The following is a 64,324-nucleotide window of genomic DNA, read 5'->3' on the forward strand; positions in this document are numbered from 1 at the left end:
ATTTAGAATTAGCCAGCTGGACTCAGTTTAGGTGATCCCAATTTTGTTGGCAACATCCAAAGCGTCGTAGTCAGGAGCCAGTCAGACATATGCCTTCTTCTCTCCATCAGGCCTGATCAGGGGCTGACCTCCGCCACATCAGTGTCATAGAGCTTGTTCCCAGCCTTGCCGTCCACAAGAAACACAAGTGTATGTTGTCTTCTGTCTTCTTTATGGCTGACTCGGTAGCTGGGGGAATCTTGATGATGGCGTACTGGTCAGGCTTGTCTCCCTTGGGCACTCCCTTCTCAGGATAGTTGGGCTGCATGCAGAGCCGCAATGTCTTGGGCCCTCGGAAGGTGGGTGGCGTGTGGATCTAATTGTGTGTGTGTGTGTGTGTGTGTGTGTGTGTGTGGCTGTGGATGCCTTTCAGCTCTGCTTTCTTTGCTTTTAGAGCCTCTGCTTTGGCATCGGCTTTGGGAGGGGCTGGGGCTTCCTTCTTCGCTTTTGACACCATCTTCATGAAAAGGACAGGTCATTGAGTTTTGGCAGACGCTGAGTTTTGGCAAACGTATACCTCTTTGTGCCACCCTCTGGAGAAGACACAGACCATATCCATCAGCCACAAGGCCTGTCTGCAGTTCCCTCACAGCCAGTGGCCCTTCACCCAGGTGGCTGCCAGTCTGCTCGCCGTCACCATGAGGACGGCGACCATCTTTCCAAGCACCATTGCCAGTCCTATACAGTTTTGTTGACATGTGTATTGGAATCTTTGGCCTGTTATTTATTTATTTTGTTAATTAGGATGGTTGCCTCATTTTTATGGACTTGTAGGAATTTATATATGTATTACGTATTCTGGGTATAAGCCATTGGTCATACAAATATTAACTTTATTTTCTCCAAGCCAGTGGCTTGTCTTTGCATTTTCATGATAGTATCTTTTAAACAACAAAAGTTTGGATTTTTGATGAAGTCCAATTTATCAATTTTTCCTTTTATGATTAACATTTTTTTGTATCCTGTCCAAGAAACCTTTGCTTAGCCCAAGGCCACAAAGATTTTCTCCCATGTCTTATTCAGATGTGTTTTTGTTTCAGCTTTTACTTTTAGGTCTACAACCCATGTCAAGATCATTTCTCTGTATGGTCTAAATAAGATGTGTGTTTCCTGTGGCTGCTATAACAAAGTTCCACACACTGAGTGGCTAAATCAAGACACATTTCTTCTCTCCCCGTTCTGGGGGCCAGAAGTCTGAAATTGGGGAGTGCCCACTTCTGGCACACTGGTCCCCAGCAATATTGGTGACCACTCACTGACCTCAGTGGCCTCATGTAGTTCCAGAGCATCTGAGAGCAGCTGAGATCCACATTCTCATGAATCCAAGGTCCCCAGGAAAGAGCCCTGGGGCTAGACAGTGCCCACTTTGCCCATGCCAGCCTTCAGGAGTGAGGCTGGGTGCCCCTAGTGGTACATCTGCAAGAAGTTTGCCCACCAGTGCCCTTCCAGCTTGGCCACCACACTCTTTTACTTAGGACAAGGGGCTCCCTTGGGTGCCCACCCCATGCCCATGGTGCAGCCTTTCCCACCTCTTTGCTGGCCACAAGGAAGTGGGTCTCCTTCCATGACAGTCCCCCCGCCCCCTTGACCTTGACCGCAAAGGTCTCCCTCTTGCCCCAGCCCGACCTCCCAGAGACTGAGGGCTGCTCCCAGAAACCAGGTCATTCCCTGTCAGGACTCAAGATTGGGCCTCAAAGAGCTTGTTTTGCAGAGCTGTGCGGCCAAAGGAAATCATCTACCACTGGGTGAGCTGGCTGGCTGAGAGGGGCTCCTTTTCCCTGGGAAGCCTGCTCTTCTGGTGGCTTCTCAAAGAAGGCAGGAGGGGGTTGGTGAAGAAGGCCAAAGGATTCCCTCTCCAGGGTTCCCAGAGCCAAACAAAAGGTCCCATTGAGGTCCCCAGACTTGTGCATGACCTAGGGTCAGGCCTGGCTACCCGCTCCCTTCTGTGCCCCAAGGCGCTCTGGCCTACTCTACCCTCCTCCAAATGACCCCACATGGCCACATCCCAGGGCCAGAAAGCCTGAGAGCTACTAGCTACCAGCCAGGCCTCCCCAGACTGTGGCTGAATGGGACACAGGGGCCTGCCCATGGAAGAGCACAAGAGCCTGTGTACCCAGCAAAGCCCACAATTTGCCAGGTAACTAGGGCCAGATCTGGCTGGGAAGCTCCCCACCAGCCGGGGGCTGTCCCGCCCCCTTCGCTTGGCTTCAGGCAAGGGGAAGAAGGGTAGGAGCAAGGAAGGATCAGCTTGCCTTCTGGAGACAGGCCTGCCTGCCTCAGCTTATGCAAGGAGAACTGGGGAGCACCCACCCCCAATCCGCATTCGCCCCTTGGGGTCGTGACAGTGACCAGTGTCAGGGCAGTCTGAGCAGGTCACCCACAGCAGCCTTCCCGTGTCGGGACTGGGAAGGGCCCAGAGCAAGGAGGGCAAGGGTGGGTTTGCATACCTGCGATAGCCATGTAGGGTGGCTGGGAGCCACAGGACAGCCCTGTCCTCTATGGAAAGGGCAGCTAGGAGACACAAGAGTAGCCCAAGGGCCTGGAATGGAACGCCCCTCCCACTCACAGTAAAGAACCACAATGCCACGTAAGTGCCCTGGGGAGAGCAGGCTAGCTGCAGAGACAGCTGGGCCTGCCGGGCCCGTGGGTTGCAAATGCCCCCCTTCTTCCTCCAAAGACTCGCATTCCTGCCCAATCCCCTTCCACCCTCCCACCCCACCAAACACACACTTTCTTGCCAGACACAAAGACCACAAATATTATATGATTCCATTTATGTGAAACTTCCAGAAAAAGCAAATGCATACACACAGAAAGCAGACTAGGGGGTGCCAGGGGCAGGGAGAGACTGCTAATGGGTACAGTCTCCTTTTGGGGTATTGGAAATATTCGGGAACTAAATAGAGGTAACATTTATACAATATCATGAATGTACTAAATACCCTTGAATTGTACACTTTCAAATGGCCACAGTGATAAATTTCATGTTCTGTGAATTTTATCTCAGCAAATATTTTGTAAAACAAAACACAGTACAGGTGCTCTGATTCTGACATGTACATTTCTTTGTTGGAAAAGAAAAGAACAGCAAATGACAGAGTCAGGGGCAGGGGATGATCAGCCATGTCATGGGAGCGGGCAGCGGGGAGCCTGGAGTCCTGGAGACCTGGGGTTGTTGGGAGACTGGAGGAAACCAGGCAGGGCGGGGGGGGGGGGGGGGGGGGGGGGAGCCAAGCTCCGCCTCTGCATTCACCGGATCTGGTGAGAGAACAAGGGACAGAGAAGAGAGACTGAGCTAAGCAGGGGTGGGCTGGCCCATCAGTTACGGTCCGTGGCAGGACAGTGCAGCCCACCCCCAGCCAGGCCCACTCCATCCTCCCAGCTCGAGCTAAACAGCCCAGCACCAGGGCCTCCTCACCGTGTACTTGTCCCACTTCTTCTCGGGGTCATAGGGCTCCCAGCGGCTGGCGGGGAAGATGTGCTTATTCTTCTCATACCAGCTCCTTAGCACCACCTTGCCCGCATGTGACTGAGGGAGGAAGAAGGGGCAGGCCTGGAGGCTCAGGGCCAGCTGGGGGCCTGATGCCTCCACTTCTCTTTCCCTCCACTGCTCCGCCCTCCCCCAGCCCAGTGCCCCTGCAGCCCTGTACCTCATCCTTCTCCACAGTGGCGTCACTGAGCAGCCGCACATCATCATGAACGTCGAAATTAAAGAGTGGTCCTGCAGGGGAAAAGAAGCGAGCCAACCCTCGGGCTGCTGCCCTCACAGGTTGGGGGTGAGTTGCTGGGGGAGGGGAGTGGCAGGGTCGGGCACACTCACCACTTTTCCCTCGCGCCTTGGTAACGATGAAATCATAGAAGCTGTGGTGCTAGGAGCCCAGAGCAGGAAAAGTCACGGCTGATGGCCCAGCTCAGTGTCTGCCACCTGCCTGCCTGCCCATAGGCTGGACGGACGGACAGCTACACATAGTGCGCCCTCCCAGCCCGAGCCAAAGAGGAGAGCAAAGATTGTCCCACGAAGCACCGGGGCACGGCAAAGCCCACTACCACCCTGGCCCCGGCTGCGGGGAGCGAGAAGGGACTCACGTGGGGTATGATTAGGTCCTCCTTGATGTACATGAGCTGCTCCACCCCTGCGGACCTGAGAGAGAAAGGCAGGAGAACAGAGGTGGATGAAGAAGCGGCTGGGCAGGGAGATGGGCGCCAGAGCTGGGAGGCAGCCACCAATGCTTTGAGGCAGGCGGCGAGAGCGCTAGCTGTCCTCCACCTCGGGGCTGAAAAGTGAAGGCTGATGCTCCCACCTAAGCTGTGTATGCTGAGAGGGATGGCAAAAGGACCCTGACCCTCCTTTCAGGAGCACAGCGCCGGCACGCCACCTTCCCACCCAGGAGCAGTCATCTGGTGCGCCGCAAGCAGCAGCAGCCACTCAGGGGTGCGGGTACCAGGGCTGCGGCTGCAGGCTCCACGCGAACATGCACACGGCGTACACGTGCACGTACATGCACGCGCGCATACACCCTACCTGAGCTCACTGAAGTCTTTGCGCAGGATCTCGAGCGCCTTCTGCAGGAACTGCTGCATGGTGTTGCCTTTTTTCATCTGCAGAGCAGGCCCGAGAGCCAGCATCCAGGACACCAAGGCATTGGAAGGGGAAGATGGAGAAGGGCTCTCAAGAAGGCAGCGCCCTGCGGGCCCCTGGAGCCCTCACTACCCCTACAAGGCCCTCTTCCCTGGTGCCCCCAGGATCCCCAGGGGCCACCCACATGAAGGGGCCGGCTTCCAAAGTCAGGATTAAAGCTCCTTCTCACTGAATCCCAGGGGCACTGGGAGCAGGGTGCAAGCCCCACACTGCCCACCTTGACTGTCCGCCGGTGCCCAGAGCCATCCCAGTAACTGAAGGTGATTTCAATCTCCTCACCTACAAAGCAGAATTTCCACTTAGCCTCCAGAACCCAGTGTCTCCAACCCCCACAAGATCCCTGGGGCTCAGCCCCCAGACCCAGCCTCTCACTGCACCAGGCCGGGACACGCGGGGCCCACTGGTGAGCACTCACTCTTGATCTTCTCCTGCTTGGCTTCCCATTCTTGCCGCAGTTCTTCCCGGAGCCGATTCTCCTCCTCCTGGGAGAGGAAATAGGTACAGGAGGGACGCCCAGGGTTGCTCAGAGGGCATGCAGGGCTTTGCTCGCTGAGCAAAAGCCTCTGCCAAGGTCAGAGCCAGGACTGGGGTCAGGCTGCCTTTACCTCGCGGTCTCGATCAGGCAAAAAGCTTGTGTCCACATCTGGGTTTTTCCCCAATTTCCTCTTCTTCATGGTGATCTCTGGAGCCAAAGAACACACAGGAATCAGCTGCATGATGGGTCCTGGTTCCAGGGCACCCTGGACCTTTGATGCTCAGACCTCAGCTTAAACGACACCTCCTTGGAGGCTTCCTGGGACAACCTGGCTGGGACACACTGCTCTCTGCTCCCAGCCACAGCAGCCTGCACTCTCCTCTTCACAATAGGAGGTCTGACAGACAAGGAAGTTCCCGAACTTGTTGCAACAACGTTGCTAACCGTTTTTGGTATTATAGGGATTATTCATTATGACTTTGTATCAACTGGACAAACAGTTAACTAAGTTTACTATTTGGAAGTGCAGAAAAGGCTGCGTGAAAAAGTGAGATAAGCTGAACTTTTTACCAACAATTCATGGCTCTTGCATCACGGCAACGCACCAGCTCACAGGGCGCTGTCTTGTGAGGGAGTTTTTAGCCAGTAAACAAATAACTGTATTGGGACACCCTGCCTACTCACCTGATCTGGGCCCCAATGACTTCTTTCTTTATGCAAAGATAAAGGAAATATTAAAAGGAAGACATTTGGATGACATTCAGGACATCAAGGGTAATATGACGACAGCTCTGATGGTCACTCCAGAAAAAGAGTTCCCAAATTGCTTTGAAGGGTGGACTAGGCGCTGGCATCAGTGCATAGCTTCCCAAGGGGAGTACTTCAAAGGTGACTGTAGTGATATTTAGCAGTGAGATATGTAGCACTTGTTCTAGGATGAGTGCGTGAACTTAATTGTCCAACCTTGTACCTGTGGAGAGCTACTGTGTTTCCCCGAAAATAAGACTTATCCGGACCATCAGCTCTAATGCGTCTTTTGGAGCAAAAATTAATATAAGACCTGGTCTTACTTTAATATAAGACCTGGTATAATATGATATGATATGATATGATACCAGGTCTTATATTAATTTTTGTTCCAAAAGACGCATTAGAGCTGATCGTCTGGCTAGGTCTTATTTTCAGGGAAACAGTAAAAGGCGCCTTTGCCAAGGGACCTTCACTTTGGTCTCCGCTGCCAGCAGCTGGACAGGAGACCCATCAGCTGTGATCTGGAGAACCTCGGAGGATTTGAGGCATCAATGCCAGTGTCTGAGGGAGCAAAGGCGCCTTTGCACTGGAAAGGTAGCGCGTCCACAAATGGGTGGGTACCTGGGGGGCCCCCTCTGCAGCCTGTCACACTGAAGGCTCGGCCCCTTACCATAGGCCACACACCTGGCTCTGACTCACTCTGTCACTAAAGGCGAGCACCTGCCCCAACTCAGCTTGGCACACAGTGCAGACTTGACTCTTACTCTCCTGTCCCAACATGCGACATTCAGGACCACGAACACAGTGGGCGATCAAGGCTGGGAGTTGGATGTGCCTGTTCACTCTAGAGCCAGAAACCTGGGACAGCAGCCCCTTTGCAGCCCCATGCTGCAAATCTGCCCTCACCTTCCCTTTCTAGCTCCTCCTCATACATGGCCATGTCCTCCTCCTCCTCGCCTGCCTCCTCTTCCTCCTCCAGGGTGAAGGACAGGCTGGAGATCTTCCGCTTGGCTTCCTTCTTGCGCTCCTTCTCCCGCAGCTTCTCCAGCTTCCTGCCAAGGCACGGATAACCATCATGCACCACATCCCCACCCTGAGGCCCCTTCCCTGACCCAGAGCCACGTGTGTGCTCAGTGTGGGGCACACATGGTGCAGACCCTGAGGAGTCCTACTGCCCTGGGTCATTTCAAGCTCATGGGCAGGGCTCTGATTATGACACAAGGTTCTCCCCTTCAAGGTGCAGGAAGAGCCTGACCGGACCCCAAGCACTAGCTACATCTCGAGGGGGTGGGGCTGCTCTGAGGAAGAGAGGACCCACAGCTGCAGCTCCTTCGACTGCTCCTTCTTGGCCAGCTGCTTCTCCCGTTCCTTCACCAGTGCCTCTTGCTTGGCCTTCATGTCATTCAGGGTCACAAGTCCTATGAGGCGAGGAGACAAGAGGGTACAGGTCGGTCACCTGGAGCCAGCGAAGCAACAGGCCTCTGGGTGCAGGAGCGGGTGGCATGTGTGCTTGGCTCACCCACGGTGCTGGACTTGAGCTCTGCCTCTACAGCATCGTAATGTGCAGAAAACTTCTTGTCAATGTTGGATTTCATGATGTTCTCCTGTCAGGAGGGAGAGTCGCGGTGAGGGCCACCCACCCGCCCACCATGAAAGTGGAGACCCCGGCCTGGATTCTAGTCCCAGATATGCCCCTGGCCTCACTATGTGACCTTGGGAAAGACACATGCCCTCTCCTCGGTTGATGGAAAGTTCCACAGGACTGCGAGGAGCTCTTTCAGTGCGGAGGGAGTCAAATGGGGTCGTTTCCCTGTGACCTCTGAACTGCTGTGGCCCCTCCACGCCTCAGGCTGTGGCCAGGGCTCCCTCAGCCACGGACTCTACTACCTGCATTTGACGTTTTTCATAACCAGCCTTTAAGCTGCAGGTCTGGAGACTCAAGCCAAGGGGTGACAGCAGAGAGTGAAGAGTGGCCAAGGTACCTAGTCCTCCAATGAACAATGGTGCTCCCTCTCTGTTCTAATGTTGCCAACAATAGCTTTCCTCAACAATAAGGCATCCTCACTCCAGCCCAGCCGCACCCCACATAGGTCCCTCTCTGGCCAGTGGCCTCCAGGGGATGTGGCCAATAGAGATAGGCACCTCTAGCTGGCCAGATGGTCAGCGCTGAGACGGAGGATCTGGTCACAGCATGAACTGAGGCCACTTCCTTGGGCCTGGCTTCCACAGTACGTAGTAAGGTAGGAGTCTGCTCTCCCCTCCTGTCCTGAGTCCATGCTCTTCCAAAGGAGTCTCAAGCAAATGCCTAGGAGGAGGGATCCTTCCTTCCTCACCACCCACCACCCACTCACGTAAGCCCTTTGCGAACCACTAGCACCCCTAATGCTCGTGCCTGCCTTTGCCACAGGGCAAAGGACTCTGGAATGAGCCTCAGTGGCCAGTGGATTGGCAGGAGCCTGCGGGACCTGCCCTTCCCTGTATCCATTGGCTCAGGGCAGAAACCTCGCTCTCGGGGCTGAGGGGACAGAGCCAAGATACTCTGTGCCCGCGAGGGGCGCCCCAATGTGACCAATGGAACCACTGACTGTGGCTCCCTCCAGTTGGAGGCTTGTCACAAGCTAACTCAGCACAGCCTTCTGGGACCATTTTACAGATGAGCAGACTGTCACTGGCTCGCTTCTGCCTCTTGCTGGAAGTCAGCAAGAAAGGGTCGGGCCGGACCCAGCGGTCTACCCCCGCCGCCCGGGGTCGCACGGGGACCCAGTGGGCCGGGGCAGTGGGCGGTGCGCATGCTCGGTGGCACCCCGGCCTGGCCCGGCCCGGCCCGGCCCGCACCTCGGCGATCCGCTGCTTCATCTGCTCCATCTGCTCGCGCTGCTTCTCCCGTTTCTTCATCAGGTGCATGGCGCGGCCCGCCTCACTCGCGGCGCCCTTGTATTGAGCCATGGCGACGGCGACGGCGGCAGCGGCAGCGGCCGCGGCGAAAGAAGTCAGCAGCGGCAACACTACGCCGGTAACAGCGGTGGCTGCCGCGCCGACGCAGTCGCTGCAGTCAGCAGAGGCCCGCGCCGTGACGTCTGCCACCAGGGAACGCGCGGCGCCCCGCCCCGTCACGTGACCGCCTGCCGCCCCGCCCCGCCCCCGCAGACCGCCGGACACTGGGTTCGGGTCCTCTGCGCTTGCTGCCTTCCATCCCCAACCTCCCTCGCTCGCTCCCTCGGTTACCCGTCAATTCCTCAACATTAACCCCAGGCCCAAGACTGGGTTCCCAGTCCTATTACCTCCTGTTGACCCCAAGGCTGGACCCACGGGCCCTCCACTTCCTTGATGTTGACCCAGCCCAAGGCCAGATCCCACACCCTGCTGCCTCCCTGCCTGAGGCCGCCCTAGTTCCCCTGCTTCCACCAGTTTGACCTTCATCCAAGACTGGACCCCAGTACCCCGTTTCCCCTGACCATGAGGCTGGGCCTGGGGCCCCTCTGCCTCCTCCCCCTCCTTAACCTGGAGGCAGGGATCCTGCTCCTTCCACTTCAGCCCCCACCCCAGGCCAGACCCTTCCCTGTTTCCTTCACATTGACCCCCAAGGGTTTTCCTCATGAAGAAAATGACATTTTTATAGCCATCAGGAGGCAAGCTAAGCTAGTGTCCGGAACTCATGACAGCCCAGGAAGCCAAGGCCCTGCCCAGTGCCCAGCTTTTGGGAAATAAAGGTAAAGATCTGGGCTTAGGTTTCAACACAGTTTTATTGGGAGGTTTTGTTTCCTGTGAAATACACTAGAGGTTGGGGAAGGGCACACATTCACTTCGCAAGATAAGGGTTTCCCACCACTAAGGGAAAGGTGTGGGGCGGGGCACACTGGGGTCTGGATCCATTTTCCCACCTCCTGCTTTGCTCACATTTCTTCTCTCTCAGCAAGTACCAGAGGACACAAATGAAAAAACAAGAAACAAACACAACAAGCTCCACCTCCGACGGGGCCACACCCAAGCCCTCTTCCCTTCCAGGCTGCCCAGGTGGCCAGGGGAGCTGCTCCACAGCCCCACGGCCTCACCAGCAGACTGCGAGGGAAGAGCACAGCATTCCCTTCTCGGACAGGGTGGGCAAAAGTTAATAACTTAGAATAAATTAATGGGGTTGGGGGGGAATGCAACTTTGTGCTGGGAGGGCCCCTTCTCTCCAACACGCAAGCGAGTTGGGGGGAGGAGGCGGGGGCACCTCCAAAGGCCACTACAGTAGGGGGCAAGCAGTGGGGGCAGAAGTAAGCTTTCCTTCCCGTTTTTTCCCAAACAGAGCAGAAGAATTAGGGGTGGGGGAAGAGATACACACAAGGAGAGGAACCCTCTTTTCCCAGGATAAGGAAGGGCCAAGAAAGAGGATGCTATGGAAACCCCCGTCTCCCAAACCGTCACTAAGATTAAGGATTTGGTCAGTGTATCAACGAGGTGGGTGACAGGAATGTGGTGGGGGAAGCAGAGAACGCTGGAAACGGGGTGCCCAGCCACGCCTATCTCCCCAGTCCTGGAGAACAGACACGGTGGGGGGAGAGGGCACCCGGGGCGGGGGGAGGGTCAGCAATCACTGGTCAGCTTCTCCAAAGACATCGTTCTGTTTGCGCTTCATATTCTCAAAGTCAAAGGCGGAGCCTGCCATGCGCTTGTAGATGTCTTTGATGTCATTGCAGGTGGTCTCAAAGTGTGTGGTGGCATCATAGGAGCAGGAACAGAACACCTGGAAACAGCCAGAGCCGGGGCCCAGAGTGAGTTGGGCTGGGGCCCTGGGCAGGAAGCCAGGAGCCGGGGCCGGGACAGGCTGCTTACCTGGCTCTCAGAACCATCATCGATGGGCTCATACAAGTCACTGATAGCCACAAACCTAAGGGGCAGATGGACGGGAAGGGTCAGGCCTCCAAACCAGCCTTGCCCTCCCTGGTCCCGGTGCCCCCACTCCCCAAACTCCTGGACTCCCTTCTTCCCCCCAGCCACTCACTTTTGGTCAATGGGCTCCAGCAGCTCCAGGGCCGGTTCAACCTCCTTTTCGGGCTCGGCAGTCTCCACTGTGGTGCTGGCGATGGCGATGTACTTGCCCTGAGCAGCCACGTTGTGTGCGTAGGAAATCATGCACACGTAGATGTCTACCCGCAGAAAGGGCTCATTAACTCGGGCACACGAAGGGCTCCCGGGGGCGGGCTGAATTCGGGCCTACCTGCCCTTCTCCAGCCTCGTACAGCAGGCAGCAGCCAAGATGCCGCTCTCATGAAAGTGACGAGTCCACCCACCCAATCCCTAGGGCCCCAAGACATGGGGACTATGATGCAGGTCCCCATTCCTCCGTGGAGGCATCAGGCAGAGAGCCCCAAGGCTGATGGGAAGCGGCAATCACCCCAAAGATAACACACTGGAGGAAGTCGGTGGGGCTTGGCCTACCTGACTTCCTGTTGACCTGGTTCTGGGGGATAATGATTTGGCAAGAGTTGGCATCATTGGTGTTCTTGATGGGGTGGCTGAGGATACAAATGATGCGGATCACCTGGCCAGCTTTCCGTACACGGTCTGGAACGTAGCTGGGGTCACAGATCAGCTGCTTGCATCGGGCCACCTGTGAAAGCACCAGAAAGTCCTGGCCCCATCCAATCACCACCCCAGGTGACAGGGTTGTGGGGATGGGCCCAGAGCTAGGGCTGACAGCTCCGGCAGGCAGGGCGCTGCTCGGAGCGGCCACCACTGACTGCCCCTCCTGCAGCACACAGCTGCGTCCTGCATCTCAGGGAGGTATACCCCGACATGCAGGGCTGGGCAAGCCCTCTGATGAGACGTTGTGGTCAGGTAACACTCCCTGCACTGGTGACACGGCCCATAGGCTGACAGATACCTCTCACCAACAGGAATGGCTATGTAGTCTTCTTCTGGAGCCCCAGTACCCAGCCCAAAGAGCTGAGGAGCAGCAAACCCAGCAGAGCCAGCGTCATTGGGAAGAGAGCCGCTAAGGAGACGAACAAGCCCCGCTCGGACCATCATGACCGCACTCTGGGGAAGGCTTACCTCTCCCTCAGACTGCACACCCACCACCTTGCCATTCTCCATGATGATGTCGTCCACAGGTTTGTTTAGCATGTATGTCCCCCCATAGATGGCACTCAATCTGTGGTGGGGAGAGTAATGGTGAAACAAGGACCAGTACCACTGCACCCTCCCCCCACCAGCACTGGGGTGCAGAGAGGGCTGCCCCAGGTGGGCAGAGCTCAGGAGAGCCAACGGTTCTTCCCGGCTCCGTCGCCAAGAACATCCTGCAAAGGGCTAACGTAAGGGTGGCATGAGGGCACAGCTCCTCGCGGAAATGGTCTGGGGAACAAAACAGAGGGCTCTGGGGAAGCCCCGACTCAAGGTTCCAAGGCCTCCGGCCCAGTCATATTGCTGCCTGACTCAGGCCAGGAGCCGAGCAAGTCCGATCTGTGGGGGTCTGGCTCTTCAATTATGCACTTCAAAGCACTGCTGCAGACCTGGCTCCCAAGGAAAGTGCAAAGTAAATGAAAACCACACCGAGAAAGTAGAAAATGCTACGGAAATGCTCAAGGGGGTTCTTTCTGTTCTTGGCATTAGTCCCACTCAGTATTGCCAACTGAAAGAAGCCATGCCCTCACCTTGCAAAGCCCTGAGGCAGCTCACCAAGGCCATAGAGTGGGTATAAGTATGGGCTCTTGCCATACCGGGCCAGGGACTCGCTGTACAACTTGATGCGGTTGATGGTCTCAAGACAGGGCTGGTCCAGGTAACTGGGGGGACAGGGTCAGGAGAAGAGGCTCCAACAGCAACACCCCTGGCTCACCCCCCCCCCCGGACACCAGGCCGTATTCCCCCCACCTTCAATGGCCTGGGGAAGACTATGAGTGTAACCCAGGGAAGGAATGGAAAAGGCGACAGGTGAGTGTGTGACTGAGTACAAAAGTCACGGGAGGGAGCAGCAGGCAGCAGTGGGGAGGGCAGGGTGTAGGCTGGGCGAAGAACGCTTTGCCACGCCAGCTTCCCAGCTCACTCATCAGTGCGGTAGAGCGCCAGGGCGTGGCCAGTGAAGTCGATGACGTCCTGGCCCAGGTCAAACTTCCGGTAGACTTCACGCATGCTGGTGCTCTGGGGATCGACACCCTCAAAGGTCTTGGGGTCGTTCTCATCGAAGTTTGCCACAAACACCAGGAACTTGCGGAAGCGCCGTTTCTCAAACATACCCATCAGATCTGCGGGGACGATGAGGAGAGCCTTCGCATCGCGGCACGACCCTCTCCTTCCCACTAGGCAGGCCAAGAAGGCAGGTATCCTAGCTCCCAGTTAAGTTCTCTTGCTAACTACCGTGTGACCTTAGATTAACACCCCTCCGCCCTTCTCGGCCTCAGTTTCCCCATCTGTACAAAGAGGGGGTTGGGCTGGACAGGCTCTGAGGGCCCTGCAGGCTCTGACACTGGGGATGTTTCACTGGTCAGTGGAGGCCCTGTCCAAGGCTGAAGTCTTTCAAGCAATCTCCCCTCCACATCCCCTCTACGCGTGGACTTCCCTCCTGGCAATAGAGGGGAGGTAGAGGGAAGACAGAGCAAGGGGCTTCTGGTACTGCACAGAGAATGTGACGATGGGCAAGGGGCGCCCTGCTGTGGATGGCTGCCCCCGCCGTCAGGATTCTCTGGTTCAGGGGACCCGCACTCACTGGAAGCCAGGGCTTCAGTCTCTGTGGACGGCACTTTGTAGATCTTGCCCCCCTTGTAGACAAAGCTGCCTTCTACCACCTTGAAGTCCAGGTAGCGTGTCACCTCTGTGTACAGTAGCATCTTTACCAGCTGCCCTGCAGGGCGGTGAGGGGAAGGCAACAACATCAGCATGGCTCCTTCCAGAAGCTCTAGCTGCTCCGGCGGCCCCTTCTATGGAGCCCAACCCTCCTCTGGTTGTCCCAATCACCCCCCCACACACACACAATACCGCATTCATCTCCCTCACCGTTGGCCATGAGGAATTTGGGGATCAAGTCAACATTCCAGTCTCGGCCCCTGCCCATTGACTCAGGGGGCCCCTCCAGCAATTGAAAACGCTTATACAGCTGCAAGGAGGAGGGGGAGAAAGAAAGGCACCTCAAAGATCTGTGGAGGTGCCTCCCCCACTCGCCTGCCCAGAGAACCTGGGGAGCTGCTTCAGTGCCCCTACATGAGAGGTTAACAAGGGACGGGCCCAGGTGCAGGTGGCCTCACCTCCTCCAGGGGTGTGATGGAGGAGCTCTCGCCCCCATAGTAGGGGTTCCGGTCCATGTGCAGCACTTTCTTCCCGTTCACGGACATGATGCCCGACAGGATGCATTCCTGGGGAAGGGACGACACTGGCTGCACTCCCACCTGCCCACGTTGCCACCAGCAGCCCTGATTTCTTCCCCACCCCAAATGGAGAGAAAAGCAAAGCAAATGGACAGCTCCTTCCACCCCAGGCTAGTTGCCTCCCCTAAAATTGGAGGCAACAGCACCATCCGACCAGTCTCCTTAATAACCTTGCCGGGTAAAGGAGTGAAGAAAAAGAAACAGTGGAGTCATGGAAGGAGAGTGTCCAGCAGACACACGGATGCTCTTCCAGCAACTACCACACCAAGAAAGTCATCTATCTACATAGAGTAGCAGGAAAAGACAGGTGAGGCACAATGAGCCGCAGAGAAGACCCAGCTGGACAGGGAAGGCCACCCAGAAGGGAAGTGAAGCACGGACCTGGAATCGGTGGCCCCACCCTGGGCTGCTCAGTCCTCCAAGTTGCCCCTGACCCTGAGGAGCCTTCCAGGCCCGGAAAGAGGCTTCTGCGCCCGGACTGAGGGAGATGAGTTTCTCAGGGGAGCGGTCTAACGGGATTTGAGGGAAGGGGGAAGATAAACACCCTCACCAGTCACTGTCATCAGCCCTAGGACAAAGGCTGCCGACACTACTCAGCCTGAGGTCCCCATGGGAAGACCAGGGTGGGGTAACGGGAATCTGGTCAGTGCCCCCACTGCTGCTACTTCTGGAACATTCCCTGGGTCCCCCGGCCACATAAAAAGCCAGGAAGGAAGGATGAGGACCCAATCTGGCGAAGCCCTCTGACCCGAGGTCCTTGTACTTCATCCCCACCAAGATTAATTAGCGCAAGATGGGAGGGGATGCTGGACGAATGAGGGGTGCAGGCGATGGGCGGGGGCCAGAGGACACTGAGGGTTATCGGGCCGAGCGGAGGTGCGTTATCCCGGGCGGAGGTGGGGAGGATGGAAGGGTCCAGCGGTCAGAGTCCCGGGAAATTGAGGAGGCGGAAAGGAAGGGGGTCGCTTCTTGGAAATGGGGCCACAGCGGTGGGTAGAGGTGACGTCGCAAGGGGGGGGTGGGCATGGGGCTGTTTTTTCGGGGACCCGAGCGCCGCGGATGGCACTGATAGGAGGATGGGGCCCGGGGCGGCAACGCCGCGGGGAAGATGGGGTGATACGGAGCCCGGGGCGCCGGAGGCCGCACTTACGGTGAGGCCGGTACCCAGCACGATCACATCGTATTCCTCATCCATGGTCAGAGCTCGGTGCCAGCGCCGTCGGCTCCTCCTCCTCCTTCACCACAGCCGCCGCCGCACTGGACCAAAGATGGCGGCGCGCCGGCCGCCGTCCGACCCCTCCGCCGCGTCAAAGAGTCCCGGCCCCTCCCCGCCCGGCCCGGGCCACCGCCTTCCAGGCTCGCCTCCCGGGAGGGCTGCCAAAGGAAGGGTCCCAGCACCAGCACGGCTCCGCAGGCGGCGCCGCTCGCGGAGAGCCCAGAGGGGAGTGGGGCGGGGCGGGGCGCGCTGGTGGCCGGTGCTGCGACCGAGGGATCCGTGCGCGGGAGCCGCGCGCACCCGCCCCGCCCCTCGGGAGGCTCGGCGCGGCCCTGATGGGTCAGGCGCGCGCCGCTGCGGCAGCCGGGGGTGCTCCCTCGGGACAGGGGGCAACCATTGTCACGGCCGTCTCCCCCGAGCGCTGCCCACCCTCGCCCTTCCTGCTCAGCCCTTCCTCCCTGCAGCCCCCTCCCTACACTAGCCGCTCAGGAGCTCAGCTTGCTAAAGACCCTCCAGCTCTCCCCTGGCTCCCGGGGAGAGGCAGCCCAGCTGGGCCCCGACAGGCCTTCCCACCTCCCCCTTGGCCTGACTACGGGCGCCTCTCCCACAGGCCTCTGCCAAGCGCATCCCTTGTGTACAGTGCAGAAATGAGTGACAAGAGGCAGAAGCATAGCAACCCTTCTTTATTGTATTAGGAAGGCAAGCCACCGAGCAGCCCAGGCTCCTGCCAGGCACTCCGGGCAGGAACATGCAGAAACCCAGTGAGCACACCCCGGCCACCTGCCGTGGAGGTCCCCTCCTTCTCAGGCCACAGAAATAAACCAGAATGTACTGCTTAATGTTAGCACATCACCAAAAAAACAGCTAACACCAGTCAAGCTGGGCAGTTAATAGTACTTGTACCCCACCCTGCAACTCAGGGAACTTTATGGGGCTGCAGGGAGCCCCATAAAGCCTAGGGAAGGAACACCGACGACACAAAAGCACTATAAACAGCAAGAGGTGAAGGTGGAGAGATGAGAATAAATAAGGAGAAAGGGGAAGGAGGAGAGGCCATTCAAGTCCCCTCCCCTCACAACCACCAAGCCTGGGAGATGGGTCTACCATCTATGCAGAATATGTACACCTTGTTGGTAGAGATGGGGGGTGGGCAGCCCCAGGGCAGCCCCTCAATGGGCAGAACAGGGAGCAAGACAAGGCTGAGGGGTCTGGGGTTCATGCTATGGAAGACAGGAAACCCTTCGGTGCAGCATGCCTCGAGGTGAGAAGGCGACAACCTGGACACCTTCACACCCTCAATCCCCATGGGCACCGAGTTACACAATCTGGGTCAAAGTGATGGCAGGGCCCTTGTGGTCGTCAAAGCGGTCCATAGTCTTGAGGCTGAGGATCATGTGCAGGCCATAGGTGAAGATGAAAAGCATGAACAGGGAGGTGAGCAGCCCCATCCAGATGCCCGGGGAGAAGAAGCCAGCACAGTCACTGGCGTAGGAGAACTGCTCGCCCATCACGTTGAAGGCCTGGATCTGGGGGAAAGAAAGGACAGCGTGGCCCCACAGAGGGAGGTCCAGTAAGGGCTGGGGTTCCCGAGTTAGTGGGTGGTCCAAATCTCATGGGACGGGAGCACCGTTGGGGTGGGATTCTGGACCACATTCCTGAGCCCAAAGGATGCTGAGATTTCAGACCTCTGCTCCCTCCCCTCTCCGCCAGGGCCCTGCTACCTCCAGCCTGGGCTCCTCCCGGCTCCCTACCTGGAAGTCCTGTATAGTCATCTGCCAGAGAGAGGGCTGTGTGCGAGGCACAAGGAGATTGCCATTCTTGCTCAGACTGCTGACATACTGGCAGTGGAAGGAGTAGATGCTGGGCCCCATGACCTGGGAGACATTGAAGTAGACCACGGAGCCATTGCTGTGGATTTCCAAGCGCTCCATGGAAAACCAGTGCCGGGCTGACACTGGGTAGAAGCGGTTTGCCAGAATGAACCTGCCAGAGGCCACGGGGTGTCAGGCAACTGAGGAAGCCAGAGCCACGCCAGTCCACCCACACCTCAACCCTCAGACTCACTTGAATGTCACCGTGGTACCAAAGAGTTGTTCATAGGTCAGCGAAAGCCTGCAAGCCCAGAGTGAGAGGAGAGTTGTCAGGCTCTGTAAGGGCCTTGAACAAATTCCTCAAGTCTGCTTCTACCCTAACCTGCCCAGGTCCTCGCAGCGACCTGAAGAGGCCGTGCCCCCACTTGATAGATGGGAAAACTGAGACCCTGTCACATTCTAGCTCAGGAACCAGCACACAGGTCCCCCACCTCCAGCTGAAGGCTCCTTCCTGTGGCTCCCCCGAGCCCACTGCCCCCTCCTCCTTTCGGCTCCCCCTTGGGGTCACTGAGATGTCCAGGTTGGGCTTTGGAGGTGAGGGCTATCTCTCTCACCACACAGGGAAGGTATGGGAACCCCAGAACTGGCTGGGGCTTGGTGTGCACCCTTGTGTAGTCACCTTCAGATTGCTCAAGGGGAGAAGTCAAGTTCCCAAGCGACTGGGAAGTATGAACAACCAGGGTCCCAGCCAAGGACTAGAGAGCATGGGGAAGCAGAACTCTGAGCACCCCTCACCTCAAGAGCCCTCCACCAGTCTCACGCCATGCATCCCCGTAGTGCACTCCCCCAACAAATACACCCACCGGCAGTGGCAGGCACTTTGCCCTTACCTGGCAAAGGAGTCATTCCAGAAGGAGCCAGTCAGGTTGAGGTCCTGGACCCCAAAGGTCATGGGGGTCAGATCCTTCCACTGGTCCCTGTATACCACTGTGAAGTTCTGGGCCCAGAACAGGATCCGGGGAGCGGTGTCATTGTAACTCACAGGTTGGGTCAGAGCTGGCACTGGCTCTTTTTGCAGCAGCTGGCGACCTAGTCCCCCAGCCACCATGGGTACATCACGGGCCACCTGCGAAACAGCCCACAAGCCTTCTCTCAACAGCCCTGGGAGCAAGCCCCAAACCCAGTGGCCTGCCCTCACTGTCCCCCCAGGCACCCTCTCTACCATCTGTACTCCCACCGGTCATACTCAGAGGCTCTTCCTCCAGGAAGCTTTCCCTGGCTGGCCCCTAAGACTTTGTGTTATTCCTAGTCCCTCCAATTTAGGAATACTTGGACTTACTACCCGAGCACGGCAGCCTGTAAGACTGACAGGGCAACATGGGAAGCTGCACCTGGAAGGATTAGCAGGACTTTACGGTTCCTATTCATGCCCCCCTGACATCGACCGAGGGGATAAGCCAGCTCCCATCGAGATATTCCACTGGGAGCCACCCACCCCTCCAGGCCGACTCACTACGCAGCCTCTCCCCACACCTCCCAGAGCCCCTGTGGGAGGGCACGTACCCTAGAAGGGCGGACTGCCGTGAGGGCCGCTGTGTACGGGACATCTTCAGACTTGAGCGTGCTCAGCACCTGCCCAATGACCTCATCTAAGGGGCAACAGGGAGAGCAGAGAAGCAGGTCACAGGCAGCCGCTACGGCAGTGCTCCCCAGCAGGTGTTAGAAAGCATCTGACCTTCACGAGCAGAAGCCAGCAGAGGCCAGGTCGCGCCCTTCCAGGTCCCCTATCACTGTCCTCTCATGGTGGCACTCAGTGAGATCACCTCGTTGAGGTGGGAACCACCAGATGTCTGGACTGTGAAGTCCCCCCACCCTTGCCAACTGACATGTCCTCTGTGGTGGGAAACGGAGACCCTCAAAGAGCCGGCTCCCACCAACCGTCACTAGTGTTTTCCGTTTCCACTGCGATTCCTAATAGCAGCTGCTTCTCATCCCGTCCACCCCTGGGACATCTGTGGCCTAAGTCATCGATTCCCTAATGTCAAGCCCTAACGATGGGGAATGAGAAAAGACAGAGGTGGAAGAAACTCCAAAGCTACCCACAGGTTTCTGATGACCTTCCATGGGGAACGACTGTCTTTTACAGCAAAAAGAAGACAAGCCTTCGGAACTGTTTTTTAAAATGTTGCTGGTCTATTAAACCCAAAACTACAGGATTCACACTGCCTGAGTGATAAGTGGCTCCACAGACGCCAGCACAGAGGACACCTTGATGCCCCGAAACCTTTGCCAGGCAGGGCCCAGCTAGAGAGGAATGAGGCCGGGGGGCCAGCCTTTCCCTGCTCAGCTACCAGCTGCTCCAAGAAGCAGGGGGGCTGCCCTGGGAATGAGGAGGGGCTGAGGAGTGGTGGACCAGCTCTCTGTGGCTGAGAGCTGGCTAAGGGTGGGAAACGTGCACCCTCCCTGACCCCACTCACCGTTGCCAGTGAGGACTTCCCTGGGTGCCATCAGGCCCGAGCTATGGAGGAGACAGAGCATTAGAGCCCCTGCAATCCACCCTCCCGTGTGGTATCCCCTCTGCCCCTCTAGCGTGTGCCCCCCTCCACACCATGTCCTTCTGCACTAGTCCCCTTCACCTAGCACACACTAGCTGGGGGCTTTGGGGGCTCCCTCCACACCTTGTGTGACCTCATGGCCCCACCCGGCCCAGCTTCACAGTCCTGCTCACGGCCCTGCCACCTGCTGCGTGAATGGATCCTGGCGAGGCAGGGTGGCTTCCCATCACCAGGGCCCACGTCTGTCTTATCTCTGGAGGCCCAACAGGCCGAGTTCAGTGTGGGCACCAACTTCCGAGTCACAGCCCAGCCAGAGACCCTTCCTGCCTCTTCTGGCCGCACAGTGCACCTTCTAGAAGGCCTTTCAGGTTCTGAATGGGAGGACTGCCATCTTTAAGTTGTGCTACCAGGGCCCAGAACCTTGCAGCTGGAGGCTGGGCCATACCTGGCCGTGTAGGGCAGGTGGATGAGCAGCAAGGCCGGGAGGCTGGCATTGAGCTTCAGCTCCCGCAGGGTGGCCAGGTCCACGTGCAAGGGGCTGGCCCCGAGCTTCTCCTGCAGGTAAGTGGTCAGAGTGCTGACCGCATACCAGTCGACAGCGGGAAGCACCAGAGAGGAGGGGGCCAGGTCCAGAGCATTCTGGGGACAGAGAAGAGGTGGGGGATGAGTTAGCAAGGGACCAGTGTACCTGGGCCAGCCCCCCAAACCTCTCTGGCAAGCCACACCCACACAGGAATCTCATTCCGGGTCAGAAAGAAAATGCTGCATACCCCTGGCCCGACACTCAGGCCTTTCTACCCCCCAAACCAGCATCTCTGGTTCCTAAGGGAACAGTTTTTATTGTGCTGGGGGAGGGGGTACAGGACAGCCCCCAAGGCCCGCAGCTGTGGGAGGACTCTTACCTCGAGGTTAGAAAAGGCACTGTCCTGCTTGTTCCCGAACACACCACCATATGCTGTGAAGTCCTCAACGCTCAGCTAGTGGGGAAGCAGGGAAGACAGCAGGCTCAGAAGGTAGGGCCAGGGCAGGGGGTAGACACCTTCCCTGTGCACATGCAGGGCCAGCAAAATCTCATTTAGAGTCAGATGTGGTCTGGTCAAAAGAGCGAGCAAGGGTGAGCTTGGAGGTGGGGATGGGGGTGGGGGTGGAAGGTTCTTTCTTTTCCTTAGCACCCTCCTGGCAGGGTGAGGGTGAGAAAACACGGAAGGCAGTCATGCGGTTGGGGGGAAATCTACGGGCAGCTGACTTGTGGTAACCTCAGGAGTAAGAGTCAGCTGCCTGCCTGCACATAAGAGGAACTGGGTAGGGAAGAGGGAAGCTAGGGGAGGGGGCTGGGGGGCAGTTAGTAACATTTACTGAATGCCCCTGCAACGAAATCAGAGAAAAGGAGAACCTGCATGCCAGCTGCAACAGCTTGAGCCACCTAAGTCCAGTCTGGATGGGACGTTTTCTAAAGGAGGGTGAGAAGTTCCCCTCCCCGTCTGGTTTTGGTAGGAGAAAGATGTGAAGATCTTGGAACGCACTGGAGGAAGCACTGAAGTCTTCTGAGCTCTCTGGACCACAGTAACCCCGACGCCCATCCCTTTTCCTCTGCAACCTAGACATGTCCTTCAACTGCTGCCCCTCCACCACAGCTCCCAGCTTCCTCTGGCTTTTCCCAGTTAGGCCTAGAGGAGATCTTAATCAGCTTCCCTAACCTCATTCTGTTTAGTATACACACTTGCCCAGCCTCCTCTCCTCTCTGGGCAGGAATCCTGACCCTGTTTGGCCACCTGGGTTCTCCTTCTTGAAGCCCAGGAACCACCACCATCTCCTCATAGCACTTCCTTCTAGAAATAACCCAAGGCTTCCTGCCACATTTAGAACTGCAATTAACCTTTTTCCTCCTCATCTCCTGGCTACTGGCTGATCACCTTCAGCCCTTTCTCTCACTCCCTACACTCCAGCAACACCAGCTCTTCCCTGGGCTCACCAAAAGCATTCCTTGCCCAGGGCCTTTGTTCCTCTCAGGAACACCCTCCCCCGCCCATAGCCACATGGCTCCATCCCTCCCTCCATTTAGGTCTTTGCTCAGATATCACCTCCTCACTGAGCCCTTACCTGATCACGCTTATCTTAAACAGGGTTTCAAACCACTCTGGCCCCTTAGCCTGCTTCTTTCTTCTCTAAACACTATAGTACTGACATTATACCACAGATGACGTTAGCATTGACTTGTTGCCCTCACGAGAACGTCAGCTTCCTCAGGGTAGGGGCTTGGGTTATTCTGCTCAATGTTATGTCCCCAACATTTAATAGCTGGTACATAGTAGGCAGTTCATATTTGGTAAGTGGATGAATGTCCTAAGGCAGAGGACCACAGCTAGATGTTTTACGTGGATTTTAAGAACTGCATCTCACAGCCCTCTCATGTAGGTGTTATCTTCATTTTACAGATGCAGAAACGGGCATTCGCAGATTATTTCACATGTCCAAAGGCTGGTTAAGCAGTGGAACTAGAATTGAGTTCCTATCAGACTACATTATTTACCACCTCCTGGAAGGACTACAGGCCAGCATGACTGCCACAGCGTGTCCACCGAGTGACGTAGCAAGACCACAGGGGGAATGAGCCGTACAGGCCACCAACGAGGAAGGGACAAGCAGAAGCCCGCTAACTTCCCAAACACCAATCCCAAACTGCCCTAGAATCTTTTCATGGTCTACATGCCTGCTTTGGGGAGGATAGAGACCTGGTTGGGAGGGAAAACAGAGTGCCTGGTTATAAGCACAAACTGGGGGAACGGGGTGTCTGACAGACTCAGGCTGGAACCAATTGTGGTGTGCATAAAGCAGCCCATCACTGCACCTCTACAAGCCTTAGTTTCCTTGGCAGTAAAACCAAGATAATGACAACAGCTTAGCACGTGCAAATGAAGCAATTTAATAAGTGATCATTTTTCGATTATCTCTATTATGATCACTGAGTTAGAATCACAACTCTGCTACCCATTAGCTGTGTGACCTTAGGCAAGTCAATTCCCTTCCTTGGGCATCAGTCTTCTCATCTGTAAAGAGGGTCGATAGTCCCCACCATGTAGAGTAGGTCAGATTAAGTTCTTGGTACTCAGTAGGCATTTGGCCTCTGACCCCTTGCTTCCCCCAATCAAGTTGGTGCCATTTCCAGGCCCACACCATTCCCAGTGAACCTTCTCTTACAGGCCTTCCCAAGAGAGGAGCCACACCTCCTTGCAATTGAAAGAAGGTCACAGAAGCTTTCCTTGCGGAATGGGCCTCAGTGTCCCGGGATCAAGGGAGACAGGGCTGGGGCAGGCGCACCTTGTCCTGCAGGAACAACAGCACATTGCGGGGGCCCAGTTCCAGGGCGGGGTCTAAGTAGGTAGAGAGCTGCATGTCGCTGGTGATGTGGCCCTCGTGGGTATCGACCGCAGGAGCCCACAAGTCCCTGTCAAGGGACAGAAGAGGTGTTGTGAAGCGAGAGCCCATGGCTTGAGATCCGAAGCCCATGGGCGCCCAGCTTGATGCGTGGGGCCCAGAGCTCTGACCCTACCCACTAGCTAGGGGCCGCCGAGCAAGAGACAGTCCCCCCTGGGCCTCGCCGCTCCTCGCCGAGGACAACCCTGGAGTTGGGCGAGGGCGCCTCAGCCGCCGCGGCGCGCAGCGAGGCCCGCCCCGGCCCACCCTGCTCACCGGTCACTCGACCACAGCACCAGGGGCACCTGCTGCTCCGCCGCCGCTGCCGCCGCCACCACCAGCAGCAACAGCGGCAGCCACCGAATCTGCCACAGTGCCGGGACCCGCCGCGTCCTCGCCCGCACCCGAGCCGCCGCGGTCGCCGCCATCATAGCTTCAGCCTCCACTGTCTCGACCACCGCGGCCGCCGCAGATCGGGTGATCGTCGCCTTTGCCCAAGCTCTGCCCCGCGCCACCATTGGCCAAAGTGCAGGTCCGCAGGCCAGGGCTGTAGATGATAGGACAAGGAGTATGCCACTCATGGCTACTGCTTTTCACTGATTGGCTGTACGTGTCCCCAAGCACGCACGTTCCTTGTAGAAAGGGGGCGGGGACAAGCTCAGTCATCTCCCACCGTCAGCCTACCGGCCCCGCGGGTTCCGACCGGACAGGACGGGCGGGACGAGGCGGGGCGGGGGCGGGGGCGGGGCCGGTGGGAGGGGACCAAGGAGAATTCCGCTCCACAGGTCCCTACTCGCATCGCTTCGCCCCTGTTTTAATCTTCTTTCTGCTTAAGATTGCAAGAGTGGTTACTTTTTCCTGCAGATGGACCCTCTGTGGGAAGAGAAAAGGGCCCAGTATAGTGTCCGGAGGTACACCAGCACGTACAACGGGCAGGGAAGAGGATGCGTAGGAGAGACCCGAGGAGCATCAAAGCAAAGGGGAAACCCCAAGGAGAACTTGGTTTCATGGACATCGTGATTACTATTGTCACTGTCAACTGCTGCCAGGAAGCAGGTAAGATGAGGAAACTGTTTCTTGAACTTAGCAATAGGTAAAGACTTTGGCAAGAGCGATGTCAGTGTGAGGAAATAGAGACACGGTGTAGGATTGCCCTTTCTCGAAGTTTGCCTTAAAAAGAGGAAAGGGACAGAATGACAGCTAGAGTCAGAAGATAGGAAACACCGCCTCAAAGAATTGGGAGACTCATCTTTTTCTGTACCATTTTTTGATTTCTCCGATTGGTGACCAGTAGAAACAAACAAACAAACAAACCCATGACTATAGCCAAATATTGAACTCTCGTTAAGGATATGTACACTGATTTATTTAGGAGGAAGTGGACTGACGTCTGCAACTTAGTTTGAAATGCACCAAAAATAAAATGGAGAGAAGTGTTGGTACAGAGATAAGTGTGTGATAAAGCAGTAGTATGTTAATGGCAGAAGCTAGAGGGTGGGTATATGTGTGTTCACTGTAAGCTTTTTTTGACCTTGCTGTATATGTACTGGGTTGAACAGTACACCTAGAACTTGTAAATGTGATCTAATTTGGAAATAGGCTCTTTGGAGATGTAATCAAGAAAAGGTCCTGCTGAATTAGGGTGGGGTCCTTATAAGAAGAGGGACATTTGGGCACAGACATACAGGGAAGAAGGCCGATTGACTACAGTGACAGATTAGAGAGATGCAGCTGGAAGAAGCAGGAAAGATTCTTCCCCAGAGCTTTCAGAGGGAGGCACGGCCCTGTTGACACCTTGATTTTGGACTGTTGGCCTTCAGAACTGGGAGAGAATAAATTTGTGTTGTTTTAAGCTGCCTAGTTTATGGTAATCTGTTACAGCAGCCCTAGGAAGCTAATATACTATATGTTTGACATTTTTGATAATAAAAATACATGAAGAAGGAAGTTTAATAATGCCCACTGTCAGCAAGGATGTTGGGAAATAGTCTCACCTACACAGTGGTAAAAGTATCAATTGGTAAACCCTTTCTGGAGGGTAACTTGGCAGCATCTCACAAACCGTAAAATGTGTATGACCTTTAACCAAGCAATTTCCCACTTAGGGATCCATTACACAGAAATAACTCAGCTGAGCACAAGATGCACGTACAAAGAGCTCCATTGCGGCACCATTTATACTTGCAACAAATTGAGCACTCATGACTGGACACTGCCCAGCTTCTACTGCTTCCACTGCTGCCTTCAAACACCAGGATGTTTGTGACTTTAACCAGAAGGCTGCTGAAGAAAACCAACACCCCCAGGGCCATGCCTCTCATGGGCAGAAGTGAGTCTGCGTGCACATTCCTTGATGCAGTGCAGGAAGGCACACCAGGAGGAGATAGATACTGGGGGCCACCATATCAGGTACACAATGATTCCCTCTCAGCCCCGTGTAGTTGACAGCCCATTGATCCCCTCCACTTGTCAGTGCACCTGCTTACGAGATTGTAGTCGTCATTGTCACAAATGTGGCTTGGATTAGGACAGTGGCAGCTGAGCCACCACACAGAGACACAGAAGGGAGAATGCCATATGAAAATGGAGGCAGAGATTGGAGTGACATGTCTACAAGCCAAGGAACAGAGGATTTGGTGACCACCCCCAGAAGCTAGGAGAAGGGCACAGAACAAATTCTCTCTTGGAGCCCTCAGACAGAACCAACCCTGCCCACACCTTGACCTGGGACTTCTGGCCTCCAGAACTGGGAAAGAATAAATCTCTGTTGTTTCAGACCCCCCACTTTATGGTGCTTTGTCACTGCGTCTACAGGAAACTCATGCAGTAAATACGTATTTAGCTCTGCCATTTGCGTTTCCTCTTCTGTGAAACGCCTGCTTGCACCTATCTTGCCGTTTTTCTATTGGATGATCTTTTTCTTATTAATTTATAGTTCTTTAAATATTCTGGGTATGAGCCCTGAGTTGGTTGTAGGTAGGTATTACAAATCTTTTCACTCTCTTAATGATGTCTTCTGTTGAACAGAACTTTCCAATTTTAATGTAGTCACATTTACCCTTGTTTTCTTTACAGTTAACATTTTTGATGTCCTGTTTAAGAAAATTTTCCCTGCACCCAAAATTATGGAAATATTCTCCTACATTATCTTCTAAAGTTGTCTTGTTTTTCAGACTTTTATGTATGGTGTGACGTCGGGGTCGTTTTTTCCCTAGAGATCTACAGTTGTCCCAGTACTGTTTAGAGAGATTTTTTACTTAAAATTTTTCCCCCCTTCTTGCACCTCCCTCCCTACTACGGTTCAAGCCTTTGTTTCTCAGTCTAGTTGTATGGGACACAGCTCCCTGGCCCAGGCTGGTATTATGAGCCTTGCGCTCTTATATGTAGACAATCCTATTATCAGCAAATAATGATAGTTTTATTTCTTTACACTCATTATACTTTTGATTTCCTTTCCTTGTCTTACTGCTCTGGTACCACTAATACAATACAAAACTAATACAGTAGTTTTGTTCCAGATTTTGAAGGCCGTGTTTCCAAAGCTTCAACATCAAAAATATTTGCTCTAGGTTTTTTGTAGATAGACTATCAGATTAAGAAAGTTCCCCTCTATGCAGTTGGCTAAGAATTTTTTAAATTATGAATATTTTATCAAGTGTTTCTTCATCTATTGAAATAATCATGTGGTTTTCTCCTTTAATCAGTTAATGTGAGGAATGGCATTTATAGATTTCACAATCCTAGGACAAGTCAAATTTTGCTGTGAACCTACAAAACAGTCTATATAAAAAAACATCAAATTGCAAAAGCAGTACAATATCATTTATGTAGTTTAAAAACCTGCAAAATGTTTATGTAATATTTATGGAGGTGAGTATGTAGTAAAAACATAACATGAAAAAATGGAACATTCTATCATAGGGTATAAAATCAGAACTTTTCATGAAATTAGTTGCTTTGTTCAAATGGATACAAAACATATACATGAAAAAGGGATGTTACATTTGGACCAATAAATGCAAACTTGCCAACAGTCTGTTTTCACCTGAATTTATTGACAAGTGTTTCTTTTTTTAACTCCAAGTCATCTTTTTTTTTTTCCCTTCTGGTGATTTTTAAAAACTTTTATTTTGAAATAATTTCTCACACCCATTTGCAGTCCTAATCATCTTTGAATCTTCTTGCTGGCTAATTTTTTGTGGTTCCACCTTTTTTCTTTGCAGATTTTGATTATATTAATGATATTTTCCATATTCTGCCTGACGCTTATGAAATTTCATAAGTCCCCTAGGGTTTCAACCTTGTTTCTACTGACGTTAAGCAGAGTGCTTCATTTCCTTGTATGTTCGGTGACATTTGTGAGGTCTTTTTGCTTGCTCTTCATCTATGGACAAACTGGAGGCCTAAACTGAGCTTGCTTTTCTCTAGGGGATGTGCTTTCCTGCCAGGAGTGCCACCACCCTGGATTCGTTTTTGGTCCCACGCTCAATCTCGGAGTTCCCGTTCCCACCTCCCACCACAGTATGTTGCTCGTGGAGGCTCACTGAGCCCCTCAGAGACCTCCTACATCCTGGGAACCATCTGGGGAAGGGTTAAACTTCCTACTTTGCTAGCTTTGGGTTTTGAAGCAAGTCCATTAGCTTTGCTCTGCCTCCTTTGCAAAATGAGATGAATTCCTACTTTTGCATGGTTGTCATGGGGATTACAGACAATGGCTGAAGTTAGTGACTGGTGCACACTGAGAGCTCGACACCCATCTGCTCAAGTGCTCTCGATGCACCCAGGGCTCTATGGGTCCAGCCTTCCTGTCCAGTGGGTTACCTCCCAACCCCACCCCTACGGAAAGGCCAGAGGTAAAACAGCACAACACTGATGCTTTATTGTTTACAAAACATGGAACTGAGCCCCAGGGGACTCGAGTGATGAGACACAGAAAGGAAGAGAAGTTAGTGGGTCCCAGCATGGGGCAAGTGGCCAGGTCTTAGGCTCTTGCTGAAGCTTCTGTTCCACTGGGCTCCACTTCTGGCAAAGGGCTGCTCTTCTGCCTGTAGCCCGGGCCAGGCCTTGCCCGAGGTTTCTAGGCCAGTGGGAAGCTCAGGCAGAAGGAAGCCGTGGCCAAAGGCTTCCCTGATGACATGGGGAGCAGCTTCCAAATCGGGGCAGGTGGGTGGAGGCCAGGCCAAGAGCCTGTGAGCCCCTCCCCGAGGCTCTGGCCTAGCTACCCACCTCCCTTCCACTACCCTCCCTTCAGACACCAGCCCTTGGAAGAGCAGCTGTGACCCTTCATTCAACTGAAGAACCACAGAGGAGTTGGAATGCTCACCAACTAGGAGAGGGCACCCTTTAAGGGTGAACAAATGAACAAATGAACAAATCTGTCTAAAAAACCGTATCTGAGCTCAAAGCATCAGTCCATTCCCCAGCCGCAGCTGTGTGTGTGGGGGGGAGACCCCAAAGGGAGCCCTGGGAGCCTGGCAGCTGGGCTGCGGGACCTGGAGCTGCCTCTTCCTCACCCTTCCGCCGACCTCTCCCATGGCCCTGAGGCAGCCCTGCAAGGTCTGGGCGGGGCATGCCTATCTCCCAGGCTGCAGGTGGTTGTGGAGCTGCTCCGCCTGGGTCTTCAGGTGCTGGAACTCCTCCTGAATGAAGTCAGTCAGGGCTTTCCGTGTCTCCACCTGAGGGGAAGGACTGGGGCTGGCCTGCAGCCTTCAAAGAGCATCACCCAGGGTCCCTGGGAGGGGCCAAGGCCAGGCAGGGGGCAGCCCGGGGAAACTCACAGCTGACTTATTTTCTGCCCGGAGCCGCTCGAGCACAGGCAGGGTGCTGAAGGGCTTCCCAATCAGCACGGTGATTTTCTGTGGGGAGATCAGGGGAGATGAGGTGACGGGAAGTGCTTACAGCCCTCAGCCAACACCCCGGGGAGCCAGAAGCCAGAAGTCTTGCCTCTAACTTGCTATGCGCTCCCTCAGGCCACTCCCCTCTTTAAAACGAGGCTCACTGCCGTCCAGGGGCCATCCCAGCCCTAGGGTCCATCCTCTAGATGTCCGGTCCTGTCCCAACCCCAGGGCCCACCCGTGATGTCCTGTGCTCGCCTTCTACCAGCCTTGATGCCAGGAAGTCCCTCTCTATGTCCCACTTGGTCCCCCCGCTGTAGGCTCAAGCCCAGCTCCTCCTGAATCTGGCCTCAGTGAAGCTGAGTGGGAGACAAGGGGAAGACAGAGAGGCAGAAGAAGGCAGACAGACAGACAGACAAAGGTCAGCAACCCCTACCCACCTGTCCGAAGCGAGGGAAGTAGGGGGGGCTGTTAGGAAGGACGTCGTTCATTCCTGCAGCAGTGGACAGAAGGCTGGAAAGCTGGCGGGTGGAGGGCAACCCCAGCCCTCGTGCCAGGCACCCTGTCCCTGCCACCCAGTGCAGCCTAGAGAAGCTCCATCCCCGCCCCCCCTAGACCGCAGGCTAGGCCGGAGGGAGGCTCACCGACATGCCACAGCGGCAGGATGATGGGGTTGAGATGACACTCTGCAATCAGGCGCCCGATTCCTGCCCAGTGAGACGGAAACGGGGCAGGTGGAGCTGCAGCGCCAGCCTTGCCCTCCCCGTTACAACCAGCTACCCTGGGCCAGCCCGTCTAGGCATCTGTCCCCTTGCAGATGCTGCCAACACACCCATCTGCCCCATGTGCCATGGTCCAACCAAGCCAGAGAGGGCCAGCAGCCTTACCCCACTTGAAGCGCAGGAACTCGGAGCTCATGTTCACTTTCCCTGTCCAGAGAAAAGGGACAGAGGTGAGGCTGTGGAGCAGGCCTGGGGGGTTCCGCCCCTATTCTTGGGGGTGTTGTATCAGCCCATAGTCTCGCGGTCAGCTCCACTGACCTTCTGGGAAGATGTGCACCCAGTCCCCGTGGTTAAGCTTCTCCAAAATGAAGTCCATTCCCTTCTGGTAGACGCCGTCTCCTGCCGAGAAAAGGCCTGTTCCCATCAGTCCCCATTCTTCCCTGTCCCTGGGGATGAAGCAACAGCTCAGGAACATCCTCTTCCCCACTGAGCCGTCCACAGGTTATTCCAGAACCCTCACATTTGGCCCGCAACCTACATTTTCCTACCTTTATCCCTTGCCTCTCCAGTGCCTGATACATGCTTCCCGTGTCCAGAATGCTTTTCCTTTCATACTCTGTCTGGAAAAATTCTACTTCCCCAAAGGAAAGAGCAACCTGGATTCGAACCCTGGTTTTGCCACCTCTCGCCCTGTGACCTTGGGCCAGTTGCCTAATCCCTCCGAGCTCATTGATCTGGAGAATGGGAACCAAAAATGGCCCCTACTTTCTGAGGCTCTTGAGAGGTACTGAGGAGTCATTCAATGTCACATACCTCAACCCAAGAGCATGTTTGTTCTCCCAAACCCTGCAGCCTACGGCATGTGCCACCGCCATCACAGACACACGACACCACACTGCCATCAGTGAGTCTCTCAGTAACATCCCCCAGAGAAGAGGCTGTGGATAATGCCACCTTGACTTCTAATGCCAGAGCTCCAGGTTTGCACAATCCACAGGCAGAGAATCGAGCCCTCTCCAAAAAGCCATCGTTCCTCCACCAGCCAGTGCCACTTCTGCTGGCACGCAATGGAGCTGAACTCACGCTAGTGGGGCAGCAGGCCCTAACTCCCCTTGCTCCCAGGCTGCCTGTCCCACCTCGGTCCCTCCACTCCCAGTGCTGCCAAGCCAGAGGCAGTGGCTACCTGGCTCCCTGCCCCAAGGGAAGCCAGAGAAGCCTGCAGAAGCACCTCCCTGCACCCACTGGCCCACCAGCCCCTCCTGGAGAAGCAGCTCACCTCGGCATACAGGCACGCACTTGCCTAAGCTGAAAAACTGGGAGTAGAGCTCCTTGGTGAAACAGATGTCTGCAGCTGCTGGGGTCCTAGAGTGGGGACAGATGCAGTCATTCCTGCTTCCCCTGCACTCTGCTTCCCAACCCTCCCCAGAGCATGACGCATGACATCAGCAGTGCGCAATGGAGGCACAGGACGGCGTGCGGGGCCCCACCCCCATGCCCTGCCTGGACTGCTGGACACCGCCTCCTGGGCAGAGCAGCAGGAGGCCAAATCTGGGCAGAGACGGGTCAGGCCTGCCAGGCCAACTGGGAGGGGTCCATTCGTCCTCACCAACGCATCAACTTCAGGTTCCAGATGTGGCGGAGTTTCAGGATCCCTAGAGAAGAAGAGGAAAGGCTTCATGCTCCGACTTCCCTTGTCCCTAAGGAGTGCCTTTTCCTGTCAGCCCATTTCAAGGAATGAAGGTCAAGGGCAGCAGCACTACCAGGTCACTGTGGCCCAAAATGGCATCTTCCAGACCCTTGGACTGGACCCCCCCAAGTTCTCCCTGGATACTTGGTCTCTCACACTCCCCACATCTTATTAGTCACCATGTCTGGTCTGCCTACCTCCCCAGTATATTTTGACAGTGCCTATTTTTCTGCACCACTCTCTCCAATGTCACCACCACCACCCTAGTCTAGGCTAGTGGATGGCTGTAAAGCCTCCTTCCTGGCCTCTTGGGATCTGCCTGTGGTACCCCACAGACCATTCTCTGCACAGGGGCCAGGGTGAGTCCTAAAAGGCTCCGATTTAACCAGGTGGTTCCCCATGAGCTCTAGCGTAGGATGACGTCCTACACTCAGCAGTGAACGCTCTGGGCTCCCCGCTACCCAACCGCCCAGGTTACGGGTGCCAAGCAATTCCCTATGAAGTCAGTAGAGCAGGAACTTCTAGGTGGGGAACCTAGCTCCCAAACAAGGCTGGCGGAAGGATACAAACGCAGCCCGGGGCAAACCTGGAGCCAGGATACAGGTCTTCCAGCCCCAGCCCAGAGTTTCCTTGACAGGTCCTTAGATTTGTTCCCAAGACTCTGCGGGAAGGTTCCACAGGCCTGCTGCATCAGAGTAAAGAAGCTGTCAGACCTTGCCATGAAGCCTTTTCCTCATTTCCTCATTCTCTCCAAGTTTCTGAGGCCCTCTCCAAATCACCTTTGCTAAGAGGATGCTGAAGGAACCACAAATGAAACTTTCTCCGCTGGGGCAGGACACCCCAGAAATTGTAGTGCCCAGTGAGAAGTGAGTTTGCTCTGCTTCTGTTTGGCCCCTTCCCGGGTTCTCTCCCTGCCTCCCTGTGCCCAGAATATTGGTCAGGGTACCCCAGAGATGAGGGTCATCCATGCAGGACTGGTGATTGGAGACGGTGATGAGGGGGGTGGCTGGGCCTCGGTTCTCGATAAGCTCATACAGCACCTCCTTGTTGTAGACGGTGAGGTGGTTCATGTACTCTGGGGGGAGAGAAAAGGGGGGGAGTGTTGGCCTCCTTCTCCCCTGGGGCCCAGGGCTCCCCCCAGACAAGCCCACTCACTGGTCCAGAAGCAGCTGTAGGTGCCCACCAGGCCCATGACGACGCTGCTGGCCAGGGTCCAGGTGAGCGGCGGCACAGCGGGGAACGGCCATTTCACGTGTAGGGGCATCACCCCCCAACACCGCCCCTGGCGGCCTGGCGGTTCCCCTGCCACGGGGCAGCCTGTGGTTCCGCTCAAGGTCCGTGTCCTCAACCGCTCTAAAGCCGGGTCCCTAACCGGCCCGCGCCACAGATGGGCGCCGCGGCTCGGCGGGACAGGGGACTCGACCAAGGTCACCTCGTGGGGCAGGACAGAGAAGGGCGCGGCCCCACTCTCTCGCCACAGACAAACCACTACCGGGGTCAGGAACAGGGGTGGCAGAGGGGAGCGCGAGGAATAGGAAACTGCAACCGTGCGCCCAACGAACCCGCCGGAAAGCGAGCCCGCGACGGCGCATCGCTCTCCTGCCGCCTGTCGCAAAACGAGCTCGAGCCGCTTGACGGCAGCGAGGGCGGTCCCGCGATCCGCGGGCCCCCGCCCCGGCCCGCCCAGCCCCGCCCGTCCAGGTCGCAGTCTGGGTTCGAGGCCGCCCTCCAGCTACGCGTCCCTTTTGTCCCAATTCGTTCCCAGAAAAGTCTCCGCAGTTAACGTGGATTGTACAGCGCGAGTACCCGACACCACTCAAAGTCGGGGCTGGCGGAGCACGTTTATTTTAGTTTTACCCCTTTATTTTTATTGAGGCAAAATTCGTATAACATAGAAGTAACTATTTTATAGCATTTTATAGTATACATTTTATGTACATAACATAATGTTACATGTTACACATATTACATTATGTAACTTTACATAACTACAATATTACAGAATTGTGCTACATGTATATATGTAAGTAACATGTAACATAGTATATGATGTAATATATAATATGTAGCCATATATACATATAACAGGAAATATATATGTATTATAGTATTTCTATATCGTTTAATATATTCGCAGTGTTGTCAACCACCACCTTTAACTAGTTCCAAAGTACGTTCATCACCCCCAAAAGAAAGCCCTGTACCTCTTAAGAAGTCTATTTTTTTATTTTTAAAGCATAATTTTAATAAATTTAAAAAAAACTTTTTTTAAAAAAAGCATAATTTTATTGATTAAAAATTTTTCCCCCAACTTGCTCATCGCCACCCGGAATCCATTAGCGCATAGGCCCTGGTACCGGCGACATTGTCCTGATGACCACACTGCAACCATCAAGTGAGGACCCACCTGCCACTCTCAGACCCCACTGGAGTTCCCCAGTTATCCCAACAGCGACAGTGCGGGACCCCACGCGGTACGGAGCTGTCAGCTCTCTAGTCCCCTTCTCTTGGGGACAGTTCCTCAGTCTGTCGTTGATTTGCACCACCGTGGCTAGTTCCTGCACAGACTGTCACTCACTTTGAGTCTCCAGAGAGCTCAGGAGTGTGCAGCCACACTGGGGCCTGCCCCAGGACATGGAGAGAAGGCCCTTGTCCTCGGGGCGCCCAGGCTGTCCGTAGGGCTCCCCTCTGTCGGGCGCGAGCTCCAATTTTTTGTGTCTTCTCCGACAAGATGCTGCCTGGAGGCGCCCCAGGGCGGCGCTGAGCCGCGGGCCCGGGAGAACGCAGCTCGGGGTTTGCACTGGGGCGCCAGCTCTTCCTAGCCGGGCGCCCTTGGCACAGGCAACTACTCATTAAGGAGCTGCCGCCGCTCGATCGCTCCCTGTGACTCACGGGTCTGACATCTGCCGGCAGCCCGGGGCCTCCTCCCCCGCCCATTCCCACGCAGGCCGGGGAAGGTTGGGTCTGGTGGGAAAGTGGGCTGGCGTGTTGGTTGTTCCCTGGCAAGGCGCCCACCCTACTTGCCAAAGCCGGGGCGGAGACAGAGGTTGAGCCTGCCTGCCGGGAAGGGTGGGGCCGCGGGCCTGGCCTGAACGCGGTGGGTCGGGAAGACAGTCTCTTCCTCTTCTGACAGTCTCTTCTCCGGCCTCTGCAAGGTAGGCGCAGCGATTCTGTGGGGTGTCGCGATGTGCTTACAGCCGAGGCAGGCGTGCAGACAAGCTGGTCTGCGCAGGTATGGGAGCCCTCTGGGCAGAGGGAGGGAGGAAATTCACCCCAAGGTGGGAGTGGGGAGTGAGAAGGGAAGGGAACCCCAGGACTGGGGCCAAGACTTGGTGTTGGGCCCTTGGGCTGAGCTTTGGGCTAAGTCCTGGAACAGTCACTCTCTGGTTCTTCTTGCCCTCCGTCCTCGTGGGGGACCCTGGCTCTAGAGACTCCAAGTCTACCCTTGCCAGCCCAGGGTTGCCGAAATGCCCACATACATCCCAAAATAGGCACCAGGACAGGAGACCCAAAATAGCATGAGTGACAGAGCAGGTGACCAGGGAGAAACAGGCATTGAGCGTAGCCAGGAGAGTGAAGGAGGTGTACAGAGATGTAATGACAGATGAACAGACAAGAGAGAGTGAAACACAGGCAGGTAGAGCCTGAGAGAGGCAGAAAGTGAGCCTGAGGGGGAAGGTGACAAGATGACAGAGAGGAGCAGGCAGACTGAAGTAGAGGGACTCATGTCACTGAATGAGAGCCCCATGAACAGGGAATGGATCAAGGGGCTGAGCCCAAGAGACAGCAAACTTTGGGTGAGTCTGAGACAAAGGTAAACCGAGAGAGACGCTCAGGAAGAAGGATCTCCAGTTGGTAAGATGAACAAGAACGACTCGCCAGTGGTGGCGGGGCGTGGGAAAGGGGCTCCATCACACACTGCAGTGGGGTGATTTGGCATATCTGAGATAATTATAAAGCATACAGCCTTGAACCCAGCAATTCCACTCCAGGGAGTTTGTCTTGTGTGATAACATCTCACAAGTGGGGAGACGGATGTGACCAAGGATGGTCTTCCTAGTTGCTGATGGTGGTGAAAAGGAGATGAACCCTGAGGTTGAACCCTGTGTACTGCTGGTGGGAATGTAAGTTGGTGCAGCTGCTGTGGAAAACAGTTTGGCGGTTCCTCAATAAATTAAACATAGCGCGTTAGCATATGACCCAGCAATTCCACTTCTGGGTGTGTATCTAAAAAGGAACCTCGTACTTGTACATTCATGTTCATAGCAGCATTACTGACAGTAACCAGAAGGTGGAAGCACCCCAAGTGTCCATGGAAAGAGGGATGGACAAAACGTGGTCTCTCCATACAATGCAATATTATTCAGTCTTAAAAAAGAAGGAAATTTGGACACACGCTACAACATGGATGAAGCTTGGGGACATCATGCTTAGTGAAATAAGCCAGTCACAAAAGGACAAATAGTGTATGATTCCATTCTGTGAGGTTCCTGGAGGAGTCAAACTAGTAGAGACAGAAAGTAGGGTGGTTGGTGCCAGAGGTTGGGGGTGAGGGGTTAGTGTCTAATGGGGACAGATTTCAGTCTGGGAAGATGATAAGTTCCGGGGATGAACAGTGGGGATGGTTGCATGACAGTGTGAATGCACTTAATGCTGCTCAACTGTACACTTAAAAATGTTTCAGATGGTAAATGCTGCGCTATGTGTAGTTTACCACAATTAAAAGAATGAGGTCGAGCCTTATGTGTCAGTGGCAGAAGGTGTCTACAAGGAGAAAGGCAGGAAATCTGCGATACTGGCAATTCTGGGAGACTGATGCTGGGCAGCAGGATGAGTATGACTTCTCTGTCCCATAACACCATGTCCTTCTGAAACCAGAACTGCGCCCAACTGAGACCACATCCTGGGCTGACTTGCATTCCTCCGGAGGGTGCCAGCAGCCCGCACACAGCCAGCCATGCACTGCCCAGCCACACTTCTGCTCCTCCTCCTGGCTGGTGGGGCTGAGGCCTTCCGCATCTGCGCCTTCAACGCCCAGCGGCTGACACTTGCCAAGGTGGCCAGGGAGCATGTGTTGGACATCTTAGTTCGGGTAGGTTCATCACTGTAGGGTCGCTGTGCCTCTGAGGACCAGGAGCCAAAGCCCCCAGCCCTACCTAACCAGGGACATGTCCCAGAGAAAAGGGGACATCAAGAGACATGGGTACCCTACATGGAGCATGTTCCTTGCCTGTCGTTAGCCTGAGTCTCTTCCTCTGTAAAATGGGTGCACTGGAGGTTCAGATGACAGTCTTCTCCCAGGTCTTTTCTAGCCCCACTGCTCTCTGTGGGCTGCAGCCAGCACACCATGACACTCTTGCCCACGTCAGTGCCAGTTCCTCAAGGACTCTATCCCCGTCCTGGGGTGGCTGGCACTGAGTGGGGCCGGCCTTCCTGGTGTCCTGCAGATCCTGGCTCGCTGTGACATCATGGTGCTGCAGGAGGTGGTAGACTCTTCTGACAGTGCCATCTCCCTCCTGGTTCGAGAACTCAACCGGTGAGGCGGGTTCTGTGGGTCTAATCGGGAGCCCTTCGAACCTCAGGGCCCCTGACCTTGGGCTCCCCTTTCCTGGCAGATTTGATGGCTCTGGGCCCTACAGCTCCCTGAGCAGCCCTCTGCTGGGGCGTAGCACATACATGGAGAAGTACGTGTACATCTACCGGTAAGGACAGATGGCGGCCAGGGCGGACTTGGCACTTGACCCACTGTGAGATGGTTTGGAATTCCTGAGGGCTACAGGCCCCTTCGTCCTGGGGCAGCCCTCACCTTCTCATCGCTCTTTTTCTCAATGGTTTTATTGAGATTCACCTCTCCTCTACCCTTGCCAGCTTTCCTGCTCGCATGTCCCTGTAGCAGGAGGCCTTCCTTCTCCACACACAGAGGTGGAGTCCCTCTGCCTCTCTCCTGGGGAAGCCACTGGGGCTCAGCGCAAGTCTGGCCCCCTCTTTGGGAGTGACTGGCTGCAGCTTCTGGGAAGAGGCTCAACGGGGGCCCGTCATGGGCCTTGGGTGGATATGGTTTCTGGAGACAGCACTAAGTCCCTGGGAGGACAGCCTGGAAGGGAGCCCACTGGTGTCAGGGTCGAGAGGGCAAGGGGGATGGTCAGGAAGGAGACCTGTTTCTCTATGCAGATGAAATTATATAATGTCTAGAATTCCTCCAAAATAACGGGGAAACAGAAACATGTGCACATGGGAATGCTCCACCCCAAAGTGGAAACAACCCAAGTGTCCATCAGCTGATGAATGGGTAAATAAAAGGGGTCTCTCCATTCAACGGAATGTTATTCAGCCATAAGAAGGAATGAAATGCTGACCCGTGCTACATCATGGGTGAACCTTGGAAACCTATGCTAAAGGAAAGAAGCCAAATACAGACCACATATTGTTTGATTACATTCACATGAAATGTCCAGAATAGGCAAATCTACAGAGACAGAAAATAGGTCAGTGGCTGCCAGGGGCTGAGAGGGAAGGAGAATGGGAAGTGACTGCTAATGGGTACAAGGCTTCTTTTCGGGTTGATAAGAATATTCTAGAATTGATTGTGGTGACGGTCGTACAACTTTATGAATGTACTGAACACCACTGACGTGTCCGTTTAAGCAGGTGAATATTGCAGTATGTGAATCCTATCTCAATAAAAAAACATTCTAGAAAAAAAGGCTAGGAAGGCTATGCCCACACAAAACAGAGCTGCTGGTGGAGGGCCCCCTTCCTGAGTGCCAGCTCTGATGTTGGCACTTGCAAACCAAAATCAGTGATGTGGGGCCACTGCTTCCCGTCCCTTGGTCCCCCAGGTCACACAAGACACAGGTCCTGGATTTCTACGTGTTCCAAGACAAGGATGACCTCTTTGCCCGGGAGCCCTTTGTGGCCCAGTTCACTTTGCCCAGCAAGGGTAGGAGAAGAAACCCTGCTATGTGGGAGCTGGGGGGTCTGGCTGGCTCTACTGGGGGCTTGGTCACCCGGAGGAGCCTGGGTAGAGAAGGGCCAGGAGTAAGTGAGAGCCCTCCCTCCCTGGGGACGTGCAGTCCTTCCCAGACTGGTGTTGGTCCCTCTGCACACCACTCCGAAGGCTGTGGAGAAGGAGCTGAACGCCCTGTATGACGTATTTCTGAATGTCTCCCAGCACTGGCAGAGCAAGGTAGGGCTGGGCAGATTACACAGGAGGGATGGGGACCGCATGGCAGGTTGGTCAGTCCCAACAGCTGGCCCCCTCTCCAGGACATGATCCTGCTTGGGGACTTCAATGCTGACTGCACTTCGCTGACCAAAAAGCGCCTGGGTGAGCTGCAGCTGAGGACTCAGGCAGGCTTCCACTGGGTGATTGCCGATGGGGAGGACACCACGGTGAGGGCCAGCACCCACTGTGCCTATGACCGAATAGTGCTGCACGGGGAACGCTGTCAGAGCCTGCTGCACACTGCAGCCGCCTTCAACTTCCCCAGGATCTACGGGCTCACTGAGGAGGAGGTAAAGGCGTGAGGCAGGAAAGGGGTTGCAGGGAACTCCCTGAGCCCTGACACTGACGTTGTGTCCCACCCCCAGGCCCTCAACATCAGTGACCACTACCCTGTGGAGGTGGAGCTGAGCCGGGCAGCACACAAGATCCAACCTCTCAGCCTGGCCGCCCTGTTGCTGCCGTCGCTGCTGCTGCCACTCCTGCCTCCCGAGCTGGGCCTGGTGGCCTGAACCCCACCTCCAGTCCCCACCCCTGTGCCTGGTGCCCACAGGTGTGACCACTGCCCTGCCTTCAGGACTCCAACCCTGGCCTCCCCCACCCATACTGCCCTGGGTGCAGAAGCAAAGCCTGAGGGGCTTCAATTCCATCCGTCCCCCACCCCCAGCCCCGGCCTGCCCAGCCCTGCCCATAGTGGACTGCAGCCCTTGGCCTTTGCTTTGGCTTGTGTTCTTTGCTTGGGCCTGTGCCGGGCATTAGAATACAGAAGAGGAAGGCAAGGGCCCTAAGGCTGGAGCCATGGCACTCTTCTCCCAGGTAGTGTTAGGAGAGAGGACAGGGCAGGCTCCAGGGCTGGGAGAGGGGAAGGGGTCTCTGAAGGTGGTGATCGTGGCTAAACTGCAGGGCTCAGAAGAGGGAATTACAACAGTAGAAAAGATTTCAAGAGAAGGAAACTTCTCAGCCTGCAGGCTGAGAAAGAAAAGCTCGATTGGAGGGACATTACATGTACATAGATGTGTTAAGAGGTCATCTTTATTGTACACAGGATTCTTATGAATCAATGTGAAAAGCCCAGCAGATAACAAGAATGAAGTTACACACACTATTGAACAATCAGAAACACATTTAAGCTCATTTGTAACTCAATGAATGAAAATAGCTACATACAGCCCTGGTGCTACAGTATGCTACATAGCTACACTGTATGCCCATAGCTACAGTGTCTTCCCTTAGTCCACACAGGCATTCACATGGCACACCCCCAGGGAGGCTTAGTTACCAAGGCTACAGGTGCCCAGAAAATACACGAAGCAGCCATCATGTAACCAGAACAGCGGTGAAAGCACAGGGCAAGGGGGTAGAGGACAGACATTAATCATGACCCTGTTGAGGGTATTGTCATGGGACCCTTCCTTCCCCAGCTCCATTTTCCAGAGAACAGAGCTCAGTAACCACAGCAGGACATCAGGTTCAATTGCAGCTAGTCTTATTTATGGTTTAGAACCATCTCCCTGAAATCAAAAATAAAGTAATTTTAAACTTTACAAATGAGGTGTCTTGCGGGCAGTGGGGACTCCGGGCTGACCACCCTGCAGGCTCTTCTCCCAGGTGCAGAGCCTCAAGCCATCCCACCTAAAGGCGCTCAGGGCCTCCTCTTCCTGCTCCCCCAGACATCCCTGCGACCTAACACTGCTCTTGCGGGAGCAGCCCCAGGCACACAATTGGGGTGACAGCCAGTTAACACGCCAAAATACTCAGACTGAGGGAGGCTACAAACCATTTGCCAGGTCTTGAAGCTCCATGGGACGCTTCCGGAGGGGTTAAGTGGATGATCCAGTGTCCTGAAGGGCTGTGTAAGAGCTGCGACCATGCCCAGGGGGCATTCATCTCTCCCCATTTGTAGTGATGCTGCTGCCGTAGGACCCATGGGGAAAGCTTCCACAGCAGCCCAAGGGTAGCCTTAGGACACGTCCCTTTTCACTCAGGGCAGGGTGCGGTATGAAGGCAGCACTCTAGTTAGACTGACCATGACCTTGACTTTTGACCTTCCAGACAGGCCCATGTCAGCATCCTAACTAGGCAACTAGGAGGCCATTCTGGGTTTGCTTGCTCACTGGCCCTAAGTTGTCAGCCTTTTTGGAAAAGGACAGTGACTCTGGGGTTCCTAGAGCCCCCCCCCACAAATGCAGATGCAAAGAGACAGGAAGTAGTTTTTATTGGTGGGTGTAAAGAGGAGGCACTGCCAAGACTCATGAGTGTAGGGCCCGCCATTTGTCCAGGGGCCCACGATTAGGGATGTATTTGACCCCACAGCCATCTGGGATGAGTCGCTTTTTAGCCACCATGTCTTCAAACTCGTCCGCATTAAACTTAGTAAAGCCCCACTTCTTGGAGATGTGGATCTGTGGAAAGAAAAGAATTGAGTCAAGATGATGACGGGGGCAAGGAAAGGCATGAACTAAAGCTGCAGCATAACTTACCTTCTGGCGGCCAGGGAACTTGAACTTGGCCCTGCGTAGAGCCTCAATCACATGTTCCTTGTTCTGCAGCTTGGTGCGGATGGACATGATGACTTGGCCAATGTGGACCCTCGCCACCGTGCCCTGGGGCTTTCCAAAGGCACCCCGCATACCTGTCTGGAGTCTAGATTGGGGACAGCATGAGGTTAGACATAAGTATCCACCAGAAAATGATGTCTCCTAGGTCCCTTAAAGCAACCTGTACAAGCAACAGGCTGCTTACACTACCAAGGACGCTGCTGTTTGCAGCCATTGCACACCGGGCCCCCATGGGGAAAAGAGCACGGTCGGCTTAATTGGCTGCAAGCCCCAAAGGAGACTTAGACTAGCCAAGATCCTTGCAAGGGGACACTGGGCTCATGTGAAAAGCCTTCCAACATGCAACTGCCCTGCCCCAGCAACCTCCTTGCTGACAGATGGCTGCCATCAGGCTCAAAGCTACTCCTCAGAAGGACCTCTCGCCACCTGCCACCCAGAGGCTAAGACTCAGTTACGATGCCCTTCTGTGTTTGTTTCTGGGAATCTGTTCTGTTCATCTATGCAGGGGTGGGAAGATGAAATGTCCACTGAAATCCTGCCAGTCACTGGCCTGGCTTGCTATGGGTAGCCAAGCCTTTATGTGGAGCCACCACCTCTTTGCCCCGACTGATAAAAAAACCGAGCCCAACAGAGACTCTCTCAACTTATGGGAAAATACCTGAACCCCAGGGCCCAGCTCACCTGTCAGCCCCAGCACATGACAACATCTTGTTGATGCGGATGACATGGAAGGGGTGGAGCCGAACTCGGATGTGAAAGCCGTCTTTGCCACAGCTTTTCACCATGTACTTGTTGGCACAAATACGGGCAGCCTCCAGAGCTAGGAAGTAGGGGACAGAAAGCAGCAGAGTGAGACAGGACGGCACAGAAGCACTTACCATGGCCCTCCCTGGCTCTCAGAAGACATCTGGATTGCCTGGGTGAGTTTCATAAATACACTCATAATTAATGAACTGGTAATTCCAGTACAGGGAGTACTCGATTTAGCCAGGGAAGCACACAAAAGAAATACGTGTCATTAACCAGGAGCCCTGCACCCCACCTTCGGAAGACAGCTGTTCATATTCATCTGACACCATGTGGCCACAGAGTGGGAACTCATCCACTTTTGCCTTCTTCCGCCCCAGGTCAAAGATGCGGATCTTGGCATCTGAAAAAAGCTTGGGTGAGTTGTGTGTGGGGTGCCATAGGCAACTGAGTCAGTGCAGCCAAAGCAGTCGGGGAGCTCTTCCACTACTTACCAGGGACACCTCGACAGAAGCGAGACTTGGGATACGGCTTGTTCTTACAATAACGGTAACTGCAGAGGGGGGAAAAAACCCAGGTTTGCGGGGGTTCACAAGTGAACTTGACAATAAGCACTTTGAGTGCTCCCTGGAAGTAAGACCAAAGGAGGGCTGGGAAAAGGGGGGAGGGAACCAAACACATCAATTTGTAAGCTGTCTCCATTCCAGTAAATTGGCTCTAAAGCAAAACAGATCTAAGTGGCCAAAAGTTATAGGATAACCACGTTAGAAACAAAGGCAAAAACCTTCCTTGATGCCTTACTGGGTTTTAAACTTCCTATAAAGGCAACACGTTGAAACAGACTTTCCCAGTTAAAAAACATCTCTCACTTCAAGGTACTGCCCACTACAAATTTGCCAAATGGCACACTTCAGTGTCCATCTAAAGACTTTGGGGGCACGTGGCATTTCGCTTCCTAGCCACGTGAAGGGCTCCCGGCGCCCTCTATAGGCCACCCGATATCTGAGCCTGCATAGCACGTAGCCCGGAAACAACAGACATGGCACACAAAGGCCCGGAGAAGGTAACTGAGCCAGAAAACGCGTCGAATTTCCAGGACAGAGAGCGGAATGCAACGTGGATGTCACTTCCACCCTGAAAGTGGCGCAACATATGCAGTCCAGGGTCAATGCAACAATGGAACCACTCAAAGAGCAACATTAAGTGTTAAGGGAAAGAAATGCATGACATAAACAAAGACCTAAAACAACCCGGAAGGTAATGGGGAAAACGTGGAGGCTAATCTCAAAACAGGAAAACCGTACTAGGAAGACCCCAACCCGCAGTTGCTTTCAGTGGACAAAGGTAGTTCTCCCTCTTTTCCCAGCTGTGAAATTGCATGGATTCAGCACTTACCATCGGGCCGGGCGACGGCCCATGGCGACACCAGGATCTTCAGTGGCTGCAAGGAAACAGACAAAGTCGGAATAGAAGACGAAGATAGGCTTCAAACCAGGAGAGAGAAATGGCAACGGTACGGGACGAATCTCGAAACATGACTACTCACCTCACCGAAAGGAAAAGAGGCGCTTCTACGCCCGGGTATGCCTTATATAGCCGGCCTATATTATTGCGTAGGAACCATAGAGTCGAGCCGAGGGCGGGTAGACGGTCTGTCAGACTTCCAGACCAGAGACACAGGGACATTCTGCGCCTGCGTGCGGGCGTGGCTGGACACATGCGCAGAACGGGGAAGAGGCTGAGCACCCGACAGCGACAGTCAGCTGGCAAATGGCGTCTGGCCACCTTCACAGGAGAGGTGCGCTGCCGACTAGCCATCTTGGATGTAGAATTCCGCCCGAGGCTTTGCTGTAACTGTGAAAGACGTATGTTCCGAGAATTGAAACAAGGGAACTACTGCCAAGTGGGGCTCACGGCGGCCGTGCGCGAGGTCTGGAGGAGGTGCAGGGCCAGGAACACGCTCTCCGTGCCTCCCTCTAGCCTCCAGGGCCCAGAGGGAACGCGCCATGCTGGAGCCTCCGCCTGCGTTCCTCTGTCGCTCGGGAGGCCAGAACGGGAGCCCTGCAACCTTGCCCCCATCCCCCGCCCTAACCAAAGAGCCCGCAGCTGGCTGTGCTGTGAGCCCAGCTCCCCTTCTGCGTTTCCCAGAGACCGGAGCTGGGACCTGTGACGGCCGGGGGTGGTCTGCGTCCTTCTGTGGGAGACAGGTGGAGAAGAAGCCTCCCCCTGAGATCCAGTGCCCAGGAGACCCCATAAGCACCATTCGACCCGCTTCACCCACCCGCAACACGCTGAGAAGGAGAAAAAAAGTGCTCCCAATGGTGACCTGGAGAAAGTGGGAAGTAGGGCTGCGACCCCACCGAAATGGCAAAGGGCACTGTTAAACAATCCCCCGCCCCGCCAGTCCTGACCTACGACACTTTGCTCCACAATGCTGGGGCACAGAATGTGACCTCCCCAACACACACTCCTTGCCCGGCCCAGTGTGTTCCACCGCCTCTTGAGTATATTTGCACAATTCTCCATAAAACATGGATTACACACATGCACGCACGCAGGCGCGCGCACGTACACACACCCTTACTGTCCACGGAGAGGTGGGCAAAGCTGGGACCAGTCACCCAGGTATGTGCTGTCTATCAAAGGTGTCTGTTCACGCTTCTGGACGTAGGGACAGCAGGAAGTAACAATCATCCCCATGTCACTTCCTAGACAGTGATTCAGAACCAGCTCCTCCGCCCTTCTGTGTGGTTTCCTCCCTGGAGATTGGGGATAACACTGCTACCAACCTCCTAGGGCTTCCATGAGGATGGGATGGATGAGTCCAGGCAAGTAGCACACACTCACAGACAGCATCACCAAAACTCGTGTTATCTGGCCCTGGGAACACTGACAGACCAGACTTCTCTACGACGGGCCTGCTGCAGAGTCTCCATGAAGGTGGGCAGTGTTTTCAATTTGAGATTGCTGACCCAGGGTCAGCACGGCCTCAGGAAGGCCAGGGTGGGAAGCCTGGAGTGAGGGGCCCCTTCCAGGGAAGGTGGTTTGTTCTGCCAGGATGAGGGGCAGGTCCTCTCTCAGCCAGGGGTTCGCCAAAGCCCCTCTGCCTGCGTAAAAGCAGGCCCTGCTTATTGATGCTGTGGGGTGGGGGATTCTTGGCCCCTTCACTCAGACCCAGGCTGGGATGAACCCACTTCTTTTTATATTCCTGTCCTTTCTTTTCACCAGGGACATGACCTTCCAAGAGCACTGGTTTTAGGTGTAAGCTCAGTTCTGGTCTCTCACCCTGTGAGGCGCATTAACTCTGAGCTCCTAACTGGGCCCCAGCCTTGTCCCCCCATCACCCCTCTGATTTCATTTGCTCTGTTGCCCCAGGGATTTCCCTCCCTTACCTGCGGGCCACCTGTGTATTTAAACGTAGACTGCCATCTCTGGAGGGCAGGGACTGGGTGTCCGAGAGCCACCATCCCCAATCCAGGCCCAGGCAGCACTGGGTGGGGACACCAACGCCCCTGGCCACAGTGATGGGCCAGCCTGGGTCAACAAGCAGTTGGTAACCAGGACTCAGAAATTCCACCCCGACTCTCCTCACTCGCCTCCCACAAGGGAGGAGGCCTCTAGAATCATCCCAGAATCATCAATTGAGAGTTTAGTAAATTTGGTCATGTAAAAAGGTATAACTTCTTGACAACCCAAACCAGCAAGCCTAGTTTCTTAAGAGACAGATTGAGGGAAAATGTTTGCATCTTATGTAAGAAAGGACTAAGAGCCCTAGCATGTGACTTTTGGGGAGACATTTACAGTGTCTTAACATGTTAAATGCCCATAGGTTTTGACCTGGCAATTCTGCCTAAACATAATTATCCTAGATGGAGATTGACACGTGTTCAAAGCTGGTAGTTGCAGTATTAACATAAATAGCAAAAAAAGAAAATGTGAAAGTACATCAATTGCGTATTCATTATGTAAATTATGCTACATGAATTCTATCGAGTACCAAGCAGCCAGAGAAGACATGAGCTAGACATTTGTGTACTGACATGGAAGGATCTCCAAGATGCATGGCTAAGTGAAACAATCACAATCAAAATGTGTAAGATGTGTTTTTTTAAAGTATGTGAATAACTATGTTGCCGATTGTATAGAAAAAATGAGGTTAGGAGAGAACCCAAGTTGTTAACAATCTTGCTTGGAATAATGTTACTTTGTGAAACTTCAATTATGTGCTTTAAAAGTGTGCAGGGTAGTAACGTACAATGGTACAGCCGCTGTGGAAGGCAACACGGCTGTTTGTTTTCAAGCTAAACATCCACCTCCATAGGATCCAGCCATTGCACTCTTGGGCATTTATGCCAAAGAAATGGACAGTTGAGATCACAAGAAAACCTGTGCACGAATGTTCCTAGCAGGTTTATTTCTGGAAGCCTAAAATGGGAACAAGCAACGCATCCTTCAGTGGGTGAACGCTTGAACCAACGCTGGTTGATCCGCACCAAGGACTATAGGCAGCCACATAAAGGAAGAAGTAACTGTCCATACAGGCAACAGCTTGGGTGGCTCTCAAGGGCATCGTGAGTGAAAAAAGCTCACCCGAGACCGCATACGGCATCGTTCCATTTGGGTACCGCCTTCAAATGACAAACATGTAGGGATGAGAATAAAATACTGGTCGCCATGAGTTGGCAGCAGGAGGGGAGGGGATGAGGCTGGGAAAGGTTAACAGGAGAGATTCTTGGGAGGGAACAGGCTGGACACTGACGGCGGCGGTGGTCACTTGAATGTATACGCGTGACGCAAGTGCACACTTACACGCCCAAGCGCACGCGCCCGTGGACACACAGACGAAAGCCGGAGCAGCTCTCGGACGGCACCAGTGCCATTTCCGGGTGTGCCACTGCACCAGATGTGCACATGCTGACGGTGGGGGGGCGGCGGGAGGGGCCCAGCTTCGCGTACGTTTCAGTGAAACTACATGCGAACTTCCTTTAAAATACAAGTTCACACAAAAGCACAGCAGCAGGGCTCGGCGTGCACAGACAGGACGCCCAGCACGGCTCTGCAAGAACAGGTCCCGCACTCCGCGCGGGAACCGCTATTGCGCGCGCAGCCCACGCTCCGCAGGCAAACGGCCGGGACTGCCGGGAGAGGCACTCCGGAAGGCAGAACCGAGAGGGGAGCGCGGGACACCGGCTAGTTTTCATTGGGCAGAAGAAGTGTCCGTCAGGACCGAGGGGCTGGGCTTCGTCGGGCGGCTCTGAGGGCGGGTCTCGTCCAGAGCTGAGATTGGTAATAGGAAGAGCTGCCCGGAAACGGTGGGCGGAGGGCGGTGGCCAGGGACCTGTGGGGCGGAGCTGCCAGTGGGCTGGCTGAGAGGAGGGGAGGGGAGGGGAGGGGAGGGGAGGGCTAGAGCGCCAGGGCGGTCGAGGAGACCGGCTCCCTGTTCCCGAGACGCGGGCATCTACGCCCTGTCCCTGGGACAAAGCCACCACCGAGTGCAGCCTCCAGGAGACTGTGGGGACTCTGTCGGGGGCCCCTCCCGCCACGCTCGGCAACTTCCCCACCAGGGACAGTGTATTGGTGTCCCAAGGGGCCTGGTGAGGGGGTAGAGGGCAGGGACCCCACCCGATGGTAAAGGGCGCGGTCGATGTCTGCGGCCCCCCTGGTCCTGGCCTCAGAAGCCTTGCTCTGAGCTCCCAGGCCGCAGAATGCGGACATGCTGTGACACACTTTCTCCTTCTGCGCCGCTCTGTTCCAGCGCCCGCTCAGTGCGTCTGGACGGTTCTCTGCTCTGCGTGCATTTTACATACACACAAAGACACGAGCGTCGTATCCAGGGAGAGGGGGGCAGAGCAGAGGCCACTCACCCCGGAATGTGCTGTCCCCACACGTGTCTGTCCACCACTCCGGAGGTGGGGACGACGTAACCAAGTCTCCCGAGGGTCACTGGACGGGGCTGCCCACCGGGGAGGGAATCCTGCTCCACCGCGCCTGCTTTTCTCCACGACCCCCCGAGGTGGCGGCTGTCAGCTGTCCCGGCCAGCCTCTCACCTGGGAAGGTCAAGGTGAGCCCTGCAGACAAAGCTCCGGGCTTCTCTAGAAGTGGGTGTGATCAGGAACCACCCCCATCCCTGTGGTTCTCACGCTGGGGTGAGAACACTCGAGGGCTTGTTCAAACCCAGGGTGCTGGCCCACCCCCACAGGCTCGGATCTTGCAGACCCCAGGTGGGGCCTAAGAATTTGCGACTCGAACAATCTCCCTCCCTGGGGATGCTGATGGTCCAGGGGCCCCACTGTGAGCAGCACGACTCTGGAGGCCTGAAGCTCCTAGGTGCGCGCCCCCTGCCCAACCTGGGGCTGACCCCTTCACAGGGACCCCACAGGTCTGAGAAATACCTGGAGGGCGCTAGCCTCCAGAGATCATGGGCTTCCTGTTGAGCGGCAGTCACCATTTCCTGCCTGGGTGCACTGGAGGGCGCTGTCCCAGCCCAGGCAGGGAACGGTGTCGGGTTTCTGTAGGTGCTCAGCAGTCGCCAGACTGGAGCTGGTAACATCTGGACTTGTAGGAGAGAGGGGCGGAGATCAGATGTGTGCCTGGGAGTGGGGGTGGAAATAGCTCTCCCATGAGGCAGAGGAAAGAGCCGCACGCCCAGCCCGGGGATGGGCAAGGAATGTGGGCCCTTTGACTTGACAGAAAGGCTGTTGGGGCACATGGAGACCAGAGAGCAGGTTTCCTGCCTGGGAACTGCCCTTGTCTGGTCTGGGGGTGTGGCAGGCCCTCCAGCTGGCAGGAAGCCTCTGCCTTTGCTGCTGAACGTTCCCCACCAGGAGCGTCTCCTAGCACCTGAGTGACACTGCGGAGACCTGCTCTCTGCCCCGCACCACGACCCGCCCGCCTTTTGCAGTGCTCGGTGGTTGGCCTGCGTTAGGCTCCATGGTGACCTGTCGTCTACTTGGAGCGACAGGCAAAGAGCAAAGCCCGTGCCTGGCCACCATTTGTCCCCGGGCCCCCGGACCCTGAGCATGTTCTGGCTGTGGGAACTGATGGTGGAGTAGCCTTTGGCTTTCCTTTTCTGTGATCCCCTCCTCCGCCCCCTTTTCCTGTTGGGTCAGCGGGCTGTTCCCTGGGGACTGGTTCAAGCTCTCTACATGTGAAGGACAGGAGCCCTGAGTCACATCTTGCCACTATTTTCCCCCACTTTGTCACTTGTCTCTTGACTTTGTGGTTTGTGTTTGGTCAGGCAGATGAGTTTAGTTTTCATGTCATCAGACATTCCAGGCTTTTCCTAATGGCTTCTGGGGTTTCCCGTCGGTTTGTTTGCTTCAGACTTACTCAGAGTGGCCTTCAGCATTGAAAAGCGTGTATTGGTTTCCCCTTGCTGCGTCACAGAGTGCCCCCAACATAGCACCTTAACGCAACTAACACTTGTGACCTCCTGGTGTCTGAAGGAAGACTGGATGTTAGAGGGCGCTGTGCGGGAGTTCTGCCCCAGGGTCTGTCACAGGCTGCAGACGGGGCATCAGCCTGCAGGGAGAGGCTCTGCTCCCAAGATCGTCCGCTGGCTGTGGCAGGGGCCTCAGTGCCTCCCCACGGGGCCTGCCATAGAGCTGCTCGGGGCCGGGCTTCCCCAGAGCCAGGGCACAGAGAGCAACGGAGGGAGAGCCGCCTCAAGATGCAAGCGACAGTCTTTTGGTCACTTCCTGTCTCAGGGACCCTCCCTCACCTGTGCTGTATTTCGGGGTTCACACAGGACAACCGCAGCACAGTGCTGAAGGGGACAACACCACCCACGAGGATGTAGGGTGTTTGGTTCGTGGTGAATGAGAAGGCTCGGAGGACTGACCTTGCCCTGAGCCTGTGTGTCCGGGAACGAGGACTCCTGGTCCTGCACATGCCCCCCAAGATCAGGTCCCGTGTCCTTTGTCTAAGTGGGGGTGGCAAGTTCTGGCCCTGGGACCAAGACGGGCAGCCCTGTGTTCCTAAGGGCAGAGAGTGGCTCTTTGTCTTCATAGGGTTGTAAACAAAACGCAAAAGCCAGAGGAAGAAAGAAGAATGCGCGACCAGGCCGGTGTGGCCCACAGAGCCCAGGATGTGTGCTCTCTGCCCTTTGCAAGGGCGTTTGCAGCCCCGGGGGCAGTGCCAGGTCGCTGTGCAGCCCAGGGCACAGGGGACAGGAAGTTCCTTCTCATCACAGCAGCCCTTGCCAGCATGCTGTGAGTCCCCACCCCAGCCAGGGCAGCAGGTCGCTCCCCGACAGCCAATGTCCCCAGCCAGCCAATGTCCCCAGCCGGGGGCTCAGTCCTGCCCCCCATTTGCTCTCCTTCCCCAGCGGCAGGGCTGGCCTCCCTCAGCACACAGCCAAGGTCCCTCCTCTCCCCCTGCCCTCCCCTGCAGCCTGCCACCATGCAGCCTGGAAGCAGTTGGGGGCAGGGAGGCGGAGAGGTGCGGGTCACACTGCAGGTGCAGGCCGACAAGCCCCTTTTCTTCAGCGAGGGTATCAGGTAGCCCTGGGCTGGGCTCTGGTGGCTGAGGGGGCAGGGGTGGCAGCCTTGGGAATAAGGAGCTCCCACTGAGGCTGAAGGAGGCTCTTGGCATGTGGTTTCCCTGGAGACATGCCTGCCCCATCCTTCCTGGCTGGGGCTCAGAGGTGGTTTCCCAATGCCAAGCTGGGTGCCGCTCAATTTGTCACACAGGTTCTGTGGGCGGTGAGTGCTTTTCCTGTTGGCTCTCGCTGCCGGGCAACACTGAGGCCCTTGGGGACGGCTCCTGGTACCATGCGAGGCTGCGTGTGCTTCTTGAACCCAAGGACAGCGAGTTTCTGGGAAGCTGGGTTCTGCTTGCCAGGAGCAGAAGCAGAGACTGAGGTGGCGCTTGCTGGCCTGGCCTCCGGGATCCCAGTCATGGTTTCTGGGAACACGCCTCAGCCAGGGTGTCGAGCCCCACGGTCCTGGGGCTCCTCCGGAGACGCGTGGGCCCGGTGCAGCCCCACACTGCTGAGCCACTGACCACCGTCGTCACTGTCCTGGGACCCCTGGCCTGTGCCTAGGCCTAGCCCCTTCCCGTCCCTCGACCCTGGGTGGGAGGCACCGTGAGGACGGCCCGCTTACCTCGCAGTCTTCCCTCGGGAGCCGCCTGCTCGCAAGGTCTGTGGAGGGCTGCACGGCCACTGTGCCCATCCTCAGCCAGCTGCCAGTTGCCCCGCCTGGCCATGTCCTCCCTGGGGCCTGCTCCAGGATGGGTACAGTCACAGCACCTGCCAGACCCTGTCCCACCCACTCTGTGCCCATCCTTGGCCTTCCCCCTCTCTGGCCGAGGACCTGGCTGTTTTCTCAGTGAGCATGGGATGTCTGTGCCCGGCCTGTGTTCGGCACTTGTGCTGACCCAGGACAACCTCTACCCGCCCACTGCTCCTGGGTTTCCTCAGCCCTGCCGCCCTGGCCGTGGCCTCCCTGGGCTCATGGGACCTGCTCTGACACCCATAGCGGGTCCTGGAAGTGGCTGAAGCCAGCCTGACCTCTGAGTGTCACAGTGTCCTTCTGCCAGAGAACGCCTCCCTGGGGATGCCTTGGGCTGGACGAGGAGGCTGGTATACAGTACTGTCCCTGGCCTCTGAGGACCTGTCCCCAGCTCTTTGGGCCCGGGGCCCTGAGGTGGGATGAGACTACCGTGCGTCGCAGAGCGCCAAGTGCACATTCGGTCCCCAATGCCGACACCCTCACCCGTCATGCTCACTGACCCTGAGCTAGTGGCTGCCCCCTCCTCAGCCCTTGGCTCCATCGGGCTCCCCTGGGGGGGCCCCAAGCACCCCTTCCCCAAGCCCTGTAGTGGAGTGAGTCTGCTCGTGCTGGGGAACTCTGTGGAAACCCCACGTGTCCCCAGACAGACTAAAGTTCTCGTGGTTGATGTGATGGGACTTCCTCACTGTCTGGGGTGGAGTGGGGTGGGCTGGTGCAGCCCTACCCTGAGGAGCCACCCTCCTGTCTCCCCCTGGGTTTCTCCCAGCCTCCTGTGGGGAAAGGCGGCAGGGAGAGTCATGTGCACCCGTGTGCTGGGCAGGGGTGGAGACTGAGTGTGGGGTAGCAGTGGTCAGCTCGGCCCTCCCCCTGCCCTCCGCCTGCCATGCCTGGACTCCCACCACACAGGACCTGCAGGATGGGTGGGTTGTGCCCTACGGGGGTGGCCAGACATCCCCTCCCCGACTTCGTAGGTGAGATGGGGCCAGCTTGGGGCGGTGATGTGCCCGGGAGCCCTCCTCTACTCCTGGACCTAATGGCGAGCAGGGCTCGGTGTGGTGGAGTGCGCCTGGTGGCCTGGGCAACCACCCTGCTGGCTCTGGGTGGGTGTCCCGTCGTCAGCACCCTGTGTGTGAGGCCAGCAGATGGCCCGCGCCTTGCTCCTCCCTGTGTCCTCCTCGGGTGTCCTTTGGGATTTGCTCAGTGGGGAGGCCGGCTCCCAGGCCATTTGCCCCCAGCAGGATGAAGGCCCGCTGGGTGCTCGGCTTCCTGGTGCCCCTGCAGGTCCTTCATGGAGCCCCTCACAGGGCCGGTACCCCGTCTCACCCCCTCCTTCTCCCGCCTGGCCAGTAACCTCTGTCGAGGGAGCGACCCAGCGGCCGTTCCCCGCAGCCTGGCATCTTCCACCGTTGCTGCCCCACGTGTCGCGTTGTGCCTGGGCACATGTGGTGTTGGTGGAGGCGCAGGGACTGCTGGTTCGCTTGGCTCAGCTCGGGGGCTGCCTCCTTGCAGGCCCCACCAGGCAGGGCCTTGGGGGAGAGAGGCAGGACAGTCTCCTCTTGGAGGGGCAGCCCCCGGTGGGGGCAGGCGGCCCGGGTGACTCGGGAGGGCGGGGTGCCCTGTGTGTGCAGAGTCCTGGGTGCCCAGTGGGCCGAGGGGAGAAGGGGGTGCCTCGCAGGGCCGGGCCTCTCTGGGCATGTCTCCACCTCCTCCTGCCCCCTCTCCCGCTGGGCAGCTTCTGGCAGCCTGCAGAGTGCAGGAGCCTCCCTCCACTCCCGGCATGGCATGGGGGGACAGTAGGAGGGCCTGGCAGGGGGCCTGACTTTCCGCAGCTGTGTCCTGCCTCCCCTGGGGTGAGGTGTCTCCCAAGACTGGCCACCCGGAGCCGCGGGCAGCAGTCCCGCGTCAGGTGCAGGAGCAGTGGGCGTCAGGTCCAGTTTCCAGTCCCTTAATGCCGTTGGGTTTCTAAGTGGTTTATCCTCATTGAGTCACAGGATGTGCACCTCTTCAGGTGTTCTCTTGGGTGATACCTGCTGGGTGGGGGACCCAGCTGGCCCTGTATGCACCCTCTCTAGTTGGAGCAGTTAGCTGTGCCACAGCATGGGGTGTCAAGGCAGGGGCACCTCTGGGCCTGCTTAGTGCTGTCTGCTGCTTCCCCTGGAACCATAGGTATTTCGCGGTCGAGGGCTGGGGTGAGGAGCATGGCATCTGGTGTCTAGTGTTGGCCACTCACACAGGGCACTCCTCCCTTGTCACCCTCAGGGACGTAGCTCAGCTGCCTTCCCCCACTGCCACCCATGCTGCCCCCTCTGCTCTGTCAGATTCCCCAGCAGTTGTCTCCCCCAGTGATAGAGGAGCCTGGGGCTCGTGGCCCAGGGGCAGCTGCTGCCCCTAGCTGTGTCCCCAGCATTGCTGGAGAGGAGCCCATAGGGAAGGAAAGGGGGTAGGACATGACGGGCCCGCGTCCTGAGGAGTGAGCGTCCTGGAGGCCTCTGTTGCTATACGGGGAGACCCCAAAGTCCTGGGGGGCCTTGGAAGGGGAGGGCTTCTAGCTCTTAAAGGAGGTAGTCCCCGAGCCCTGGAAAACACTATGTGGAGACCTAAAAGTCTGGATTTCAGTTGGAAGCATATGGAGCCCTCAAAAGCCTTTGGACTGAAGCGTCCAGAGCGCCAGGGAGCACTCAGGTGCCCTTAGGGGGCTCCAGAACTCTGGGGGTGGGTGCGGAGCATGGGAGTGGGGGTGCGCAGAGCCCTTGGGTCCACCGGAAGAATGCACGAGCACTCAGGGTCCCACAGAGTCTAAGGGGGCGTCTCCAAGCCCATGGAAGCTATGTAAACTCTGAGCTCGGGGTCTCAGATCCCTGGGGCAGCAGGTTCAGAGCCCCCTGGCTTGGAACCCTCACGCATCCTCCATCTGGCACGCAGTGATGAATGGACATGGTTGTCCTTGGGGAATAAATGAACGAAAGGGGGGAGACTGTGTCACATGAGCATCACCTCTTCCCTCGCTTTTCTCATGACAGACACTACTGCGATTGCCAAGCACACCTACCTAGCCTCCTTTCCTGCAACAGATGGAAGAGCAGCGAGTTAGAGAGGGCCGTTCCTTCCAGAAGCCATGTCATCTCTCTTCCCTTCCTTGGGATGCCCCAAGCCCAGCTCCCCTTCCTCTCTTGCTGTCCCTTCTCTCCACCTCAGCTACTTCATCTTTGGCATGTTAACCTTGCCACTTCCCCAGGCCCCACGTGGGCTTCACTGGGCTCTACCTGTCTCCCCCAACAGCAGCCCCAGGTAGTGCTTGTGTGTGTGGGTCCCTCCTAACATATTTGATTTGGGATCGGTTGCTGAAACAAGCTGTGTTACTGTGACCCTCCAGGGTCCTGGTGTACCGGAGACCTGCCCCTCCCCTCATACAGCAACACTGATCTGTTCATCAGGCTCTATTGTGGCTCAGGCAGCAGCGTCTTCTGGCCCTGCCTTCCGCCAACAGTGGCGCACCCCTTGCACCCTCCCAGTGCAAGGGCATCCCGGTCTCAGCCCTTGCACTGGGAGGGTGAGGGGCAGAGGCCTGGGGCCCCAGGGAGTCCACGCCACAAGTGGCTGTGCCCTGGGGGTGGAGCCAGGTGGGAGGGGCTTAAGCAAAGAAGAGGCTACGGCTGTGGGAGTGGTGAGAAAAATAGAAGCAATTCATTTTTTTCATTCTTTTGGTATTTTAAATGCAGAAATAGCCTGTGTTACTTTTAGGAAAACACCCAAAAAACGTGGCGAGAGACTAGGATGCAGCAAAAAGAAATCCCGGGAGCTGTGGGGTAGGTGGGTCCCAGTCCTGGCCTAACCGGCGCTTGCTGTGTGGCCATGTACAGTGGAGAGCCCTGAAGGCTCAGGAGGCCATGCGTGCACGTGCTGGCGCTGCCAGGGTACTGTGCCAGGTGAGAGGCCTGGGCTGGCTGAGTCCTACCACCAGTCAGAGGTGAGAGGAATTGATGCCAGTACCCCCGCCATCCGGGAAGCCCTGGCCTCACCTCTGCTTCCCACCGGCCTGCGTGGAGCAGATGCCAGCCCCTGCAAGCTTTCCCACCACCCTCTGGCAGCATACCAACAGGATGCAGTGTCTTACACGCCATTCTACTTTGGGCTTCCTTAGCACCCACTTTAAAAACTGTGTAAAATGTGACGATTACACAATACCCACAGCGGGAAACCTGGAGATGAGTGAGAATAGTCAGCTGAGGGATAGGGTTACCCAGCGTGATAGGGCATTGCAGAATACTGGGAGCTTTTCCCCATAGCATTAAACAAGCAGCTTCCAGGAGAAATGGCCCACCGAGCACATGCAGCCCTTCGGCACCAGGCTTGGCCTCAGCTCTCTATGCTTAAAACGTCCCAAGCCAGCACTGTGAGAGTACCCTCGCCTGCATTTCCAAGTGGGCTTTCCAGACCCCATGCTGCTGGTTATTTTCATAACTAGTTATAAGAGGTCTGAGTAATGAGTCAGGGAGTGGACCCCACAAGCCAATCCCAAACACGTCTGTGGGTGACATGTGATCCTTATCCCAAGCCCAAAGCAAAAAGGGAAAACCAACTAAGGCAGGTGGTGAGCCTAGAGACCCAGGGCAGAGCCCAACCCTTTCCCCAGCAGGAAGAGTCCACGCATTAAAAACAAATGGTCTTTTTATTGTGTCCACGAAAACAAAGGAAGGGTGGCCTTTGGTTAATCCCAACAAGGTGACAACGAACAGGAGGCATGCGATGACAGCAACCATGTTCTCTCCAGGAGCAGGGTCTTGCTCTCCTGGGTCCTAAGGGTCAGAGGCAAGCAGGCCCAGGAGGCTCCAGAGGAAGGTCCGCCCAGGCCCGCCATGCTGCAGAGGACCTGAGCTAGCTTACCTTCCTGGCAGGACACGGCCGGGGGAGCAAGCACTGCCCCAGGCCCGGCCCAGCACCCCCAAGCTAGGGGTGCTGAAAACAGAAAAACACAGAAACCCCCCCCCCCCAGCAAACCCTCCTAAAGCAGTTGACCAGGACTTCTGAGAGGAGCTGGCCAAAGCTAGCCAGACCCTCAGGGCTGGGTCCAGAAGGGGTTGCTATCCTCCTGCATGAAGTAATACACGAAGAGTAGGAAGGCAGCAAAGACCAGGAACAGGAGCAGCAGGCCCCAGAGTGGGACCTGACGGTCCTGGCCCAGGCCAGCCCCATGGGCCTGCTTTTCTGGCCGGATGGCACGGCGGGTGAGCCACAAGGGGGAGGAAGAAGATGAGGACACCAGAGAAGAGGAAGAGGAGGATGTGGGGAAATAGGACAAGCCCAGGGAGCTTCTGGAGATGTTGGAAACAGGGCGATAGTGTGCGATGTTCTGGTAGGTGCCGTCCCGGCCATACATGGGGCGTTCCCTGAGGCAAAGAGGGAAGCAGATGGGCCAGGAGGGCTTGGGCCCAGAATCGGCCCCGACCCCTGGCCCGTTCCACTACTCACCTGTCTTTGCCCTCCTCTTCAGAACAGAAAAGGCTGTCATCACGCACCTAAAGAATCAGGGTGAGGAGCATGAGTGGCAGTGTCAGGGTGGCCCTGTCATATCTGTGCAAAGTTCCCTGGCTGGCCTTGACTGATCGTTGTTGAAAGGCCAGGGCTCTTCCCCTTTACAGAACCCTTTGGAATTCCTGGCCTTATGTCCGTGGGGCCTTGCCACTTGCTCAGTGACTGTCTTGGCTAGCTGCATCCTACTTTCTGCCTCAAGATTATCAGAAAGAGCTCAAACCCAGATCCCAGATCAGGGTACAGAGCATGTCCCACGTGCTCTTGTCAAACAGTTCTGACAGCTCCCCAAAGGAGGACCCTGACAATCAGGTGTCTACTGACCCCATCTCTCCCTGGAGGCTTGAGAGCCACCATTTGCACCCAGTGGCCTCCTTGATGTATCCAAAGCCAGCTATGCCCCCCGAGGTTGTACCCAAATAGAGGGTGCCCCACAGCTAGCTCACCTGGTGGTGAAAGGTGTCCGTATCTGAAAGTGACGCCGAGTGCTGGCGGAAACCCTTGGATGGGCCCATAAACTCAGGATCCCCGTAAGTCTTGGTGCTCAAGTAACTCTCCTCATAGTAGTCATCATTATAGCCTTGGGAGGGGGGGAGAGCGGTAGCAGAGGGGGCAGCAGTGTCCCCTGCCTGGCCCAATGGCCCTAATTTGAATCCCATTTGGGGTGTGTGACACTGTTTCTCCCCTCCAGGGCTGCTGAGGGGCGGTGGGGGTTGAAGTGTCAGGTTCTCTCTGACACTAGGATCCCTGAGGAAGTGGAATGACGTCAGGGCCCACTGCTGCCTTACCCTTGCTCTGGTAAAGTAAGGCATCCTCTTTCTTGGGCAGATCGTACATATCGGAGTCCACAGAGGCTGAATCTGAGTCTAAATTGGGGGAGGAGGGGACGCAGAACCATTTGCCCCATGCTCCCTTTCCGCCAGGCCCCTCCCCACCAGCGCCCCTGCCACACCCTCGAGACCCCATCCTCCCCATAGCCCAAACCCTGTCCCCACGGGCAGCCAGGTCGGGCTCTGAGGCGGGGGCCTCACCGGAGAACCGATAGGAGAAAGAGGATGAAGACGAGTTATGGGGCGAGAGCCTCCGCCTCTGGGTCTCGTACTCGAAGATTTTCTTTTCGTAGAGCTTGCGAGTGGAGCCTGGCCAGACATGGGGCGCGGGGCGGTCAGGGACGCAGGCAGGGAGGCCGAGGAAGGAGTCCTAGGAGGGGGCGCGAAGCGCGGGCGGGAGCCTGGGGAGGGGTCGGGGGGGGGGGACGCAGGGCCTAGCGCGGGGAGGGGGCCCGCCCGCCACCGCGTACCCACGACAGGCCCGTGAGGGATGTTGTACTGGCGCAGCACGGCGGCCAACTCAGCGTCCGACAGGACCGCGTAGTCGTCCATGGCGGGCGGCGAAGGCCTGGGGGAGACCCCGGCCTAGCGACACAGGCCCAACTACCTCGGAGCGCGGCCGGGGTAACACGAAAGCCTCGGGAGCGGCTGCACTCGCGTCACGCCCGCGTCACGCTGGCGTCACAGTCGCGGGTTCTGCGAGCTGCGCGCGCAAGGCAGGCGGAGCCAGGCCACTGGGAAGCAGCCGGCGCAGACCGGTCCTGCCGTGGGAGTGGGCGGGGCGGGCCTGGTGAGCCTAGACGTCACAAACAGGCAGGATTGGCTAGTGGAGAAAGAGAGGCGGGGCTTGAGCGGGAGCCAAAGCAGAGCTGACCTGTCGGATGGTGGGAGTGGGCGGGGCTGCGCGGCCAGGGGAAGGGGCGGGATCGACGAGCCCTGCGTCACAGGCTGTGGCGTTGGGGCTAGACGGGAGAGAGGGGCGGGGCCTGCACGCGAGGGCGAACTGCAGAGACTCACGTTGACAGGGGAGCGGGGCGGGTCCGGCAAGTCCAAACGTCAGCGGCTGGCGAGTTCGCGCTTGAAGTGAGGAGGGACACGGCCGTGCGAGTGGAACTGGCAGGAACCGGCCAGGACGTGGGAGCGGGGCGGGGCCGCCGTGCTTGGAGTGGCTCGCCCTCCTTAAGTTACGTTGGCTCCGCCCGGTCCCTTCAAGCCTCCACAGCCCCCACCCCCCAACCTCCAGGGCTCCAACGTTTGGTGATCCCCGGCCGCCCCGGCAGCAGCGGGAAGGGGCCTGATCCTAAGGGCGAGCCCTTGGACAGCTCGGGTCCCTGGCCAGGCGCTGCTGCCAGCTCTTTGAGCGCGTGCGCCACACTGGGGAAGCGGCCCCCGCAGAGTCCAGAACCTAGGACGACCCTCAGGCCGACCCTCAGACTTCCTGCCCCAGGACGTCCTTTCTGCTCTGCTTGGCCCTGGCCTGTGCACCTGCACCCTCGATCCCCACAGCTTCCCCCCCTACCTGCTCCACCCAGGAGGAAATGGGGCACTGGGCCAGGAGGCCGCCAGCACTCCAGGAGCAAGCAGCCTTGGCAGGGGCCTGCCCGTGCCAATGGGCACTGGCAGAGAGCGCCGTGTGATGCATGCAGAGACAGCCAGTGTCCGCCTGGGGTTGCCGTCCACCTGGGGCACTGGGGGTTTCCTCTCCTGTCTGAATGGCCCCTGAGCACAGTGTGACCCAGGAGATGGCCAGGCGTGGTCCCTTCCAGATCCAGAGTGGCCTGCTCGGGGGTTCCAGTAAGACTTGGCAGGCCCTGAGCCCCTGGGTCTGGGTGGGCTGCAGTGCCTTGGCAGTGCAGAGACCCTCCCCACCAGGACCGGAGGGCCAGAGGACCGAGGGGTCAAACCACAGAAGGCTGCCAAGGACTGCTGAAGAGCCTGGATGGTCACTAGGAGTTGGTGAGGGCCTTGGTCAGTAAAGAGCTGTCCAGTGGAGATTGGAGAGGAGGTGACATGTTGTAAACAAAGACAGCCAATGGAGTGTGTGGCCAGCTGAGATGCCCCTCCCTGGGCAGGCCCAGAACTGGGAGAATGGGGAGAGGTGCTGTCCCTGTTCTCATAGATGATAGCTGGTGACAGGGAAAGCAGAAGTAAGGAGGGCTCTGGTTCAGACCCAGGCTGGTTGAGCCAGCTGGTAGGGTCACAGAACAGTTCTCCATGGAAGTTTGATTATGGGGTAGAGAAGAGGCAGCCATCCAGGGAGTGGTGAGGAGGTGGGGCCGTGGTTTGGGAACACACAAAGACTCTCAGAAGAGTTGCTGTTGGCTGAGTTTTTAGAGGAAAGGTGAGGTCTGCTCTGTCCCCTAAAATATGAGGAGGAAGTGTGTAGGTCACAGACACATGCATGCATGGCTTCATAGCAGGGAGGGAAATGGCGTTGGGGTCTGGGCCACTCGAGGCTGCCTCATGGAATTTTGAGTTTTGGCAAGATCGGATTCCCCAGCACCTCTCCAAGCCTTCTTCTGCAATTCTGGCCCATGTCCCAGCGGCTCAGTCCTCCCCCATGCCACCCCTCCCTGTACACTTCCAAGCTGTTTCCTTATGAGGTCAAGGAATTCTAGGTTTGCCTTCTCCCCAAGGAACACCCCCTCCCCGGCACCTGCCTCGGCACTCTGCTTTGTATGTCCCACCCCAGTTGTCCCAATATGAGGTCCCACCACGGATGACACCAGGAGGCTGAACTGTGATGGTCCCCTGCATTCACCCCATGGCTACCTGGCACCCACGACCAGCCCCACTGCAGCACAGACCCATCCCAGACCACCAGGAACCAAGACAAACCCATGACCATAAGAGCTGAGAATCCCTCTGCAGCACCCCCATCACAAAGAGGAGGAATTGGGGGGGGGGGGAGAAGGGAGGATACTTGTCCAAGGGCCCTGAGTGCTGCAATTCATTCATGGACTGTTCCCTCAGCCAGTACCGGGGATCCTCAGGTCAATAATCTGGACCGTCTGGCACAGCAGGGGTTCCCAGTCCTCAGAGGGGCTTTGGTGAAAATCTGAGGCCTCCAGGGGAGTCTTCCTGGGAAAGGTGGGCAGAGTTAAAGAAGCTGAGTTTCTGTGATACTGCAGCCAGGGGGGAAAGGGCTAGGAAGCCGCTGAGTCCAAATCAAGAGTAAGATAGTTTCTCCTTTAAGGACCGAGGGGGATGGCTTCTAAGCACTATATTGTATAATTTGCAATCCCAGCCAGATTGAAAGTTATAAGGAAAAAGAATATCAACCTGAATATATTTCTCAGCATCCATGTCCAAGGATACGATTGTTCACTGAGCTATTGATGTTTTCTGTAAGATCAGAATCTTCTTATACTTTAGTACTAAACTTCTCTTCAAGGATGTTAGAGATGCTTTGGGTTTTACCTGGTATGTGAATGCTTTGAAACATTGCTCAGGTAGTAACAAAAGTCATAAGATGATGATTATTGTGAAAATGTATGTGTGGATGATTGTCACACTCAACATAAAACACTGAATAGTTAGCTGACCTAAAGTCTCTCAAAGAATGCCTCGTGTTCCAACCCTAGTACCATCGGTTCATCTGGGAGCCATTGGCACAGCCAGTTGGAGAGTCAGCCTGCCTTGGCAGCAGCAATAGAGCTGATTCTAGTGGTTTTCCAAAACCTTCAACACAAGGAGAAAAAGTCTTTCATTTATGATGGTCATCACCAGGGAACAGTTGGTGCTGTACAAACCTTCGTTCCCCCTATACCTGGAAGAAGGAGAGACCAAGAGCTGTGTGCATTTCAGGGGTGTGTGTGGAGGGGGAGAGAGGCGGTAGTGTGAAGAGAAGATTCAAATGGAGGTGGGGGGTCCTGAGATCCAGCCACATGGCCCGCCTCCTTCGTGTCCCCCAGCTCTTGTACACCTGGCAATGCCTGTGGTAGGTGGGTTTTCCTCCTTGAAGGATAGCCTTGGCCATGGGCTCCAGCACAGCCACTTATGGACCTGAACTCAAGTCACTCTTCAATCAAGTGATGGTAACCCACCACCCTCTTCAGCTGTGGTGCTGGGTGGGTCCCACCAGAGGAAGCAGTGAGAGTTGGAAATCCTGACATTGCTAGGAGATCCCACCATGGGTCAAGGTGGAAAGGTAAAATCAGAGCTACCACTAGCAAAGGCGGGAGTGGATGTAGGGAGGCTTGGAGGGTGATCAGCGCCTTTCTGTTACTATCAAACTGTAGATCGCCAAATTCTTTTAGCAGGTGTGACCAAGCTTCTTCCTTCCTTCCATTTTTCTTTCTTTCTTTCTTTCTTTCTTTCTTTCTTTCTTTCTTTCTTTCTTTCTTTCTTTCTTTCTTTCTTTCTTTCTTTCTTTCTCTCTCTCTCTCTCTCTCTCTCTCTCTCTCTCTCTCTCTCTCTCTCTCTCTCCTTCCTTCCTTCCTTCCTTCCCTCCCTCCTTCCTTCCTCCCTCGCCCTCTTTCTTCCTCTCTTTTAATGGAGTAGAATGGAAAATATCAAAGAGCTTTGTAGGTACTAAGGGAGAGTCTTGTCTTGTGAAATGTTTGTTTTAATTATTTGTGTTTGTGTGTGTGCATGCACATGCTTTATGTGGCCTTCCTCGGAAGTGACATTTGAGCTGAATCTGAAGCTACCAGGAAATGGGCAGAAGAGGAAGAGGGAGCCTGGCAGTGCCAGGGCATGGCTGTGCCACGCAGCTCACAAACACTTGGCTCTTTGGCTGCACCTCACTGTACACTCTCAGGCTTTGGGACTGCATCCGATTGTGCTCCTAGGAATTCAGGACTGTTCTGCTGCCCCCTCCCAAGCCTGGCACCAGGCAGGGGGCCAAATCAGTGGCAGCCAGGCTGCTTGTTCATCACAGTGGGCTCAGGTCCCTGCCCCACTGGGGCCTTGCGGGTGGTAAGCGCTCAGTGAAACACACCTGCAAAGATCTGTTGTCCTCACCACCCCAGAGGGCAGAATCTGATTTGACTGGCCAGCCCAGGCTTGGGGCAAAGGCAGGGGCAGTGACTGTGGGTGGCTCCCTGGAGGAAGTGGCCTTTCCAGCTGGGTTGAGACGTGAGCCCTGCAGACCCCACGGGCACTTGAGGCAAACCTCCCCCCATCACCCCGGCAGCCTTCACCGGGTGGTGAGCTCATCAGGGGTGGGGGGTAAGGGGTGGGAGGTGAGAAGCGTCACCAAGCAGCCGGGGCGCCTGAGCTCACGGCGCGCCCCCGCCCCCCGGCCACTGGGCGATTTTACCAATTAAGGCTTTTTCGCCCAGCAGGGCGCGGGGCGGGCGCGGGGCGGGCGCGGGGCGGGGGTGCGGCCAACAAGAAGGCGGGCAGCGGCGGCCCATTCGCGTGGAGGCGCGCGGCGCGCAGCGGACGCCAGCGGAGCCCAGAGGCGCCGGGCGCGGGCGCAAAGGCGAGCGGGGCGCCACCCTGCGGTTGCGGGCCGCCCACAGGGACAGCAGGTGAGGCAGGCCTCCGCGGCCCGGGTCCGCGCGAGACGGTCACCGCGCTACTCGCGGACCCGGGGCGGGGATGGCGAAGGCGAGCGGAGAAGTGCCGAGAATGTAGGAGCCTGCGGGTACGCAGGCCCCAGCCAGGTGCAGCTGGGGTGCGTGAGCGCAGTGGAGGAGCCCCCTGCGCCTGGAAGTGCGGTGTCCAGGGGTTCCTTTCCCTAGTGTACCTGTGAAGCTGTCTGTGCCCAGGAGTGTGGGAGCCCTAGGCCGTGGGGATTCCTGAGAGAGGGTGTCTGAGCTTTTGGCAGGATATGGGCTCGCATGGATGCTCATGAGCTGGTCACTGACTGAGAAGGACTGTCTTTGGAGCAGGACATAGTGTGGGCTGAGGGTGAGTGGCTACCTGGAAGGACACTTTGCAGCCAGTGTTGGGTTCTTCGCTGGCACCAGTCCTTGGCATTGGCTGCGTTGGGCACAGGGGAGCTGGTTCTGGGGCTGCTCTACTCCATGGGGGCCAGGGCAGGGCTGTGGCCAGGCACAGGAAGCAGCGTCTCCTTGGACAGGCTAGATTCCTGGGCTGAGCCCTGGGCCCTGTTTCAGGTTGGCTGTGAGCTGGATGTTCACCACCAGCCAGGATGTGAGATGCAATGTGCCCAGATTCCCATGCTACCCGGCTCCAGGAAAAATAGGCGAAGTCCGTTGGTAGGCCCACCTGCATGTGCTCCGGGCTGCATGGTCAAGGTGGGAGCTCAGGAAATGAGTGTCCTCGCCTGCCACACCTGGACTTGCCTTGGCAGCCCAGGTCTCTTCTCACCGTGCCATTTTGAGGCTTTCTTCCCCAGCTGACGTGCCCCTGTGGGAGGGCCTGGCCTGGGGTCTGAGGGCCGGCGGTGGGGTGGGGGGCGGGGTATGTTTAACATCCAAGAATCTACTCCAAATAAGGGAAAATATGAAAGAGCTGGATTTAGGCTCCCAAGGATTGACTGCCTGATCTGGGGGCTTTGGGATGGGGCGCCATCTGGTGGTAATACTATGTCCCCTAGGGACAAGAGCCCTCTACACCCCCATCACTTGTCTCCCCCAAATAGGGGAAGCCTAGGGCTGGAAGCCAGGACACCCAGCTCTGTCTCCCTTTCTGCTGGAGTTGACTACTGGTCAGTTACTGACTCAGTTTCCCCACTCTCTGAAGATTAAGGAATGAACACCAATGACCCAGTGGGATGGCGCTTAGTATTATAAAAAGAAAATC

The 64,324-nt window shown here is 56.2% G+C and overlaps 8 protein-coding genes and 1 long non-coding RNA gene across 21 annotated transcripts in view; 3 read left to right on the top strand and 6 right to left on the bottom strand.

Annotated features, from left to right (window-relative positions):
• Positions 1 to 2,796: 2,796 nt before the first annotated feature.
• Positions 2,797 to 8,976, bottom strand: FAM50A (family with sequence similarity 50 member A). 2 transcript variants are annotated; one of them, XM_081042798.1, is made up of 13 exons: positions 8,739 to 8,976; positions 7,423 to 7,507; positions 7,222 to 7,321; positions 6,810 to 6,955; positions 5,284 to 5,360; positions 5,094 to 5,160; positions 4,896 to 4,957; positions 4,562 to 4,638; positions 4,126 to 4,180; positions 3,860 to 3,908; positions 3,690 to 3,760; positions 3,458 to 3,568; positions 2,797 to 3,297 (listed from the first exon to the last, which is right to left on the bottom strand). In XM_081042798.1, exons 1-13 carry the CDS (start codon positions 8,847 to 8,849, stop codon positions 3,289 to 3,291), a joined length of 1,020 nt encoding a protein of 339 aa, XP_080898924.1. In that variant the 5' UTR covers positions 8,850 to 8,976; the 3' UTR covers positions 2,797 to 3,288. The 2 variants fall into 2 exon arrangements, with proteins under 2 accessions (XP_080898924.1, XP_080898925.1); XM_081042799.1 differs by lacking the exon at positions 8,739 to 8,976 and adding an exon at positions 8,046 to 8,182.
• A 651-nt stretch (positions 8,977 to 9,627) lies between these two features.
• Positions 9,628 to 15,756, bottom strand: GDI1 (GDP dissociation inhibitor 1). Its single transcript, XM_081044031.1, has 11 exons — positions 15,399 to 15,756; positions 14,129 to 14,236; positions 13,881 to 13,980; positions 13,594 to 13,728; positions 12,934 to 13,132; positions 12,542 to 12,673; positions 11,943 to 12,042; positions 11,328 to 11,499; positions 10,891 to 11,035; positions 10,722 to 10,776; positions 9,628 to 10,632 (listed from the first exon to the last, which is right to left on the bottom strand). Exons 1-11 carry the CDS (start codon positions 15,441 to 15,443, stop codon positions 10,480 to 10,482), a joined length of 1,344 nt encoding a protein of 447 aa, XP_080900157.1. The 5' UTR covers positions 15,444 to 15,756; the 3' UTR covers positions 9,628 to 10,479.
• A 376-nt stretch (positions 15,757 to 16,132) lies between these two features.
• Positions 16,133 to 23,746, bottom strand: ATP6AP1 (ATPase H+ transporting accessory protein 1). The gene is made up of 10 exons (XM_081043660.1): positions 23,521 to 23,746; positions 23,149 to 23,275; positions 20,733 to 20,807; positions 20,276 to 20,469; positions 19,753 to 19,793; positions 18,839 to 18,924; positions 18,166 to 18,401; positions 17,529 to 17,576; positions 17,216 to 17,447; positions 16,133 to 16,990 (listed from the first exon to the last, which is right to left on the bottom strand). Exons 1-10 carry the CDS (start codon positions 23,673 to 23,675, stop codon positions 16,781 to 16,783), a joined length of 1,404 nt encoding a protein of 467 aa, XP_080899786.1. The 5' UTR covers positions 23,676 to 23,746; the 3' UTR covers positions 16,133 to 16,780.
• A 244-nt stretch (positions 23,747 to 23,990) lies between these two features.
• LOC308494323 lies at positions 23,991 to 27,277 on the top strand. The gene is made up of 2 exons (XR_013992911.1): positions 23,991 to 24,300; positions 25,350 to 27,277. It is a non-coding gene; the product is annotated as an uncharacterized lncRNA (long non-coding RNA).
• An 821-nt stretch (positions 27,278 to 28,098) lies between these two features.
• Positions 28,099 to 33,089, bottom strand: TAFAZZIN (tafazzin, phospholipid-lysophospholipid transacylase). 5 transcript variants are annotated; one of them, XM_081042000.1, is made up of 10 exons: positions 32,643 to 33,089; positions 32,434 to 32,562; positions 31,407 to 31,452; positions 31,077 to 31,162; positions 30,119 to 30,199; positions 29,966 to 30,007; positions 29,723 to 29,785; positions 29,519 to 29,571; positions 29,022 to 29,099; positions 28,099 to 28,919 (listed from the first exon to the last, which is right to left on the bottom strand). In XM_081042000.1, exons 1-10 carry the CDS (start codon positions 32,749 to 32,751, stop codon positions 28,818 to 28,820), a joined length of 789 nt encoding a protein of 262 aa, XP_080898126.1. In that variant the 5' UTR covers positions 32,752 to 33,089; the 3' UTR covers positions 28,099 to 28,817. The 5 variants fall into 5 exon arrangements, with proteins under 5 accessions (XP_080898126.1, XP_080898125.1, XP_080898128.1 ...); XM_081041999.1 differs by having other exon boundaries at positions 28,100 to 28,919; positions 30,119 to 30,214; XM_081042002.1 differs by having other exon boundaries at positions 28,100 to 28,919; positions 32,671 to 33,056.
• A 1,281-nt stretch (positions 33,090 to 34,370) lies between these two features.
• On the top strand, positions 34,371 to 41,091 carry DNASE1L1 (deoxyribonuclease 1 like 1). Of its 6 annotated transcripts, none has more exons than XM_081041998.1 (9): positions 34,371 to 34,533; positions 34,643 to 34,719; positions 36,366 to 36,579; positions 36,935 to 37,023; positions 37,103 to 37,189; positions 38,327 to 38,427; positions 38,561 to 38,673; positions 38,754 to 39,002; positions 39,078 to 41,091. In XM_081041998.1, exons 3-9 carry the CDS (start codon positions 36,445 to 36,447, stop codon positions 39,219 to 39,221), a joined length of 918 nt encoding a protein of 305 aa, XP_080898124.1. In that variant the 5' UTR covers positions 34,371 to 34,533; positions 34,643 to 34,719; positions 36,366 to 36,444; the 3' UTR covers positions 39,222 to 41,091. The 6 variants fall into 6 exon arrangements, with proteins under 6 accessions (XP_080898124.1, XP_080898119.1, XP_080898122.1 ...); XM_081041996.1 differs by lacking the exons at positions 34,371 to 34,533; positions 34,643 to 34,719 and adding exons at positions 34,541 to 34,642; positions 35,480 to 35,611; XM_081041997.1 differs by lacking the exons at positions 34,371 to 34,533; positions 34,643 to 34,719 and adding exons at positions 34,550 to 34,642; positions 35,242 to 35,342.
• On the bottom strand, positions 40,908 to 43,705 carry RPL10 (ribosomal protein L10). The gene is made up of 7 exons (XM_081042004.1): positions 43,561 to 43,705; positions 43,410 to 43,455; positions 42,509 to 42,567; positions 42,310 to 42,417; positions 41,949 to 42,087; positions 41,190 to 41,352; positions 40,908 to 41,111 (listed from the first exon to the last, which is right to left on the bottom strand). The coding sequence occupies exons 2-7, from the start codon at positions 43,430 to 43,432 to the stop codon at positions 40,959 to 40,961; spliced, it is 645 nt and encodes a 214-aa protein (XP_080898130.1). The 5' UTR covers positions 43,433 to 43,455; positions 43,561 to 43,705; the 3' UTR covers positions 40,908 to 40,958.
• Positions 43,706 to 55,899: 12,194 nt separating this feature from the next.
• Positions 55,900 to 58,430, bottom strand: EMD (emerin). Of its 2 annotated transcripts, XM_081042719.1 has the most exons (6): positions 58,078 to 58,430; positions 57,809 to 57,916; positions 57,566 to 57,643; positions 57,224 to 57,357; positions 56,718 to 56,764; positions 55,900 to 56,635 (listed from the first exon to the last, which is right to left on the bottom strand). In XM_081042719.1, the coding sequence occupies exons 1-6, from the start codon at positions 58,157 to 58,159 to the stop codon at positions 56,305 to 56,307; spliced, it is 780 nt and encodes a 259-aa protein (XP_080898845.1). In that variant the 5' UTR covers positions 58,160 to 58,430; the 3' UTR covers positions 55,900 to 56,304. The 2 variants fall into 2 exon arrangements, with proteins under 2 accessions (XP_080898845.1, XP_080898846.1); XM_081042720.1 differs by lacking the exon at positions 56,718 to 56,764 and having other exon boundaries at positions 56,190 to 56,635; positions 58,078 to 58,307.
• A 4,518-nt stretch (positions 58,431 to 62,948) lies between these two features.
• FLNA (filamin A) overlaps positions 62,949 to 64,324 on the top strand; it is a 25,678-nt gene continuing 24,302 nt past the window's right edge. For both annotated transcript variants that reach the window (XM_081041774.1, XM_081041775.1), the window contains exon 1: positions 62,949 to 63,084. The gene's annotated coding sequence lies outside the window, so the exon portion shown is untranslated. The remainder of the gene's footprint in view (positions 63,085 to 64,324) is intronic.

Source organism: Rhinolophus hipposideros (assembly GCF_964194185.1).
Source record: "Rhinolophus hipposideros genome assembly, chromosome: X".
In the NCBI taxonomy this organism is placed as follows: domain Eukaryota; kingdom Metazoa; phylum Chordata; class Mammalia; order Chiroptera; family Rhinolophidae; genus Rhinolophus; species Rhinolophus hipposideros.

What these genes read in the sequence shown, in the direction of transcription:
- FAM50A (XM_081042798.1), bottom strand. Translation starts at nt 8,849, where the DNA reads ATGGCTCAATACAAGGGCGCCGCGAGTGAGGCGGGCCGCGCCATGCAC. An exon ending in TGAAGCAGCGGATCGCCGAG is followed by an intron (nt 7,508 to 8,738) that starts GTGCGGGCCGGG and finishes CCCTCCTGACAG; the next exon opens with GAGAACATCATGAAATCCAA. An exon ending in AGGACCTAATCATACCCCAC is followed by an intron (nt 3,909 to 4,125) that starts GTGAGTCCCTTC and finishes CTGGGCTCCTAG; the next exon opens with CACCACAGCTTCTATGATTT.
- GDI1 (XM_081044031.1), bottom strand. Translation starts at nt 15,443, where the DNA reads ATGGATGAGGAATACGATGTGATCGTGCTGGGTACCGGCCTCACC. An exon ending in TGCTGGGTACCGGCCTCACC is followed by an intron (nt 14,237 to 15,398) that starts GTAAGTGCGGCC and finishes TCCCTTCCCCAG; the next exon opens with GAATGCATCCTGTCGGGCAT. An exon ending in CCATCACACCCCTGGAGGAG is followed by an intron (nt 13,981 to 14,128) that starts GTGAGGCCACCT and finishes TCCTCCTTGCAG; the next exon opens with CTGTATAAGCGTTTTCAATT.
- ATP6AP1 (XM_081043660.1), bottom strand. Translation starts at nt 23,675, where the DNA reads ATGATGGCGGCGACCGCGGCGGCTCGGGTGCGGGCGAGGACGCGGCGG. An exon ending in GTGCCTTTTCTAACCTCGAG is followed by an intron (nt 20,470 to 20,732) that starts GTAAGAGTCCTC and finishes CTCTGTCCCCAG; the next exon opens with AATGCTCTGGACCTGGCCCC. An exon ending in TGGAATGACTCCTTTGCCAG is followed by an intron (nt 17,577 to 18,165) that starts GTAAGGGCAAAG and finishes CTGGGCTTGCAG; the next exon opens with GCTTTCGCTGACCTATGAAC.
- TAFAZZIN (XM_081041999.1), bottom strand. Translation starts at nt 32,751, where the DNA reads ATGCCCCTACACGTGAAATGGCCGTTCCCCGCTGTGCCGCCGCTCACC. An exon ending in CTACAGCTGCTTCTGGACCA is followed by an intron (nt 32,563 to 32,642) that starts GTGAGTGGGCTT and finishes CTCTCCCCCCAG; the next exon opens with AGTACATGAACCACCTCACC. An exon ending in AACCTGAAGTTGATGCGTTG is followed by an intron (nt 31,163 to 31,406) that starts GTGAGGACGAAT and finishes TCCCCACTCTAG; the next exon opens with GACCCCAGCAGCTGCAGACA.
- DNASE1L1 (XM_081041993.1), top strand. Translation starts at nt 36,445, where the DNA reads ATGCACTGCCCAGCCACACTTCTGCTCCTCCTCCTGGCTGGTGGGGCT. An exon ending in TGTTGGACATCTTAGTTCGG is followed by an intron (nt 36,580 to 36,934) that starts GTAGGTTCATCA and finishes GGTGTCCTGCAG; the next exon opens with ATCCTGGCTCGCTGTGACAT. An exon ending in CTGGTTCGAGAACTCAACCG is followed by an intron (nt 37,024 to 37,102) that starts GTGAGGCGGGTT and finishes CTTTCCTGGCAG; the next exon opens with ATTTGATGGCTCTGGGCCCT.
- RPL10 (XM_081042004.1), bottom strand. Translation starts at nt 43,432, where the DNA reads ATGGGCCGTCGCCCGGCCCGATG. An exon ending in CTTCTGTCGAGGTGTCCCTG is followed by an intron (nt 42,418 to 42,508) that starts GTAAGTAGTGGA and finishes AGCTTTTTTCAG; the next exon opens with ATGCCAAGATCCGCATCTTT. An exon ending in TGAACAGCTGTCTTCCGAAG is followed by an intron (nt 42,088 to 42,309) that starts GTGGGGTGCAGG and finishes CCTACTTCCTAG; the next exon opens with CTCTGGAGGCTGCCCGTATT.
- EMD (XM_081042719.1), bottom strand. Translation starts at nt 58,159, where the DNA reads ATGGACGACTACGCGGTCCTGTCGGACGCTGAGTTGGCCGCCGTGCTG. An exon ending in CCCTCACGGGCCTGTCGTGG is followed by an intron (nt 57,917 to 58,077) that starts GTACGCGGTGGC and finishes ATGTCTGGCCAG; the next exon opens with GCTCCACTCGCAAGCTCTAC. An exon ending in GAAGAGGAGGGCAAAGACAG is followed by an intron (nt 56,636 to 56,717) that starts GTGAGTAGTGGA and finishes TCTTTGCCTCAG; the next exon opens with GGAACGCCCCATGTATGGCC.